Source organism: Nannobrachium achirus (genome assembly GCF_963921795.1).
Source record: "Nannobrachium achirus genome assembly, chromosome: 1".
Taxonomy (NCBI): Eukaryota; Metazoa; Chordata; class Actinopteri; order Myctophiformes; family Myctophidae; genus Nannobrachium; species Nannobrachium achirus.
Window position 1 is genome coordinate 46,353,086 of NC_137810.1, and position 60,948 is coordinate 46,414,033.

General features: G+C 41.4%; 5 protein-coding genes across 6 annotated transcripts; 2 read left to right on the plus strand and 3 right to left on the minus strand.

The window, feature by feature from the left end:
- Nucleotides 1–15,339: 15,339 nt before the first annotated feature.
- Nucleotides 15,340–18,418, plus strand: LOC308288300 (arrestin domain-containing protein 2-like; the record flags this gene model as incomplete). The annotated part of the gene is made up of 7 exons (XM_080729699.1): nt 15,340–15,577; nt 15,991–16,202; nt 16,821–16,923; nt 17,071–17,327; nt 17,653–17,815; nt 18,000–18,077; nt 18,339–18,418. The coding sequence occupies 7 exons, from the start codon at nt 15,340–15,342 to the stop codon at nt 18,416–18,418; spliced, it is 1,131 nt and encodes a 376-aa protein (XP_080585825.1).
- A 2,729-nt stretch (nt 18,419–21,147) lies between these two features.
- Nucleotides 21,148–47,743, minus strand: LOC308285601 (amyloid-beta A4 precursor protein-binding family A member 3). Of its 2 annotated transcripts, none has more exons than XM_080726396.1 (15): nt 47,481–47,743; nt 44,703–45,099; nt 42,540–42,735; nt 41,573–41,872; nt 41,138–41,218; nt 40,362–40,582; nt 39,615–39,645; nt 38,870–39,015; nt 37,750–37,836; nt 27,565–27,759; nt 25,712–25,891; nt 24,976–25,188; nt 24,178–24,297; nt 22,856–22,996; nt 21,148–22,398 (listed from the first exon to the last, which is right to left on the minus strand). In XM_080726396.1, exons 2-15 carry the CDS (start codon nt 45,018–45,020, stop codon nt 22,327–22,329), a joined length of 2,301 nt encoding a protein of 766 aa, XP_080582522.1. In that variant the 5' UTR covers nt 45,021–45,099; nt 47,481–47,743; the 3' UTR covers nt 21,148–22,326. The 2 variants fall into 2 exon arrangements, with proteins under 2 accessions (XP_080582522.1, XP_080582521.1); XM_080726395.1 differs by having other exon boundaries at nt 44,703–45,112.
- On the minus strand, nt 28,526–35,684 carry oard1 (O-acyl-ADP-ribose deacylase 1). Its single transcript, XM_080722163.1, has 5 exons — nt 35,618–35,684; nt 34,354–34,522; nt 33,436–33,494; nt 29,449–29,561; nt 28,526–29,298 (listed from the first exon to the last, which is right to left on the minus strand). Exons 1-5 carry the CDS (start codon nt 35,621–35,623, stop codon nt 29,160–29,162), a joined length of 486 nt encoding a protein of 161 aa, XP_080578289.1. The 5' UTR covers nt 35,624–35,684; the 3' UTR covers nt 28,526–29,159.
- An 804-nt stretch (nt 47,744–48,547) lies between the features above and the next one.
- Nucleotides 48,548–51,128, plus strand: rmc1 (regulator of MON1-CCZ1). The gene is made up of 2 exons (XM_080726419.1): nt 48,548–49,638; nt 50,071–51,128. Exons 1-2 carry the CDS (start codon nt 48,565–48,567, stop codon nt 50,968–50,970), a joined length of 1,974 nt encoding a protein of 657 aa, XP_080582545.1. The 5' UTR covers nt 48,548–48,564; the 3' UTR covers nt 50,971–51,128.
- Nucleotides 51,129–52,702: 1,574 nt separating this feature from the next.
- Nucleotides 52,703–60,720, minus strand: pex11g (peroxisomal biogenesis factor 11 gamma). The gene is made up of 6 exons (XM_080726432.1): nt 60,523–60,720; nt 60,216–60,357; nt 58,707–58,898; nt 56,829–57,007; nt 55,366–55,434; nt 52,703–53,823 (listed from the first exon to the last, which is right to left on the minus strand). The coding sequence occupies exons 2-6, from the start codon at nt 60,276–60,278 to the stop codon at nt 53,595–53,597; spliced, it is 732 nt and encodes a 243-aa protein (XP_080582558.1). The 5' UTR covers nt 60,279–60,357; nt 60,523–60,720; the 3' UTR covers nt 52,703–53,594.
- Nucleotides 60,721–60,948: the final 228 nt, after the last annotated feature.

A 60,948-nucleotide genomic window follows, 5' to 3' on the forward strand; every position in this document is an offset into this window, starting at 1 on the left:
TCACCACTAGAGGGCTCCCCCTGGTCATACTACAGCAATTAGTTTTGTAGAAATGAACTTTCTTGAATTTTGGTGAATTCTTCTCTGCTTTAAAAATCAATAGGGAACAAATTATGAAGTGTAGTACACTGATTATCATTGTCACCACTAGGGGGCTCCCCCTGGTCATACTACAGCAATTAGTTTCGTAGAAATTAACTTTATTGAATTTTGGTGAATTCTTCCCTGCTTTAAAAATCAATAGGGAACAAATTATGAAGTGTAGTACACTGAAAATCATTCTCACCACTAGGGTGAGAATGATTTTCTGTAGTATGACCCCCTGGTCATACTACAGCAATTATTTTGGTAGAAATTAACTTAATTGAATTTTGGTGAATTCTTCTCTGCTTTAAAAATCAATAGGGAACAAATTATGAAGTGTAGTACACTGAAAATCATTCTCACCACTAGGGGGCTCCCCCTGGTCATACTACAGCAATTAGTTTCGTAGAAATTAACTTTCTTGAATTTTGGTGAATTCTTCTGCTTTAAAAATCAATAGGGAACAAATTATGAAGTGTAGTACACTGAAAATCATTCTCACCACTAGGGGGCTCCCCCTGGTCATACTACAGCAATTAGTTTTGTAGAAATTAACTTTCTTGAATTTTGGTGAATTCTTCTCTGCTTTAAAAATCAATAGGGAACAAATTATGAAGTGTAGTACACTGAAAATCATTCTCACCACTAGGGGGCTCCCCCTGGTCATACTACAGCAATTAGTTTAGTAGAAATTTACTTTCTTGAATTTTGGTGAATTCTTCTGCTTTAAAAATCAATAGGGAACAAATTATAAAGTGTAGTACACTGAAAATCATTCTCACCACTAGGGGGCTCCCCCTGGTCATACTACAGCAATTAATTTCGTAGAAATTAACTTTGTTGAATTTTGGTGAATTCTTCTCTGCTGTAAAAATCAATAGGGAAAAAATTATGAAGTGTAGTACAAAGATTATCATTGTCACCACTAGGGGACTCCCCCCTGGTCATACTACAGCAATTAGTTTCGTAGAAATTAACTTTCTTGAATTTTGGTGAATTCTTCTCTGCTGTAAAAATCAATAGGGAAAAAATTATGAAGTGTAGTACAAAGATTATCATTGTCACCACTAGGGGACTCCCCCCTGGTCATACTACAGCAATTAGTTTGGTAGAAATTAACTTTGTTGAATTTTGGTGAATTCTTCTCTGCTGTAAAAATCAATAGGGAAAAAATTATGAAGTGTAGTACAAAGATTATCATTGTCACCACTAGGGGACTCCCCCCTGGTCATTCTACAGCAATTAGTTTGGTAGAAATTAACTTTGTTGAATTTTGGTGAATTCTTCTCTGCTGTAAAAATCAATAGGGAAAAAATTATGAAGTGTAGTACAAAGATTATCATTGTCACCACTAGGGGACTCCCCCCTGGTCATACTACAGCAATTAGTTTGGTAGAAATTAACTTTGTTGAATTTTGGTGAATTCTTCTCTGCTGTAAAAATCAATAGGGAAAAAATTATGAAGTGTAGTACACTGAAAATCATTCTCACCACTAGGGGGCTCCCCCTGGTCATACTACAGCAATTTGTTTTGTAGAAATTAACTTTGTTGAATTTTGGTGAATTCTTCTCTGCTGTAAAAATCAATAGGGAAAAAATTATGAAGTGTAGTACAAAGATTATCATTGTCACCACTAGGGGACTCCCCCCTGGTCATACTACAGCAATTAGTTTGGTAGAAATTAACTTTGTTGAATTTTGGTGAATTCTTCTCTGCTGTAAAAATCAATAGGGAAAAAATTATGAAGTGTAGTACAAAGATTATCATTGTCACCACTAGGGGACTCCCCCCTGGTCATTCTACAGCAATTAGTTTGGTAGAAATTAACTTTGTTGAATTTTGGTGAATTCTTCTCTGCTGTAAAAATCAATAGGGAAAAAATTATGAAGTGTAGTACAAAGATTATCATTGTCACCACTAGGGGACTCCCCCCTGGTCATACTACAGCAATTAGTTTGGTAGAAATTAACTTTGTTGAATTTTGGTGAATTCTTCTCTGCTGTAAAAATCAATAGGGAAAAAATTATGAAGTGTAGTACACTGAAAATCATTCTCACCACTAGGGGGCTCCCCCTGGTCATACTACAGCAATTAGTTTGGTAGAAATTAACTTTCTTGAATTTTGGTGAATTCTTCTCTGCTTTAAAAATCAATAGGGAACAAATTATGAAGTGTAGTACACTGAAAATCATTCTCACCACTAGGGGGCTCCCCCTGGTCATACTACAGCAATTAGTTTGGTAGAAATTAACTTTGTTGAATTTTGGTGAATTCTTCTCTGCTGTAAAAATCAATAGGGAAAAAATTATGAAGTGTAGTACACTGAAAATCATTCTCACCACTAGGGGGCTCCCCCTGGTCATACTACAGCAATTAGTTTGGTAGAAATTAACTTTGTTGAATTATGGTGAATTCTTCTCTGCTGTAAAAATCAATAGGGAAAAAATTATGAAGTGTAGTACAAAGATTATCATTGTCACCACTAAGGGACTCCCCCCTGGTCATACTACAGCAATTAGTTTGGTAGAAATTAACTTTGTTGAATTTTGGTGAATTCTTCTCTGCTGTAAAAATCAATAGGGAACAAATTATGAAGTGTATTACCCTGATTATCATTGTCACCACTAGGGTGCTCCCCCTGGTCATACTACAGCAATTGGTTTGGTAAAAAGTCACTTTCTTGATTTTTGGTTAATTCTTGGCTGAATAAGCTGGCCTGAAAAACATCATTTGGTTTCCTGTTGTCCCTGCATTAAAAGGGAAGACCACCCATTTTCAATATTGAACTACAGTATGTCATTAATATACCTGAGAGGACAGAGAGTTGTGTGGAAATAAAAAAAGAAAGTTCCCCTTCTATGTTGCCTAGAACTGGAGGATTGATTTTGGGGTTTGTATTGCAAATCACAACTTGATGACATCACACATTGTACTTTACAATACAAATCCCCCCAATCAATCATCCAGTTCTAGGCAACACAGAAGAGGGGGAACTTAAAAAAAAAAAATCCACACAACTCTAAGGTATAGTTCAATATTGAAAATGGGTGGTCATCCCCTTTAAAGTGTCAGTAGTTGGCGTTCTGGGCTCTGAATGTACTTGGGTTGCCATGTCTGCTTATAAGCAATTTTTGTCATATATACTAAAATAGTATAGTTGCTTATTGGCTTTACTTTCTAATATTTTTAAACCAGTGTGTGAAGTTGGCCGATGGCCTATAGGCTCCAAAGAACAGCTCAAGATGGGCGTTTTAAGATTTTTATTTCTCCAGCCTCCACCATGCAGTTTTGTAGCAAAATCCCCAAATTCAAAAATAGCAACTTGGCAAAAAATACAAAAAATAGAACTCATGAACAAAAGGCAAAACTCAAGATAAAGGGTCCCTCTCTGCTTGGCACTCAGCATCAGTGCAGGGTTGGATTCGGGGTAAGTCGCGGCGACACTAGGTTCATGTCAAGGGGGTGTACTTGTACATCCAGCTGCCTAACGCTACAGAAAGAGGAGATAGGCTCCTGCCCTATGAGCCTCATGGCTCGGCCCAGTCATATGGGCCTCATGGCAAGGCTTACTTACTATGTCCAGCATCATAAACTGTCCAGGTGAATAGTATCACCGTATTTTGTCTGTTGCATATACTGTCTTTTGCGGACATGTTGTGTAGAGGGCAATTTGTGCTTTTACCTATAACCACCAATTAGTGTAAAACTTTGAATGTAGTATGACCAGGGGGGAGTCCCCTAGTGGTGACAAAGATAATCTTTGTACTACACTTCATAATTCTTTCCCTATTGATTTTTACAGCAGAGAAGAATTCACCAAAATTCAACAAAGTTAATTTCTACCAAACTAATTGCTGTAGTATGACCAGGGGGAGTCCCCTAGTGGTGAGAATGATTTTCAGTGTACTACACTTCATAATTCTTTCCCTATTGATTTTTACAGCAGAGAAGAATTCACCAAAATTCAACAAAGTTAATTTCTACCAAACTAATTGCTGTAGTATGACCAGGGGGAGCCCCCTAGTGGTGAGAATGATTTTCAGTGTACTACACTTCATAATTTTTTCCCTATTGATTTTTACAGCAGAGAAGAATTCACCAAAGTTAATTTCTACCAAACTAATTGCTGTAGTATGACCAGGGGGAGTCCCCTAGTGGTGAGAATGATTTTCAGTGTACTACACTTCATAATTTGTTCCCTATTGATTTTTAAAGCAGAGAAGAATTCACCAAAATTCAATAAAGTTAATTTCTACGAAACTAATTGCTGTAGTATGACCAGGGGGAGCCCCCTAGTGGTGAGAATGATTTTCAGTGTACTACACTTCATAATTTGTTCCCTATTGATTTTTAAAGCAGAGAAGAATTCACCAAAATTCAATAAAGTTAATTTCTACGAAACTAATTGCTGTAGTATGACCAGGGGGAGCCCCCTAGTGGTGAGAATGATTTTCAGTGTACTACACTTCATAATTTGTTCCCTATTGATTTTTAAAGCAGAGAAGAATTCACCAAAATTCAATAAAGTTAATTTCTACGAAACTAATTGCTGTAGTATGACCAGGGGGAGCCCCCTAGTGGTGACAATGATTTTCAGTGTACTACACTTCATAATTTGTTCCCTATTGATTTTTAAAGCAGAGAAGAATTCACCAAAATTCAATAAAGTTGATTTCTACGAAACTAATTGCTGTAGTATGGCCAGGGGGAGCCCCTTAGTGGTGAGAATGATAATCAGTGTACTACACTTCATAATTTGTTCCCTATTGATTTTTAAAGCAGAAGAATTCACCAAAATTCAAGAAAGTTAATTTCTACGAAACTAATTGCTGTAGTATGACCAGGGGGAGCCCCCTAGTGGTGAGAATGATTTTCAGTGTACTACACTTCATAATTTGTTCCCTATTGATTTTTAAAGCAGAGAAGAATTCACCAAAATTCAATAAAGTTAATTTCTACGAAACTAATTGCTGTAGTATGACCAGGGGGAGCCCCCTAGTGGTGAGAATGATTTTCAGTGTACTACACTTCATAATTTGTTCCCTATTGATTTTTAAAGCAGAGAAGAATTCACCAAAATTCAATAAAGTTAATTTCTACCAAACTAATTGCTGTAGTATGACCAGGGGGAGCCCCCTAGTGGTGACAATGATTTTCAGTGTACTACACTTCATAATTTGTTCCCTATTGATTTTTAAAGCAGAGAAGAATTCACCAAAATTCAATAAAGTTAATTTCTACGAAACGAATTGCTTTAGTATGACCAGGGGGAGCTCCCTAGTGGTGACAATGATTTTCAGTGTACTACACTTCATAATTTGTTCCCTATTGACTTTAATTGCAGATAAAAACTCACCAAAATTCAAGAAAGTTAATTTTGCCAAACTAATTGCTGTAGTATGACCAGGGGGAGCACCGTAGTGGTGACAATGATTTTCAGTGTAATACACTTCAGAATTTGTTCCCTATTGACTTTAATTTCAGATAAAAACTCACCAAAATTCAAGAAAGTTAATTTTTGCAAAACTAATTGCTGTAGTATGACCAGGGGGAGGCCCCTAGTGGTGACAATGATTTTCAGTGTACTACACATCATAATTTGTTCCCTATTGATTTTAAATGCAGATAAGAATTCACCAAAATTAAAGAAAGTGATGTTGTACCAAACCAAATGCTGTATTATTATGGGTATTTTTATGGTGCTACACTTCATAATATGTTAACTACTGCGTCATTATGCAAGGAAGCCATGGGAAAAGATATTTCTATTCTACGGCCTACGGTTTAAGAGTTATAGGCCAAAATGTAAAGCGGGCTTTTATCGCGCCACCATGAGGCAAACTGGTGTAATTCGTTTTTGATATGCATAGGCCTCTGGACATGTAGGCTTTACAAATTCTGAGGAAAATTTTCCAGAGCTTTACAAACAGGTGTTTCGTTCGAAACACATTTTCCCATTGAAGTCAATAGGGGAAAAATAATAATTATATAAATATCCCAAATAACTGCTGTAGTACACTCACAAGTACACCATTGATGTGTGAAGTGAATTTGGTTGTAATACATTGCATATTCATAAAGCTATTGAATATTTTCGCTTTCAGTGTTGCACTTTGTAGACGGTCCCTAACCGCTCGCCTAACATTCAGCTGCGCATAGAGAGGCATGTAATGAATCTGTTAAACACGGAGGTTGGTCTGTTAAACTCGGAGGTTGTTTTTTTGGGATGAAAATCGAGTTGTAGTTGTTTCTCTAGCTAACCAGGATAAGAATGAGACGGTTTTTGTGGTTTTGTAATGTTTCGTTCCTGAGCTATTGAGCCTGGAAGCGCGAATCTGTGAATCTCTTGCTATCTTTACTTCAGTGTTTTCATCAAGCTCACACGCCAGCAAGCCTGCACTGCACAACGTTCGTACGGGAGGGACTGGGGGGGAGAGAGAGAGAGAGCGAGAGAGAGAAACGGAACACTATTGCCCCGTTCAAGTAGGCTAAAGAAACATATCCAATGTTAATGCAGGCAGCATGTAGGATCCGCATTTGCAAACTGTTGACTCGCTGGGAGGTGAAGATGATGAAAACTTTTTGTTGTGGTTCTCATCTGGCATCGCGTCCCATCGGACACATAGCGGCACTGTTAGCATGTCGGCTAATAATATAGCTCTCCCTCTCTCTGCAAGTGTGTGTGTGTGTGTGTGTGTGTGTGTCTAATGACGACGACGTGAAGTCTCTTTGCAAAAAAGGGGTATGGTGTATGCTCTGCACGCTGCAGCCATACAGCACAGCACAAAAGAATAAAAAATAACAACTATGTAACACAAATCTATCTGGTGTTAATGTGCGCTGATAGACAGCGCAGCGGGGCAGGATGCATGCACATTCTTGAACACATTCCAGAGCCGTGTCGCCTGCCTGTACGCTTTTAGGAGGAATTTTGCATCATTTTCCCTGGACGTCTGGCCGGGCGGGGGCGATATCAGACCGGGCGGGGCGCCCGGCCTATATAACGGTGGCGGAAACCCTGCATATATATATATATATATATATTTTTTTAAGATGGATCTGTATACCACACCTTGTTACAAACTCACTACTTCAACAACACAACATACACAACCTAATATATGTATGCTTGTGTACGCTGTCACAACTCACCGCCTTCAACCCCAGCAACAACACAACACAGCCTAGTATACACATACTGTACCATGTCATAACTCACTAATTTCAACAATGGGCAACAGACACACTGTAGATTCACATCTACAGTCATGGGGTCCTAATATGACAATAGAACACGAATGACATAGTACACAGTAGAATAGTACACAGTACACAGTACACACAACATAAACACAATAAACATGACTAGTAAGGCGCCTCAGGGCGACATGCGACCTCGTCCTAAAGGGTGAGGTTGCGCCAATTCTTGGCCATCTGGCCAGTGCTGTATATCGGACCAGTTACCCATATATGGAGACCCCTGGTACCCATATATGGAGATCCATGTACTGTATTATGGAGATATGCTGTGAGAGCCCAAACATACTCAGTTATTCGTTATGTGAAAGTCCTATGACGTCTATGGCATCTGACATCATACCCTTTTATGCCCATACATGGAGATCCCTGTCTGTAGAACTAAGCCACACAGATATGGGCTGTCTTGGCCATCTGTCTTGTCCATATATTCATTCTGTTAGTGTGGTACAGTATGTGGCCGATGTGGCCTCCATATATGGGCATTCCCATATGAAGTCCTGTTAGATATGGGCTTAATATTGATGACATCAGGGAACTACATACCGTATATGGAGATAAAAGGAATTCTGTCAGGGTGACATCACAGTGACATCAGAGCATGATGTCAGAGCGACAAACCCATAGAACCACAGTGTCAGGCGTGACAGACAGACAGAGATACACACATAAGGACAAGCTGTGACCGTTCACATACTAATCTGTGACCTATACGGTCGCAATAATAACACTAGAACAACAGCTTGAATTACATTCAAGAAATAGAACACAATATAACAACAATAGAACAGCTTGAATAACAATCACAACATAAAACACAATGAGCAACAACAGCAGCAACAAAGAAAAAGAAAATCTGGTTCCTACCATGAGATGTCTTCTTGGCTTCATCAGTTGTGAGTGATGGCCAGGGTCAAACTTTGAATCCCTCTATCCAGGTCATTCTCGTACAAGCACTCCAGTGGCGTCTCCAGTCACCTCCGTCCTCGCCAGTACTTTCCTCCCCTACATCTTCCTTTAGTACATCCATGTACAGTAGGTAGGTGTGGGATGCCCTTGTGATCAATGCCCATGTCATCAATGCCCATGTGTTGCTCCCAGAGTCGATGGCAGTGACTGGCCAGCCTCATTCTGCTGGCTGCCATCTTCTCCTTCAGCCTCTGTAGCCCTCCATACAGATGTTTGTTGGCACCGTGATCATCCTGGTTGATGTTTAGTGGTGCACATAGCATTCTGGGGTAGCACAAATCCAGAGACTTCTATTCTATATAGGCTGTAGGGTCCAGCCTTCACAGCCGTATAGGAGAACAGATGCTACAGTCGCTGAGGTTGATATGTTGGGGAGGTTGCACGTACGCATACTGTCCATGCCATTCTGAGCCGTCCATACAAGTGATTTTAAGGCCTTACTCTGGTGTGTTGACCCATGAGCCCAGGTATTTAAAGTAAATTACTTATTTCACTGTTTTAAGTGATAAACTTGGCACATACTGTCTCCACTCTGGTCAAGAGCACCTGTGCCTGCTCCACATGCTCAGATAGCAGCCAGGTGTCAGCTGTAAGTCTGGTAAGAGTACAACAGGGAGTCATCTACACTACAGTATGTCATAGTGATGCTTCATTGTCTCCTCCACTGATGGCCTTCCTAAGTACATACTGTAGTTCAGGACTTTAATCAAGAGGAAGGTGGGTGTTCCCCTGCAACTCCTCACTGTTGAAGTCTGGGGTCTTCATTACCTTGGCTCTTGTACTCGTTCACATGGCTCCTATGGTCCAGACTAGGTTGGGAGAGACGCCATAAGCCCTGAGAAAGAAAAGAAAAGAAAGAAAAAGGGTGTTTTATATTGGATAGTTAACAGATATTGAATTATAGAGCTACTTTCTTTCAATAGCTTCTAAAGCAAATAGAGAGAGAGAGAGAGAGAGAGAGAGAGAGAGAGAGAGAGAGAGAGAGAAACGACCTTGTGCAGGGGGGTGTATGTGTGTACAACAAATAAATAGTATAATAGTAAACATGTTTCTCTTCTTTACACATAGTATACTGTTTTATTTTGTCCTTTCTTTTAAACATGCACACATTAGGTTGTTTTTAAAGTTCTACACTAGAAATCTGACACTGGTAAATGGTGGCATTTTTATTTTTTATGCTTGGTCTCGGGCCCACCTCACCGCTTATCACTACATAAGCGTGCCGTGGGTGGCTTACAGTAGCTGACAGAGTACAGCATCTTGCAATGGGCCTGGTGTACAAGATACACTACACCCCCAAGATACCCATGTACCAGACAAACTACTTCCAAAAGGTCAAGGATGTCCACTATCACAACACCAGAGGTAGCTCCACTAATCTTGTTCAACCCAGATTTAACACTATAAAAGGCTCTAATTTGTTCTCCAGCTATACTGTACCACCAACATATGGAACACCCTCCCGCAGGCCTTAAAGGAGTGCAAATCCCTAGCCTCCTTCAAAATTGGTCTGTAAAGTGACCTTCAGACGGCTGCTACTAGTGACTTCAACTTGTAAATAGACTAGATCTGTTGTTTTTATTGCCCTGTTTTCTTTTCTGCTTTTGTAATTGATGCTGCCGTGTGAATATCGTCTATTAGTGGTTCAGTGTCTCAAGGACACTACGACAGTAACTCTGGGAGAGCCCAGGATCGAACTAGGAACCAAGCAGCCAATCTACCTCCTGAGCCACTGCCGCCCCATTAACAGCAAGCAGTGTGAAATAAATATTGTATCTTGTATTCAATATTTTCCATATATTCCAACTGAACTCATGGACCTTAGCGTCCCTATTCTAGAGCAAAAAATCAGCCATACCTGATGAGCTTGGAGATCTGCTATTTTAGAGATTTGGTGTATATACTTCAACTTTAAGTGGTTGATGAGATTTGTCTGTTGATCATCTGTACTTCAGTTTCCACTAGATGGCATCAGGTTGTAGGATACAGTACAAACATTAAACTTCAGTGGTTCTCAAAGTGTGGTTAGGGGACCCCCAGGGGTACTTGATGGGGTTCTAGAGGGTCCCCAGCTAAATGGGGAACAATTGAACCACTTCAACCCTATTTTATATTTCAGATATTCAATAATAGCCAGGGCATAGCAATGTGACATGCTGTGAGCTTGTATTTAAATAATAATATTAATATTTATTATTATTTAAATACAAGCTCAAAGCGCATTATATACATTATATATTTTATATCTGAAATATAAAATGTATATAATTCAACAATTACAAAAATATTGTTGGGATAATAATTTTTTGGAGCTGTGTGGAACACAAGCTACCCTATACGTGGCCGTGTGTGTAGGTATGTATGTGGGTGGGTGGGTCTGTGGGTCTGTATGTAGCCTGTATGTAGTAACCCTGGGTGACCAGAGAGGTGCTGTTGAGTCTAGCCTGCCCTGAGCATCAACTGCAATACACACACACACACACACACACACACACACACACACACACACACACACACACACACACACACACACACACACACACACACACACACACACACACACACACAGCTCCACTTCGAACAGAGGTTCGATTTTAAAATGTCATAGGCCTATTAGGATATTACACATATCTGTCCTTTTGCATTTTTTCACAGTTTGGTTAAACCACAACACCTCACACACACACACACACACACACACACACACACACACACACACACACACACACACACACACACACACACACACACACACACACACACACACACACACACACTAAACTGGCCCATACAAATGAACCATGCATGCAAATGACAGGTTCGTTTGGTTCCATTTGTAGGCCTACACACTGCCAAATTTGAATGTTTGAGAAACACGTGTTATAGACCTACCTACCCAAATTCAAATGTGTATTTCTGGCCCATGCCATGCAGCAACTGACTGTTGGTTAGTGATGTCATGATTCGTATCTTTGCACCGCACGTGTAGGCCATAGAGTATAATGGTGTAGGCCCAATTGACTCAATAGAGTCCGACTAGCGAAGTGTGATGTCACTTCCGTGAAATGGCGTGAAATGTCGCCCTCTAGGGGGTTCATGCTGGTATTGTTTTGTATTCAAATCGCCATTGGGGAATTTGCGATCACCGCATATAAGAACTGTGTTAAAAATATAAACACACCATGCTCTCGGATTGACCCAAATGGATATGAAGCATCGACTAAGGTGGAAATGTACAGATTTACCCAAAGAGTAACACAATAAACGCTAGAAACGAGTTACAACAGGCTATATCAGATATGAATGAATATCATAAACTATGCAGAACCCCCCCCCGCTGACAGAAACGCGCACATGGTGTGTTTATTTTTTTAACACAGTCCTTATATGCGGCGATCGCAGATTCCCCAATGGCGATTTCAATACAAAACAATACCAGCATGAACCCCCTAGAGGGCGACATTACGCACAAATGACGACATGGCTTCGCTTGATTGATTGATTGAAGAATTTATTAGAAGTTTGCAATAGAAAAAAGTACAGTTTCATGACAGTACAAATCACTGGTACAAGGTCAACTAAAAGGAGATCCTAGAAAGCCGAGGCTTATTTCCACAGGAACCACACTTTAAGTATCTCATATAACATTGAAAGACAGACGGATAGAACATAGTACTTTATCTAGGATAATATCAGTTTCAAAAGCATAACATCAAATACAAAAGGCAGAATACAAAGAAAAGGGGGGGGGGGAGCATGGGGGCTTAGTCTATTTACAAGTCAACCCTGAATGTCGCAGACTCGGGCGCCCTAGTTAAATCATTAGAGCATGCCCTGAGCTACATCTGTGCAAAATCTTGAACTTTTAGACTGATTAGCACGAGAAAAAAAAACCCTAAGGCCTCCGACTAACATGAATACTCACCCATACGTGTATTGTTTTCTAAGGCCATTTCTAGCCCACTGAATGTTTTTTGTGCAAAACAAATGCCTGCAATGGATTCAGCATCATGACAAACCCCTAGTTAGACCCCTCAGATCCTCCTTAAATACCCAGAAAAAAAATCTTTTTCTGGGTATTTTCCTCCTGTATAGAAAGTCAATGGAAGCCCAACTTGATTTGACCGCTGTGGAGACCCCGAAGGTCGCAGACTCGGGCGCCCTAGCTAAATCATTAGAGCAAGCCCTGGGCTACATCTGTGCAAAATTTCGCGCTTTAAGTCAAAATTGCACGAATTTAGCATTTGCTCCCCTAAATCCCCACACTAATTGGGGATATGTGAGAAAAGGTTAAAAATTAACCCCATGGGACATTAGTTGACCACGGCAACAAGCAGAAATCATAACTAGACATCATAAGGGTCCTAAAAAACCTGTGGTATCAAAAGAATACACCTTAATTCATCTGTACAAAGAGAAGTATAGACGTGTTTTGAACATTTTTGGGTTATTCTTCGCCGTTTCTGTCCTGAAATAGGGTCAAGATGTGCTTAAATGTAAAAAATAACCACTTTAATGAATTCCCTGGGTCAAAATCATATAGAAAAGTGTGTTCATTTGTCCCTGTAGGTTGTTTACATCAAGCGTTATGGCATTTTCTGTTATGACCATTGTATGGTTCAGATTGGGAATAGTTGTGAGAAAAGGTTAAAAATGAACCCCATGGGGTATTAGTTGGCGACGGCAACAAGCAGAAATCATAACTAGACATCATAACGGTCCAAAAAAAACAGGTTTCGAAAACATGTCATTGGGGTGCTGGTAGACGCCTCTCTCCTGCCCTACTATTTAAGGCAGCTGGGGCTTCTCTAAGCAGCTATCTGCTATCTGTATTTATAGCTAACTCACCAGAAATAGTCCACTCGTTTGGAAAGAAAACTACCAAGCAAGGCAGTTTGTTGTGAAGATATTAACTTTTCTTTCAACTGTCACAGCTGCAGCGCATTTGGTTTAATAGTTTAACTCCCTGATAACATTGTGGCGAGTTTCAGTTTTTATCAAATGTCAATGGCACCACTAGATGGTGGTGTTGAGCTTAATTTTGGCATGATGTAATTTCTCACAGGTTGCACAAATAATAAAGTAGACACTTCCTTCCAATCCTTCCTCTATAATTTTGGTCCAAGAACGTAATCTTTCGAACTAAATGTGTAGCCTGTGGCTGTAGGCTATAAAGGCTACCATATTAGGTTAATGTCCCAATGATTTGATGCATGGTCATTCTTCAGAATGAACAGGAGTTATCAAATGCAACAATATTTGAGTCAGTGGCTGAAGGCCTGCGGCCGGATTGCAATGCGCAGCATAGTAGCCACTAGCCAGGTCTACATATTCATTGTCTTTCTTTCTTTCTTTAAAGTTAATTAACAGTATGTTGCTCAGCTCACCATTAAGAATGTATGGTCAATATGACTTCATGTGAGTATCTCAATGAATTGTGCATGATAAATAAAAGTCAAGTGTAGGCTCTACTACAGCACTGAACAGTGAACACCACATGATCTTCCTTTAGGCTAAATGATGATGATGGTGGTGATGATGATGAGCAGTGCACACATTAGACTAGACGTCACCAGTTTCACCACTTTCAATTTCACCCCATTATTATTCAATTAGCCTACATGTACATGACAATCAGGAGCAATAAGCGCACAACAGTGCACAGTCAGACATCACCACCAGTTTCACCCCATTATATTATTCAAGTAGGCCTACATGTACATCACAATAAGGAATAATTGTGTGTGTGTGTGTGTGTGTGTGTGTGTGTGTGTGTGTGTGTGTGTGTGTGTGTGTGTGAGTGTGTGTCTGTCAGTTTCACCCCATTATATTATTCAAGTAGGCCTACATGTACATCACAATAAGGAATAACTGTGTGTGTGTGTGTGTGTGTGTGTGTGTGTGTGTGTGTGTGTGTGTGTGTGTGTGTGTGTGTGTGTGTGTGTGTGTGTGTGTGTGTGTGTCAGATAGGCTAGAAAGTTTGAAAAGTCAAAAGTTTCCCTGAAACTAAACCTCATACACAGTATGGACATTGGACATTTATCATTATTATTATCTGCACATTCTGTAGCAGTATCAGCATGTGTTTGAGAATGTAAGGGTTCTGGAAAGCAGAAGGAGCACGTTTACACTTAATACTTTATCAAGAAGGACATAGTCATATAGGCCTATAGTCCTATACAATTAATCATAGCTAGCCTACGGTAAGACAATAGGCATAATAGCCTATGTAGCCTACATTTGCACACAGAGCCCATGCATTTCCCTAAAGACCCAGGCCTACTTTTTACACACTGAAAATGGAAGGAATTAAGGCAGCAGGTCCAAGTATCTGTCTGTCTGTCTGTCTGTCTGTCTGTCTGTCTGTTACTGCCGTCAGGTCCAACGTCCAAGTATCTGTCTTTTGCGTGTCTGTCTGTCTCCTGGATCCCCCCCCTCTCCCTCCCTCTCTCTCTCTCTCTCTCTCTCTCTCTCTCTCTCTCTCTCTCTCTCACAAATATAAAATAATGTCCGTTTTACAAAAATATAAATAGACTTTATATTAAGGAGGGTAACTATTTTTTACCATGTTTTAATCATTTCCTGGGATGGAACTGAAACTGTGACAGGTATCACAATAAAGCCATGAGTGTTAACTTCTATTTGTGTTTGAATTCCATTTCTATGATTTTAGCCTATGAGTGACAGGCTATTCACAAACTAGTGCAACAGGAAATCGACCTGGACTCATTTAAATTGTTTATTATGTGAGAAGTTTCTCTGCAGCAGCCATGGTGCTGCTCAGTGTCAGTGGTTTGGTTTCACCGAAAGAACCATCAACAATGACGGCCTGTCACTCTGACAGCACAGGTGGCCCCGCCCCCTTCAACCCGCTATAAGACGCTCATCCCAGATACCTATCTTATCCACTCATCCTTGCTCAACTCAACAACCAGAAGCAAACAGAACATATCCCTGGGAAAGAGGAAGAAAAGGCTATCAACTCACATTTGAGGGAATACAACAACGCACAGATTAGAGATCTCAAGATGATTTTCGACAAGGTGAAAAACTTCTCCATCGTCTTCGGCTCTCTCCCGGAGTTCGCCAGCGGAGGTGTGGTGTCCGGCAAGGTGGTTCTGGAGTTGAGCGGACAGAGCAGAGTGCAGGCGCTCACACTGCACGCCGAGGGCGTCGCCAAAACCCGCTTCATTGTCGCCACTGACGCCTGTTACTACAGGGAGGACGTGGAGTGTCTGAACCAGAGAGTGGAGCTTCTGCCAGCAGGTCAATATCAATGATAATATCATCATCATATACATTAATTTCGACCAGTGGCGCTATATTGAAAAATATTTTGGACGAATATATCTTAAAAATGGGAATTCAGTATTTTTGTTTAGTTCTAGCACAAATCAGCCTATTAAACAAACACCTTTGGAAAATCTAGGCCTACTTTGACTTTTAAATGCAAATACTCCTAGGATATATCTGTTATTACTATAAGAATACTCATTAACCACTTAAAAACCCCAACATCCAGCGTATTGTGGGGAAAGCTTTTGTCGAAAATAGGAGAACAGAAAACAGAAAATACACTAGTAGCCTATAGAGGCCTGAGGGACTCCGCTCAACCATATGGGGTTGAAGTGGTTAATGTTATTATGAGATACTAAGTATTATTATTCCTCCCCCCTCAGATGATGGAGAGCTGTCACTCTCTAGAGGCAGACATGAGTTCCCCTTCAGTTTCCAGCTCCCAGAGCGCCTGGAGACGTCCTTCGAGGGGAAACACGGCAGCATTCGTTACTGGGTGAAAGTGAAGCTCCACCGGCCCTGGGCCACTGTCAAGAAGATCAAGAAAGAGTTTACTGTCATCCAACCCATCGACATCAACACACCCACCCTACTGGTAGGAAGATACATGCAGTTCAATTGCTGTTTCATATTATAAGGCAGGGGTCTTCAACGTTTTCAGGCCAAGGACCCCTTAGTTGAGAGAGAGATGAAGCAGGACCCCACAACCTTTTTTAGATTCCATATAGTTTCATAAACAGTTTGCATAAACAGCACAGATATTTAACCACTTGAACCGTCAATACTTAATACACTTGACCTTTCACTCTGTACTTAGTCTGCTTTTTCCCCTCTACACCAAACCTCTTTGACGAAAATAGCCGATCTACGAGCTCACAACTCCTCGCAGCACGAGGCGTTGTGAGCTTGTAGATCTGCTATTTTTGGCTTCAGTTCTCAGACTATGGACATTAGGGTTCAAGTGGTTAATATAAAAAAAAGTTTCTATCACACAAGATTTGGTGGCCCCCCTGTAGTACCTCTGAGAACCTCCTGTTGAAGACCCTTGTTATAAGGCACAGCAATGGTGCCACAGATAGAAAACACATTCAGGTTTTCACCCTGGGCGCATTATCATTGCTCTGATGAAATATACTTTACAGACAAAACATTTCCTTGTTTCTATGGAGTTCATGTCATTCATGTAAACTCGTTTTTGTTTTGCCCATTTCAGGCGCCACATGATTGCACCAAAGACAAGATGGCACGATTGTGGTTCCAAGACTTAGGAAAGGTGTCCATAAGGGCCAATATCGACCGCACGGGTTACACACCAGGTGAGTGAGAGAGAGAGCTCTTTTCTAATCAACAGGATAGATTAACGTTTCTGGGAGTGTCGATGAGGGTTAAATATGGGTCTGAACTGCTTTAAAATGAAAGAGCCAACATCCTCAATCTCTATCCTCCCCCCACTGTGCTTGCAGGCGAGGTGATTCCTGTGTTGGCCGAGTTTAACAACCCCACCTCTCGGCCAGTGGTGCCCAAGGCCTACATCACCCAGGTGCAGACCTTTATCGGTGAGGGAAACCTGAAAGAGAAGCGAGTGGTGGTGGCGATGCTGCGGGGTGACGCGGTAGGAGCGTACAGTAGGGAGGTGTGGCACGGCCTCGCAATCAAGATCCCCCCAGTCGGACCCTCCATCCTGCATTGTCGCATCATCAAAGTGGAGTACATGCTCAGGGTGAGGTGTTTTCTTCTCTCTTGTGGTTTAAAATGAGAGGAAACACACAAAACAACAGGCCGCTCCATGGAAGCTGAGCACTGTACCGAAATCAGAGAGCATGTCGTTTTTAGTGTCAGTTTCTGGTCCCAGTGGGAACGGAACCCTTAACCTTGGCCATGCAGTGCTCTACCGATTGTGATACGCAGGAAATGGAACATATGAAGATATATAAAGAGCATTTTCTTTACAAATAACATAATACATGAGCTCATATACACATCCAATTAAGACTTTTTTACATGTCATACTAAAACTGTCCTCTCTCCCATGGTGCTTTGCTCAGGTTTGTGTGAATGTTCCTGGGATGTCCAAGCTGTGTGTGGAGCTGCCGCTCGTGATGGGAACCAAAGCTCTCCACTTGTCTGACAGTGGTATCTCCTCCAGTGTCATTAATAATCAGTACAGCGGCAACCTGAAGAGCCTCGCCATCCCAGAGAAGCCTGATTGTAAGGATCCTGTCTTAACTGTCTGCTACACTGTCAATCAGTGACCGTGTGTAAAATGACTGTTTCATCATTTATTGTGAACAAAATATGAATAGAAGTTTGAGTGGGCTCGATGCTTGGACGTGCAGTGGTCTGAGTCTGGACAAAAACACTAAACCTCCCCCTTTTGATTCTCTTCCACCAGTTCCCCCGCCGCGGCCCGACTACAGCTCTGTGGTGACAGAGGAGGAGCAACGCACCTCCTCACCCCCTCCCACCTACAGTGAGGTGAGTTTTGTCTCCTCACCATGCACCAAACCACCCTATTCATCCATTACCCAGTCAACCTTAGTTTGGGTTACTTATTATCATATAATGTACCACTGAGATATATAATCCCTGAGAAAGAATGATGAGACATTGCAATTTGTTTGGGAAAGATGAAATGGTATAACCCTTAGAGACTACATAATATTACAGAATGAAATGTTTAACTATTTTATTCTCGAAACTCATCCATGTTTTCTCTCCATCATGCATACAGGTTTACCCCATCCCACTTCACTGCTTGAATGTGCTTTGAACCACGAAGCCCACCTGCGCCTCAAGCCATGGCACGACTAAAAGAAACTGATAATAATTAATGGTTATATTATTATTAATATAAATGGTGGCATATCTTTAAAAAAAAATGTACAGTAGGATAAAGCTTTTCTGTGGACACACCCCACAGTTCATTAAGAATTCCGGGTTGGCATTTTAAGACCTCCCTTTCACTCAAGACTGAGGTCTACTCTGCCTTTATTTTGTACTTTATTTATTTATTGGGTACACAACCTTACTGTATATTTTATATTGTTTTGGTATTTGATTTTTTTTCTACTATTATGATCATCCATTTTGTAAATGTAATTCGTGGGAGCTTGTACAGAAAATAAATTTACCCACTCGTTTATACCGGTAAGATCGAATTGTGACAATAAACTTAGTTGGAATTAATTTTTTCAGGATCAAGTAATTTCCCCACAGATCACCTGTACATATAATACAATATGATCAATGCCTGCAATATCAGTACATTGAAATGTCTACCGTGAGAGAGAATACAGATGAGCTACAAAGCTACCTTCAATTGATATCACTGATAGAAAGCTTGCATCTAATCCTAACTAACCCCTCCTCTGCGTGGGGAGCGAGCACCACACACACGCGGTAGGGAAATGTACACTATCACTTACAAGTAATAGTAGATATGTGCTACAGATACTTGGATTGAGCTGCTCATAATGTACCTAGCATCAATGGAGATTCAGAGTTTGAGTCTCCGCTGGTCATCAAATCATTGGCTTAGGAATGCGAAAAAAAGAAAAAGAAAAACACGAATTCAAGGCTTCATGGGGTGTGTAATTGATAGAAAAGGGTTAACTACTCCTTTAATGTGGCTGTAGATGAGTGGGTAGACAGGACGTCTGGGATCTAGAAGGCCTATTGTCGATGACCAGGTCGTAAAATGATTGGCTCAGGAATGGCTCAAAAACAAACAAATCTCTATGAATTGGGGGGGGGGGGTGTAATTGATAGAAAATAAGACCTTTCAAATACTTCAATCCTGAACTGTATATTCCCATTTATGAATACAAACTAAAGGACCGATCATTCACACCAAGCACTATAACTATACTGTAACTAACTACATTGTTCACCATTGTGTTTGTTACAGTTGTGGTGTGAATTCTTGATGGAATTTCCTCATTTTAGGGGCAAGGCCACTTGGCCTTTGGTTTCTCCATTTTTTGAGGGCACAAGGCCAAATGCCAGGGCAGGAAGGCCATCAAATAAAACAAGATTTTGGTCCATTGAAATAATTTGTCGAGTTTAAGGGTTAGGGATGATAACCTAATCTGCAGAGAAATAGATAAATGATGGTAATTACAATCTGATCCATGCTCAGCCCTGCATCAATCAAAGTCACTGGATTGGTTTAAAGATGGGGAGTCTTGGGGACTCAGGGTTAAGATTTCAGAATCTCAACAAAAGACACTGGTGTCTTGACAAGAAAGAGACACTGGTGTCTACATGACAAGGAGACACTGGTGTCTACATGACAAGAGAGACACTGGTGTCTACATGACAAGAAAGAGACACTGGTGACTACATGACAAGAAAGAGACAAAGGAGAAGTGGTACAGTCAGCTGGGGCATTAAGGCCACTGTGGCCTCAGGTCATGCCATTCGTTTGAGGGGCACAAGGCCAAACTGAGGGGCAACGGCGGCCATAGGGGCGGCATAGCTCAGGGGTAGAGAAACTGGTATTAGAGCACGAAGGGTATAAATCCCGAAGGGTTCCCAGTTCAAATCCGGGCTCCCCCTGAGTTAATGTCGAAGGGTCCTTGGGCAAGACTCTGAACCCCTAATTGCCTCCGGTGAGTAGGTTGGTGCCTTGCATGGCTTCCTCCGCCACCGGTGTATGAATGTGTGTGTGAATGGGTGAATGTAATGCACAATCTATGTAAAGCGCTTTGGATTAAAAGCGCTATATAAATGCACCATTTACCATTTATGGCCTTCCTGGCCTCCATGAAATCCCTGCCCTGGTTAGAACGATTTTTAAAACTATATCTTATAGTTATCGTTTTTAGTGTGCACAAGTCTTTACACAGACACAGGAACAAGCCATAACAATAGTGCAAAGAACAACAATAAGCCATCATATACATACTTTTAATGGACATCCAAAACAATTCTTAAAAATATACCTTTCTATCAAATAAGGCATTCACCTTCTTTCTTTCAGGCACGAAGCTAAGAAGCAGTAGAAAAGATAATAATGGGCATGATACAAAGCCAAAAGCATTGTCATAAAATGCTAATTCATAACATCAGTGGTTCTCAAACCTTTTAATTCCCCATAACTCGACTTGTAAGGGTCCATTCGGAACCCCCTCAAAACTCCACGGTCCCTGGACACTGCTCTGAGAGCCACAGCATCAGAGATATCAGTCCCACTGGGAGACACTTATAAAATAAATCAGGGGTCTTCAACGTTTTCAGGCCAAGGACCCCTTAGTTGAGAGAGAGAAAGCAGGGACCCCCACAACCTGTTCATAGATTCCATATAGTTCCATCTTTTGACAGCACAATCATCAGTGTATTCTAGAATCATGTCAACTTGTGTTTTCAGATATTTAACCACTTGAACCGTACTTGACCTTTCACTCTGTACTTAGTCTGCTCTTTTTACCCTCTACACCAAAACTCTTTGCCGAAAATAGCAGATCTACAAGCTCACAACGCCTCGCAGCGTGAGGCGTTGTGAGCTTGTAGATCTGCTATTTTTGTCTAAAGTTCTCTGAATATGGGTACTAGGGTTCAAGTGGTTAATATAAAAAGGAAAAGATTTGGAGGACCCCCTGATGAAGACCCCTGCAATAAATTGAAATGCACTTGTAGCTCAATGCCAACATGTGGAAGCCCATAATCATATCACAAGGACTGTCTAACATTAACAATTCTTCATGATTCTGCCCAGGAAGCCCATAAGGGGCCGTGTCCACAGAGAGCGCTCGCAACCAGCGTTGGAATCCATCGACCATTGCTGTGCTCAAATGTCCAGTCATCTGCATAATTAACACAAAAAGCTTAGCTGAAACAATGGTAAACATGGACTATTCATGGTTGTGGTAACGATTGGACATCAGGTCATTAACGACGTGTTGTCAGACACAATGAAGAAGGATCAAATGACCGGCATTCCTCTCCAAAAGTGAAACTATTTTCGCCTAGGGCGCTCCGGCAAGAAATGCTGGATGCCGAGAGTGTGGGAAGCACGATCGGGGCACTAGGTAGGTAGGGGAGCGCTTCAGCTCGTCTTTACTATAGAAACGCATGTCAGAAAGATGCCGTCAGCTAAAAAGAAAAAAGCCTTGGACATGGACTGAGGATTCTTATGACTCTGCTCAGGCACACTGGTGACAGCAAGGTGGAAGACATGTGAACTTGAAGACTCAAAACGGAATCTTTCCCAGAAATGTAAAAATGTAGTCCTAAAAATACTTTGTGTCTCTGCATGTCAGCTACTATTTCATCTGTCTCGTTAAATATCAGATAAATACAAATTGAGTTCCATCTTTAGACCTCTCATTTCAAACCACTTCAAGGTAAACCCTTTCTGCTTAGTTGACTGGGGTCCCCCTGGGCTCTATACAATATCTCTAATATTTCCCTCTACACCAAACTCATCGCCGAAAACAGCTTGCAGCTTGTAGATCAGCTATTTTTGGCAACACTCCAACGCACTGTACAAATTAAAAAATATATATCTCAAACTCATCTTCACACCTGTAAAACTGTGATAAAGAGGATTCTGATTCTAGTATGACAAATGAAAGCAGCCTATGGAACATACAATAAATTGCATAATGTGCTTGAGGTTGGTGTGAAAGCGTCACCAGTACAAATACAGTATTTTGCTTCTAAAAATGTGTCCTGCATGATCAAACGGGCGAGGAGGTTGGTGCCTCCCTCCTGGACTCTCAGAGGAACACGGCCTGTTCTTGTCCAGTTAGCAGGCGATACGTCGAGGCTGGCATGGTCTTCAAGTGAATCTGTCCAAAGAGAGTACCTGAATCAATATCAATACTAGTGGTGCCACAGTTAACCGAATTAACCAATTTGATATCAATCAATAAATCAATAAATGATAAAGAAATAATCAAAAAGTAATTGGAATACAAAAAATATTGAATTGGAACAAATAATTTTGTTTTTGTATTTGACATAAAACAAACAAAATAACAGATCTACAAGCTCCCAAAGCATCGCGAACAATCCGTTTTGGAAAAAAATATATACAATTATTTAGCAAAAGTTGCCTATCTATGCGTGCTGCAAAGTGAGCTTGTACAACTGATTCATTGATATATTTAAAAAACAAATCCAAAAACAAGCTTCTTGATTATTAATTTAATAAAAAAATAAAAAAAGATAACTGAATTTCAAAGAAAACAATCGATAGAACCAGTTTAGACTAGGGCTGAAACTATAGCTAGAATCCCATCTCACCTCCCCGATGGCATTGGTCAGAATGTGAATGATCTTCTCGTGGGGCGTGGCTACGACACTCTGCCCGTTGATTTCGATGATGCGGTGTCCAACGCGGATGCCCCCTCTCTCCGCTATCCCTCCCCGCATCAGGCTACAGATCTGATTGGTAGGAAAGGACATGATTGGTAAAGTCAGACATGATTGGTAAAGTCAGACATGCATAACATCCATTTTAGCAGTCTTGTTGATGACACCTGTACCACAGAAGTAGCACTCCTGAACAAATTCTGCAGGGCTCTCAAAGCTTGTAGATCTGTTATTTTTGCCCCAGAATATTAGTCATTAATTTGTGTGGTTGCAATCAGACTATAGTAATTGTCCGACTTTATTTCTTTCTTTCCGGTGAACTTTATTTTGCAGCGCTATTCCTCCCACAGTTCTGATGGCTCGCACTTGGGACATTGTGTCAAATCGAATGGCTTCATCGGGACTCGTCTGCTTGTATTTTGCTAAGAGATGCGTTATATAGTTTAAATTATATTCATTTATTCATGAATAATTTTTTTCCGTTTACTTGAATGGGAAAATGCTAAAATTAAACTTTTCCCAAATATGGACATGACTGACATCATAGATGTCTAACACATAGACCACATGAGACTGACACAATATGGGCATTCCAAGATATGGGCTTAATATTGATGACATCAGGGATCTCCATATATGGGCATAAAGGGACAAACAAGGACTGACACACAGATCTCCATATATGGACATTAATTTGTTAGTGAATACATTTCCCCCATTGACTTGAATGGGAAACATGTAAATGGCAAGACGGAATTCATTTGCAGTGTGCCTCACATCGCGGCAACCAATTGCATCTTTCCAGTTAGTAACTTTCTACGTTTTATGTAGATTAAAATCTCTCAGATTATTAAAGGAGTAGTTCACCCCCAAAATGACTTTTTTTCTATTGATTACTCATGCCATGGAGACTTCAATAATACATATATTCTTTTGTCGCATTCCTAAGACAATAATTAAATCAATAAGAAGCACCCTGACAGTTTCCCCATCCACTGCCATTCATTTTGGTCCCCATCCAGGGCCATGCATTTGGGTCCCCTTCCGGAATCAATGGGGGTACATTTACTATGAATCTCATTTTTGTCTTAGACAAATACAAAAAAATATTATTGAACTCAAGTCTCCATGGCATGAGTAATCAATAGTAAAAATAAAAGTCATTTTGGGGGTGAACTACTCCTTTAACATTTACAAATGATAAAATATGAAACATTTAAATAATGTTGACAACAACATGAAGAGTGACGTACAATGCCGTCTTCCACACAGAAACCCAGCTGGTATTTGGGGTCTGGTCTCTTGATAATCGCCATGGTAACAGGAGGACAGTGGACAATGCTGATCTTCACAATGGTTTCACCTTTCAATTCCTGTTATGGAAACAAAACAAAATAATTGGAACTCTTAGTTTAGATCATAACTGTGACAATTCAGGAAGATAAATGATATACTGTCACGAGGCACTACTTCACAGTACTTGTAAATCACTATTATTTTGGTTCCATTTGTACACTCTCAGAAATATTGGGGTCCTTCAAATTAAAAGGTTTAAAGAACCACTGCTCTATTGCAGTGGTTCCCAAACCTTTTAGCTTGAGACCCAAAAGGGAAATGAGTTTGCCCAGGACCCAAACTAGAGAAAATAGCAGATCTACAAGCTCACAACGCGCTATGCTCTATGGCAGTGGTTCTCAACCTTTTCAGGCCGCGACCCCCAAGAGAATCATATTTCAACTGGGTACCGCTCACCCTGCACAAGCACTTGGAATTGTAGGAGTTGGCCCATTTACGTTCGACTTGATCTGTTCCATTGTGAATCAGATCTACCTGCTCACAACGCCTCGCTATTTTCACAATTTCTGCCTCTAATATTTGACAATTTCACCAATGTTTGACCAGAGGTACTACAAAGGTCTTTAATTAAAGTACAGATACCCTGTATACACTTATACTGTATGTTGGTCTGTTTACTGTTGAGTGAGGAAACGACATTAACATTGAGCTAAACATCTGGGTTGAGAACCACTGCTCTATGGCACCTGCCTCACCCTGATGATGCTGTGGCAGGTGGTGATGGGCAGGCCCACCAGACTGGTGCCGTTGACAGACATGATGCGGTCTCCGATGCTGAGGTCTCCACAGCGCTCGGCGGGGCCTCCGTGGAGCATGTTGGCCACCACCACCGTGGGGAGGATGGACCCCCACCCTGACTCCACCACCGCCACACCCAGGATCTCCCCCGCTGCCTTGGTGATGATCACCTACACACACACACATGGACAAAGTACTCAACCCCAGTACTTGAGTCAAAGTATAGATACTCTTGGTCAAATAAAGAATTACTCCACTACAAGTGAAAGTTGCTCTGTCGAATTTGGCAAGTTAAAGGGATATTCCACTTTAAAAGGCTTTTTTTGAAAACCCTGGACAGTTTTTAATTTGCTTGATTCAATAGATATTTGATATTAATTTTATCAGACACTCCCCATGCAGGGCCCATTCCTATACAAACCCATTGTAACTTCAAACTCCATTTTAACCATGATAAATTCATCAAAAACACCAGTCTTCTTTTCTGGTGGTGACTCATACTACCCTCCTAATATGTGAGCAGTTTTTTCATTTATTTTTTAATAATTGTTGGGGAAAATGGAAAACATGTACCGGTAATACGGTAAAAGAATATTACAAATAAATGAAAAAGTTTATCGAAAATGTTAAACATTTGTGCAGACATTTTTTTAATCAGCCTCAGGTCTTAATGGCTGTGTGTCTAAAGCTTACATCTCTGATGTTCTGCGAGTCAGAGAAGTGGGCCAGGTCTCCGTTGTAGAGCTCCTGGCTTCCCAGGAAGTCACTGTACTCTCCAGGCCTCAGCTGACTGGGCTTGATGCCATTGGTCTGGAGGAACTGCTGGTAGGCCACACCAAATGCCTGGCCTATAGCCTGGGCTATGACCTGGGCCTGAGGAGGGGAGGAGAGGAGAGGGTTGGTTGGTTGGTTAACCCATTTAGGCCTAGAATTATTGAATGCTTTAACCAGTGAAAAATAGCAGATATAAAAGCTCACAGCGCGGCACCGAGTGCCGCGCTGCGAGCTTGTAGATCTGCTATTTTTGAAAAAGTCGTGAAAATGTGTGCAAATCTTTGAATATATGTATTTTCAAAGTGAACGTTTGTAACTCAAATTTTGCTTCTGGGGGGGTCCCTGGAACTAAATATTTTTGAGATGGGGGTCCGTGGCCAAATAAATATCATTTTGGGGGTCCTTCACATGAAAAGGTTTGAGAACCACTGACATAGTAGTCTCTCAAGAACAGACTAACTGAGCTCCATTTAAGTGAAAAGGACCTTTTCTTTGACGATACCCATAACTTGCATACTATATTGGTCGATACTGAGAACTGATCTGATGCCATACCATTGTGTACTTAAATATATATATAATCTAGGGCAGTGGTTCTCAAAGTGAGGTCCAGGGATCCTCTGGGTTCCTTGACAGGGTTCCTAATGCACCCTAACAGCGGTAAGTCAGGACGGTCTCATTGAAATACAAATATTTTAATGAGATTTCATGCTTGTGTGGCTGGCAGTGCGGATGAGCTGTTACACTATAGTTCAGTAACTCTCAGAGTAATGGGGATTCTTGAAAGTATTGAAAAAAAAAAAAGGTTTGAGAACCACTGATCTATGAATAAATAACATTTTGATAAATAATTGTTAAAGTGCAGCTACAAGTTAGTAAAATAATAATGTAAATAGTACAGTAAGAGTATAAAAGAGTAATGCAACATAAACTGAAGAATTCAAAAGACAAAATTATTGATAACTGTAAATTACATATCATGTGATAAATTATGCGGAATGGCATACTCACCGACACAGATACCAGTTTTTAGGCAGTATCGGCAGCTTTTCCGATACTGGTTTCAGTATCGGAACAACTCTGGCCCTGATGCCTGACAAGCTCAGATTTGCAATGTTAATTTTCTCGACTCAAACTATGACGAAAAATGTTAGTCGACTGCCTTTATTTTCACTGACAAAAAAAACTATTGACAATTTCGTCAACAAATAAAAGCTAACTAAAATGTTAGGGAGGGTTAGTGGAGAAGAGATTCAGTAGAACTGAAAGACAAGTCATTTTATGTTTGGTTGCGCTCGGTGTGGAGCTGGCATCTGGATCTGGAGGGATAGAAGTAAACTGTGAGGCCTTCTCTGTCCACTCACATCAAGGGCCCAAACTATTGATTAATTTCTCCTGATTTCTCACATGCCTCTCTTCTTGCGCCACCATGAGGTTGCTTTTTGCAGACAACATACATGCGACCTGACAGTCGCTTATCTCCCGATTAGGGAGACTTACTGGTTTATCAACAAATCAAAATCAAATAGATTACACACCCCATGAAGAAGTCTCGAGTCTCCTACTGATGGCCGGTCATTGAATTATTGGCTCAGGAATGTGACAAACCCCCCCCCCCCCCCAAATCACCATGAATTCAAGGCTTCATGGGGTGTGTAATTGATAATTTAAGCCCTGCTTCACACTTTGCCGTACAATGGCGTCCTGCGGAAATAGCCATGGTCACAAGTTAAAACCAATAAGTTGGAATAAACTGTTGCAACCCTACTCACATCCTCCGAGGAGAAGACGTGGCAGATCATGCAGTATTTCTTCTGCGGTGCAGAGGAGGACGAAGAGGAGTTGGAAGCCGGCTCAGCGTCTTGTCCCTTGCGGCCAGGCTGTTTCCTGCGCGCCATCAGCACCACGATGCTGCCAATGTCAGCGATGTAGGAGATCATCTGGAGAGAATGGTCCATCATCGCCTCCTGGAGGGAGACCAGTCACACAAGGAGCTCATGACAGCACAACAGTAAGCAACAGCTCTAGGATTGGGAACTTTCTACATCGGTTGGTACAGTACTTCCTTACCTCTCAGGCAGCACTTACTCTCAGGCTGTGTACCTGTGTAAGTTTACATTCAACACATGCACACTGCATTGGACAGATGCCTTTCATTTAAGTAACAGTGATAGTGATTTATGGATTAATTTAAAGTTAATTTGAATCCATTGAGTTAAATATTTTGGATAATGTTAACTTTACCAACTGTAATCTTGATTCTTTAGTTTGTTCCCTTCTGCATCCTGTCATTATTTGAACCAAACACGAGTACCAGAGCAAAATAAAAGGCTGCCTCCCTGGCAGAGGTCTGAAGCCTACTGAGCATTAATGTTCTATGCATCCTCATTGAATCTTTGATAAAGAGGGATGTTTAAACCACTTGGTAAAAATATATACGCATCATAATAGGAGAACATTTCTTTAAAAATAGCTCATCTATGACAAACTGGAGATGTCAGCAAATGAAGCACAGCTAAGAGATTGAAAAAAAAAAAAAAAAAAAAAAAAAAAAGTCACAGAGAAACATAGGACAACATACACCATCTACAAACACTCAATAAAGCAATTTGTATTTAGGGGGGGGGGGGGGGGGGGGGGGGGGGGGGTGTGGGGAGTGGGGGGGGGGGGGGGGGGAAGACCATGGATCGCATTTCCAGTAATATCTTTTTTTTATTAAAGTTTCGGTTAAAGTTCCTGATGTTCCCGGGGCGTTCCAGTGAACACAACTGGCTGTGTTGACGGGATGGAAGCTGGTCGGGGATCGTGATTTGCTGCTTTAACAACTGCTACAGGTTGCTCCTCACCATCACCATTGAGCAGGGAAGGTATGCTCAAAGACCTGCAGACTAAACTGGCTGACTCTGAAGACCAAGTGAGGGTGTTGAAGGAACAGGTGATGGTTCTTGAAGCCTGGCTGCAGAAGCAGACTTAGTCTAGCCCTTCAGAGAGTCAGGAGAGCACTGAGGAGGTGACACAGAGGAAAACACCCTAGCGCCCCAGAGGTCCTTGTGTCCCAGGGAAATTTAAATGCGGGATGCCCACAATCCTTAACCAAAAAGTTCAACATGGAAAGACATGCTATGAACAATAACATACATAAAACATCCTCCTAGGCCTGACCTAGGTTTTCTGTAAAACAATATTATTCAAAAATTAGCCTACAAAAAAAATATGTTGCTACATACTGTACATGTACTGTAATACACTAAATAGTTTTCCCAGCTTGATGGGTTAACAAACTAACTGGTAGGTGTCAGCATCAACAAGGGACTACAGTACAAGGTGGATTGGGAATTAAATAGAAGTGAAACGAAAGTTCAATCAATCAGCTGGGCTGTTGGTCCTTCTTCGCTGTGTTCTCAGGTAGGGTGTAGACTGTGATATTGACATCGGTGTGTTCGAAAACATCTTTTAATATCTCACACACTCTATCCCATTTCAGGCGATCCAGGCCGCAACCAATCCTGTCAGATCAGAGAGAGAGAGAGAGAGAGAGAGAGAGAGAGAGAGAGAGAGAGAGAGAGAGAGAAAAACATATTAATGCTAATGCCTGGAAGTAAAATCTCTGCTGTATATTTGAAGGTCTATAATCTGCTGTCATACATTGTACAAACCTTGGCATTGATATTTTGGTCACGCCGTTCTTTATACAGTGAGACTTCATGCTCTCCAGGCTCTGTCTGAGACTGTCATATGTGGGTTTGTGGCAGTACTTTTTCTTTGTGATCTGCAAAACAATAATGGAATACAATAATATTAATGCAATGCATACAACAGTATGTGCATTCATACTGTACAAAAGAAAGTTATTGCTGTGGATACCCATGTCAAAAGATCTGATGCCAGGGACCCTCACTCACACTCTAAGAAAGAATTCTGTGACCGAGTAAATAGCACTATTAAAAAAAGTTATATTTACTCAATAAAATCACTGAATATCATGTATGTGATTGTTTGAGTAGGTCACACCAAACAAAATGAGTAAAAATTCAACTGTTCTTTTTGAGTTAGATGTACATATATTATTTGAGTTAATTTCATGAGAATAAATTAGTATTTGACCAACTGATTTTATTCATGAATTATACTCAATTTGTTTTGGTAATTTTCCTTCATAATATTTGAGTATGGAGTACTTATATGGATCAATTTAAAAAGACCCTTAATTATTATTCATCCCAACTTAATAATCTTTCATCTCTCACAACAACTTAAACAATTGAGTAGATATGACTAAGATTCAAAATTGTACACAAGGGTTCATGGGAAAGTTCTACTGGAACATTCTGTCAACAAACAGCAGCAGCACACATCTTCTTCAACAAGAAACCTGGAGAGTGTTTGCAAATATTGGTAAGTAGATTTACTGTATCTTTGTGCATATAGGCTACACAAATGTATTGGGTATAACTTATGTTCTTTACAAAGGTTTGCAGCTAGTTAAGGTTACAGTGAGAGGAATGTGCAAGCCCTCTAGTCATTGTGACTTTTTGCATTTATTACAAGCTATGCACAGCTGCATACAATGGTGTGTACAATGAAGATAAAATGCACAGGTAGGCCTACATTATTATCTACATGTCTTCTTTTTTACTCTCTTCCCCTCATCTCTGTCTTCCAGGTTAGTGCAAAGTTCAGGATGATCACCACACTGAATCTTGAGCCAAAATGTATGGCAATGTTGGACTTCTATACCCCCAAACTACTGTCCATGTTCCAGTCCAAGAAGGGCAGTTTGGGCACAAATGAGTATTGTACTTCAGGTATGAAACTTTCATTTACTCTAACTGCTTTAATTATATTTCACCTGGCTAATGACAATAATTACTATATTAATTTATGCTAAACTCATCTTTATCCCCTGCAACTCTCTCTCTCCTGATTATTCATTTCTAAATGTATGTCTTAATAGCTACTAAGGACAGTCTCCCAGCTTCCGTTGCTAAAACTGGGTTGTGGAAACAATTGTATTGCCAAAGTTTATGTTAGTTATGAAAGTGCAGTCAAACTTTTTCTTTATTGTTCAAATAATTATTTTTCTATTCTGCAGAGAGGAATCCCCAATCAACGAACACGAGAGGTCATCATCCGATGTCTCATCGACCATCTGGAAGAAGATAGTGTCAAGATCAAGGACTTTCAAGTTAGTAAAATAAATGTTTTGACGTTTTAATGTAATCGTGGATGAGACCATCACATGCAAAGGAACAGCATAGTGATGTCCAGAGAATGAGGTTGTGACATTGGCTGAATGGCTGTTGCATCCGTTGCATGTCTGGTCCAACTGATTCAAGATTATGCCCAGGGCTGCATGTGTGGAGACAGCTAGGATTGCTCAATGTGTGTCTGTGTGTCTTGTAACATTTAGCCTGAAAGTGAGCTCTAAACAATTATCTTCACAATGTGTGCAGGAAGGAAGCTGCTGGTGCACCTGTCAGAGTAGAAGAGAAGTTGACAGAGGAGGTGATGATGAAGATGAAGATCTACCTGCTGCAGAACCAAGAGGACTCAATGAATGAACCTACTGATGTAGGTACACTGCCCTCAACAATCTTGGGGGTCTGCTGCTATCTGTTGGGACTGTTCTATGCCTTTAATCTGAGATACCCCAAGAACCTCAGATATGGTCTTGAGATGTTCCAAAAAGTACTAGTTGAGTTGGATCCTGGACACCTTTCAGCCAAAGTTCAGAGACTGAAAAAATGTCTGCTTGCCGACTACTGTTCAGCAAGATGCTCTCAGAAAGTGGGTATAACCTACTGAAAGTGGATTTATTGTCAAAACAGCATTTTTGCAATGGTATTTGTTGCTGATAGTAATTAGTTAATGTAAAGTGTTTGTTTCTGGTGCATTCGAGTCATAATGCAAACAGGTCAGTTTAGCATATAGACATTACACGTGTGCATAGTCAATATGTTTAAATGTTGAGCTACTGTAAATGCTTATTTATTATTTCATATTCCAAGTTGTGATTTTCTTTCATGCCAAATGGCCTCTGACTGTCTTTAATGTATTTTGTGGTTATGACTTACTGTTCATTTGATGGGCTCATTGTTCTTATGGTGCATAATGTTTGACAGACTGCTTACTTACAGTATGCACAGTTCAATTAGAGGTACTTATATACAGTATTGTGAACACACACTGCTCTTTAGTAAACAGAATTTTAAAAGTGTCAGGGATACCCCTTTCCTGATCATTATCTTTAAACATATTGTTTTTGCAGGCATTGTTGCATGTCATTTACATACTAAAGTATGTTGAATGTTCATACTTGATGTGGTGTTACACTGGTCAAAATTAGTTGATTAAAAACATAATTATCTGCATAATTATTTCATGTGTATTCATTTGACATCATGTACTCCTGGAGTAAAAGGTAAAGTAAATGAAAGGGGTAAATGGTACTATATGAATTAAATCAATAAAAGTAAATGAATAAAGTAAATGTGACATATTTGTTTTGTTAAATCATACTCTAATATTCAATTAGATCTACTTAATATTTCAATGTATTTACTTGTAGTCTTTTGTGGCATTGACTGAATAATTTAATTATATCTACTCAATTTCTTTAGGTCATTGTACTCAATTTTAGTTGTTAATAAGTACGTAAAAGTTTTGGTTACTTTTACTCAAATTAATTGAGTATCATCTACCTGATTTCATAACAGTAATATTTACTCAATATTTTTGAGTGTAAAAATGTTTCACCAATAAAATTGAGTAGAGCCTAGTTTTTGTTTTTAGAGTGCATTCTGTGCCAATGACTGCTTATGACGGTTTTTTTCCAATAGCCCTGTGTGCCAATGACGGCTTATGACGGTTTTTGTGTTTTTTACATAGGAAAAAAAAAAAAAAAAAAAACATTTTTTTTTTCTAAAGATGTCAAAATGACCTGAGATCAGAGAGATGCTTTTCTCTGTTTGTGTGTTCGCTCCCTCGTTTAGCTGATTGAGAAAATGTGTGTTCATGTGTGTCCATTCTAGTGGATGGACACTTTTTTTCATTCAAACAGCTCTATCTCTGGAACCATTTGTCCGATTGCCAAAATTCTTTTTGCCACTGAATCACAACAACTGTGTCTGTTTCTGTGGGGAAAAAAATTATAAAAAAAAAAATCTTTTTTTTTCATTGCATAGTAAAGAAAAACATACAAAATCTCGGCACAGCTACCTTGGAGCCATTTTGGCATCTGGCACAGAATGAGTTAAGAGAAGTTAAATACAGAATTCTACAACTGTCTATACCAGATAGGGAAAGAGAAACCTATAATCTGAACAGTCAGTCTTATACAGTATGTTCTCTATTTGAACTAGCTTCAAGCTGGTGGACTAAGTGAAATTAAAAACTTTCATTCTGGCATGATCCTCAGTTTATACATGTCATGCAAAGTATTTCCAAACTAGCATTGCAATTTCACGTGCTATGAGAATCTATATCGGTACTTTTGCTATTTTTGAAATAGGGTTTAAGTGGATAAACTGTTCCTCACTTTGCTGGGCACCTCCTGTAAACCCCCCTCCCCACTCCTCCTGGGGATCCCCAAAGCCCACTTTGAGAACCGCTGTAATAACACCATTTGAAAGTTCAATCTTTACCAGATAGTAGACAAAACGCTCTTCTCTTCTCAGTACAGCACATTGTCCTGGCACCTTTTCTGTGTGGGTGAAAAGACAACACGTTAACACAAAGAATGTTATCAGGGTTCTCAAAACATTTATTCAAAAACAAGAGTAAAGCTGGTTGCACACTGCTGCGTTTTTTTGTTGCGAAATGCGTTTTTCAGGGCAAGGAGAGAGAGATAGAGAGCAAGGGACAAAGTGGTTCGAAAATAAATACGAAACGGGCTGCAGTGTGCAAACGTGACCGACATAACGTGAGGTTGATTTCTTTATCTACGTGCTCCGAAATTCGCTCCTATATTCGGCCGAAAAAACGCAGCAGTGCAACGACCTTAATTGTCTAACAGCTGTTCTACCACCTTCTTTGCCAAAGGGTGACACAAGATTAACCTGTCTGTCCTTCCTTTATTGCAGGGGTCTTCAACAGGGGGTCCTCAGAGTTACTACAAGGGGTCCTCCAAATCTTTGTGATAGAAACGTTGTCCTTTTTTTATATTAACCACTTGAATCCTAGCGTCCATATTCTGAGAACTTTAGCCAAAAATATCCGATTTACAAGCTCACAGTGCGAGGCGTTGTGAGCTTGTAGATCGGCTATTTTCGGCAAAGAGCTTTGGTGTAGAGGGTGAAAAGAACAGACTAAGTACAGTGTGAAAGGTCAAGTATATCAAGTAATGATGGTTCAAGTGGTTAAACATTTGAAAACACAAATTGACATGAATCCAAAATACACTGATGATTGTGCTGTCAAACGATGAAACTATATGGAATCTGTGAAAAGGTTGTGGGGGTCCCCACTTCATCTCTCTCTCAACTAAGGGGTCCTTGGCCTGAAAACGTTGAAGACCCCTGCTTTATTCCTTCTACGTGAATGTTTATCAAGGAGTGACTCACTCTGTTCCTTCAGCTCGTCCACTCCACCAAACTTCTTCTTGAACAGCACTGCGATGCCTTTTCCCATGTGGCAGTCCTCACTGATGCAGTGGGCTAAAGACTCATCCTCTGCGGTAGAGAACAGATCACCACTCACGTGGTTGACCCTCCAGCTGCTGTCTTCTGAACACTAGGATTCACAAGAAAGACAGTCAGGGACTCAGGGCTGAGGTCACGGAGGTGTTGCATCATTGTTCCTAGTGCAGTGGTTCTCAAAGTGGGGTCCACCATCCAAGGGACCCACAGGGTTCCTTGAGGGGGTTCTAAATGGACCCATACCTTAAAATGGGGAGTTTGAAGTTGAATAGGCTTGAATTGGGTTTGGAGGGCACTTTATCAAATGAATTGCATATTGAACAAATTAAAAATCTGTCTGACGTGCACACAAAAGCCTGTGTACTTGTAGATGTGAAAATAACCCCAGATTGTGTTTTAAAGTCAAATTCCGTAGTCCTTCAATGTAGCACCGAAGACTGTCATTACACAGCTGCTAAGCTGATGTTCCCATGACATCGCTGTTGGGTGGTGCCACAAACATTTTTTATTTTATTTATTATTTTAGAGGGTGATGCTATTGCTATGCTGCCCTCCCTCCTGTATGTTGGTGTTTAGTTTGTTTAGATCAGTGGTTCTAAAGATGTTCATGTCAAGGATTTGTATTTGGCCACAGACCCCTATCTGAAAATAAAGTTGTGCCAGATACCACCATAAGAGAAATTGTGTTGAATTTAAAAACATGTATTATTTCTATATATATTTTTTTGTTTTCTTTGTATATCTGAAAGTTCACAACACATCGTGTTATGTTAACTTCGAATATCCTGAGTATTAAATAGGGTTACTGCAGTTAACCTAATTTTAATGCTAAATGAACTAATTTGGCTTGGGACCTTGGAACGCTTAGTAGTCGTCAGACCCTACTTTGAGAACCACAGGTTTAGGTAAACAACATTTCTCCATATGAGACAGAGACAGAAAAGATCTTCTAGGTTCAGGCAATGCATTTGTTGCTCGTCTCCAGGTTCAGGCAATGCATTTGTTGCTCGTCTCCAGCAAACATGTATTGTTAAACTAAAAACAGGTGCAATCATTTTACAGCTGCAAAATCATCTTCCACTACAATGTTAGCTAGCTCTATGCGAAGATATAACAATTAAACGTACATTAGCATCGCTAACAACGAGTCATAACATTCTTCACATGGGCCATGTGTATTCATACTTACAGCCATATCTCCTAAAGTATTGCTCTGTCGAACCTAACTTACTTTATTACACATCGTGAGCTCAAAGGCTGCGCCTGCTAATGTACACACTGACAGCTACAGCAACCTCAAAGGGTCAAACTGCCCAATAGGTTATACACACAACCACCACTAGGTGGAGACATTGCATTCACAAGACCGAACTAGTCACACTATCTGAGATTGCAAAAATGGGCTCTAGTTTTGAGAAAATGGCTCTAGTTATGACTGAATAGAACTTAATTCATGGATTTCATTTGTTTCATGTCATCACCATGCCAGCTTGTGATGGACATTTACAATCATATATTTTGAGCCAGGGACCCCCTTGCAGGATTTGTGTTGTTGAAATGTTTCAAAACAAGTCCTGATTTTTGAAAATGTCCCAATATGTTTTGAAAATATGTCTTGTACATTGGCCATTATCAAATAGCCGATGTGGTGAAACCTATTTTGATGTTGTATTAACTCATTTAGTTGGGGACCCCCTGGAACCCCTTGTGTCCCACTTTGACAACCACTGCACTAGTGGACGCCTAATGTGCCATAGTGTATGTCATCATAATTCTTTTAATTGTTGATGTAAATTCTTCAGTTCGGCAATAGTTAAATCTGTGTACCTATTCTGAAGAAAACATGGAGATTGGCTAGTCAGCAATAACTACTGGACACATTATTGACCCCTGTATCAGTACCTTTCATTAGGAGTTTATACGTTACCTGGGAAAGCGCCATGGGAGTCGACTGAGGCTGCATGTCCATTCTTGAAACGGTCAGAACTCGGAATTCTGCAGTTTTTTTGTTAGAATACTTCTCAGAAATGACCCAAGCGTATGAGTGTCCTTGTGTGGGATGGGGGGATTGCGGTCACACCTGGCCTGAGTCAAACTAATTGGACACAGAACTAGGTGTGACTGCACAAGAGAAATCAGTCATGCCACGCCACAGACATGCAGCGAGAGACAGAGCCAAGTTCAGGGCTTATAGCTGGACGATGTATCCATGGTTCAAATAACGACAGCAGGAGAATACAGAAGAACATATTTAACTTTTGTTAAGAAGATGGTGTTATGAAACATTGTCAACAATTTAAAAACTATAAAGTATAATTCACACATGACAAGATTCTTTGAAGCACAATAACAAGTGCAGTAACTACACCCTACATCTACTGTAGAACTAGAATTTCACAAAAAGGCAATTTATACTGAATATATTTTTAATTTGAAACATGTCCTATAAAACATTTCCGTTGTCATCCTGTCTACATAAAAAACATTCAACCTCGGTCAGCAAGGTTTCCTCAATCCATGAGTGTGCCAAGAGTAGAGAACAATACTTCCACAGTGCTATAAATAAACACACTTCAACTCTTGCTTTTTGAGTGAAGGAAGCAGAAAATCTTGTGGTGCTGTGAGCAAATGAGTTGTGTGGCACGTGGGGCTTTAAGACAGTTTTAATAACTCCGGCAGTCATTCATGGCGATTGAATTCAAAACCGTTGAGAAAAATAACTTTAACACTATTTTAGAAGAGAGTAAACAGAGAATTAAGTGTGGGAAGTATTGTATCATGTCTGCTCTATGTAAAACACATACTGTAGGACAGGTGGTAGGGCATTGGAAGTGAAGAGCAGGGTGTATAAATTACACAGAAACCGTGGTGTAAACAAAGAGGTTACGTCATCCTGGGAAACAGCAGATGAGCCCTCCAACCCTACAGGTCATAAACCACGGATTGTTGCAAAACATTATACAATGTACAAGAAAGTAACTTGAACCCAAAGTGGGGTTAAGGAAGGCACGGACACCCTATGTTTAGGCCTGTCACAATTATGTCATAATTGTCTGATCGCAATTATCTGAGATACCTACTATTATAGCCTCTACTATTGTGGCCAATACCTGAGAGCAGAATGACAGAATGTGGTTGTTGTGTATGTCAGATAAAATTACAGGGTGAGTTCAGATTGACTCACTCACGCTCTCCCTCTCTCTCTCTCACACACTCACACTCACAAACACACTACTGTCTCTCCGTGACACGTTGTGTGTGAGCTTGTAGGTCAGCTGTTTTCTGTACAATGAAGTATGTATCAGGCTTGATGGTTCCTACCTGTGAGTCAGCGGTGAGGACTTTGATACGCTGTGTGGAAATGAACAAATCCACCTCTGTCTCTGGCTGAGTCTCACCCTCTGGAGCCTGCACACAAGACAAAGAGCTTTACAATACATTACATGATTACATAAATTATACATGAATTATTCCACTTGCCCTCTCTCTCATTTCTACATTTATCTCACTCTCCTTCCATCCATCCCTCTATCTCAGGGGTGGGCAACTTTGATGATGGAGAGGGCCACTGTATTTCCACACTCACTCCACAGGGCCACATTGCATATTGCTATGTCGTACTTTGTCATTCTACTATATTTCATACAAAAGAAACAAAAATAGCAGATCTACAAGCTCAAAACGCGTCGCGACACATTTTGAGCTTGTAGATCGGCTATTTTTGCTTCTTTTGAATTGGAATCCTGAATTATTTTTTGTTATTTTTTAATTGGAATCCTGAAATGTAACATTTTGATTTAATGTCCAAAGCATTTAGTTATACTCATGTTAACTTTATGAACTTAAATATAAAGTTGGACATAAAAAAATACATTTTAATACTACTATACCAGACTACTAATATGGACTGAAGTAATTAAAGCGGGTCATGCTTGCACGTTTGGAATTGTAACAGCTGAAAGCAATAATATATCAGTATTCTGATATTAACCTGAGGGCCGCATGGGGGCCGCATGTGGCCCCCAGTTGCCCATGTATGCTCTATCTCTACATATTAACCCATTCAGGCCGGGAACACATTTTAGTGTATGGGAGGGGCTTACCGTACATGTACAGTATGTAGCAACATATTTGTTTTTGTAGGCTAATTTCTGATAGGAAAAAATGGAAATGTCAACGTGCTACAACAGGAACAAAGACAATCAAAAGGTGTGTTAAGCTCAGCAGGGAAAACAACTACTGCATAAACAAACTAAGAGCATCATAGTTGCACAGCATCAGGTTTATGTTTATGTTTATTAAAGGATCCCCATTAGAGACTCATGAATGAGCCTCTAGTCTTGCTGGGGTCCTGAATGAAGCAAATACGATACAAATATACAATTAAAAATACAAATTAAAGTAAAAAATAAAATAAAACATATATAAATGAAGGCCTCACCTTAATCCTGTCCACGGCCTCCTGAGCCTGGGCCATACGTGCGTTGGTGGACGGGTTCTTCTCCGACTTCAGCTGAGTGGAACCCAGGTACTTGGCACCAAATACGACGCCATCTAGCAGGTCGTCTGGGTCACATGGACCAGGCACTGGGAGTGAGACAATGTCAACAAACACACGTATGCAAAATGTCCAATTAACCACAGCATTAGGGCTGTCACAATTATTACATAATCGTCTAATCGCAATTATTTGACATACAGGTAATCGCAAATATTTTGACATAATCGTCATAATCGTGAATGTTGAAAAATGTTCATCCATTTACAAACATTTTCAGAAATAGTGGAAATAGCAGATCTACAAGCTTACAACGCGTCGCATCGCGCCACGTTGTGAGCTTGTAGATCGGCTATTTCCACTATCAATGTTCTTTTTAAGTATAAAGTTGTCAAATATGTCAGTAATTTCTTTGTATATTTAGGTTATGTGTCATATCTGCCATGTGCAACTTCAAAGCCTAAAAGCCAAACAGAAATGTAATTGTCAACAACAAAAACACAATTAAATCGTTAATCGCAATTATTTGAGTGACAATGAATCGTCATGTAAAATGTCATAATCGTGACAGCCCTAGAGTGAGACAATGTCAACAAACACACATATGCAAAATGTCCAATTAACCACAGCATACAGTACATTATGACAGTGACAGCCAATATGAAATGTGCACTGAAGTGACTCTTACCATCTTTATAGGCTGGGTGGTCGTCAGCACTCTGTAATGAAATCTAAATTAGTAATGTTATGTGGTTCATAATGTATCAAAAAGTGGCAAGTGACTATAAACACCAAAAGGAAGATATATAAATAACCCATAATCTACCATTAGAAATGTAATTCCGCTTCCAAAATGAGTAAGTCTACTTAAATGCAGATGTAACTTTAATGTTCACTGTTGCACAACAGTGTTGCAAGACGAGGATAGCAGACCTACAAGCTCACAGCGTGCTAATTCGCGATACGTTGTGAGTGTGTAAATCTGCCATTCTAGGCACGTGACACCATCACATGACAGAGCATAAATTAGGCGTTAACATTACACATACAGTACAGTACTTCTGCATGTTAAGTGACTTCACATGCCTTTCCTTATTTATCACAATAGAAGAACAAGGATGACTAACTAACGATTATTTTTCATATATAACTTTGTATACAATTGTTTAATCTGTTTATTTATTTCATTATTAATTCATTTCATTATTAATTCATCTATGCCATTATTTTAGACCATGCTCACAAAATTGCTTCAAATCAAGTAGTGAAGAACTACTTTCAAATTCATATACAACAGCGACAAGCATTAACATTTTGGTGATATTGTTATTGTGATTCCAAAAATTAAAATGATAAATATTCTGTTGATCGATTAAATTCATTGATTCACGTTTACTGCACATCATACTGTAGATTACTCGGCGATCTAACCAACCTGATCGCCCTCTTGAGCAGCTTCCTCATCCTCTCGCGGAGGCTCCTCACCCCTCTTCATCCATACAGGTTCGGGGTACTCATCTTCCTCAGTCAGAGAACCCAACGAGTCATCCCGGGACCGCAGAGGCTCCTTCTGCTGGCCATTACCAGTATGACAACCCCAGAACCTCTGGGCATCCTGCTGGTTGTAGGACACAGACACCACCGCATCCACATCTCCTGTGGGTCGGGATGCTTATCATTAGGATTTAATTGATTCCAATTCTGTTTATCGATTCCCCGTTTTGGTTACATAATTGTAAAAACAAACAAAAAAAAAGAGGTCAAATGTTTACATAAGAAAAATATCTTATTAGAAGCACTAACAGAAGTACAGTAAATACTAGTTACTATAATTACTACCAAAGATAGACAATGCTGAAACGTTTTCTCCTGAAAATAACGTGTTTTTGGATTTTATCGATTCCGATTCCTTAATTTGTATGGGTACCCGGCAATTTGGAATTCAGTTCCTCCTAACATAACTTCCTGGAAACCAGACGAATCTGCCACAGCTAAAAAAAATTGCCCTGGGCACTCCTCTGCTTGAATTACATTTCGCTCACTCCAGAGTTGTGGGTGACCAATCATAGCACACTACTCAAAGTGGGATTTTCTTGCTGTGACATTAGAACCTGTTTGTAAACGCCCCTTGGAAATGAATCTTCCACAAAAATTCCAGACTAATATAAACAGTGATATTAGTCTGGCCATGCCAGGCTAACTCAATCCTACCTGTAGGGACGCGCTGGTACGAGCCCTGTGGCTCGGATCGATGCCGCGGAGGAGGTCCGATCTCCGTGCACTCCAACAGTCCTAGGAGGAGAGGTGCACTTAATCAAACAAAAAAATAATCTATTATCTAAATCAATTTGAATCAAAATAATCAATTTTCGATATATTCTTCTACAAAACAATTAAATGGTAAAACGCTCACAACCCGTCCCACGTTGCGAGCTTGCAGATCGGCTATTTTTGTGTGATACTGTTGCACGATAAAGTATTACATAGCGTAAGTGGTTAATCAGACTTTAGTCGATTTAGTCAATTATGAAAAGCCAATAGATTTGTTGTGATCTTTCTTTTCTTTCAATAGTCAAATTATTTGATTAACTGAAATAGTAATGGATTGAATATTCGCTAAGAAGATAATGAATGGCACAGCCCTACCTAGGAGGTCTCTCTGGTGGCTCTCTGAGAAGAGAAGGCCTGTGGTTTCGGTAGGTGGTTCTTCATGCAAGGCACTGCTGTCTGCTGTGCGGTCCAGCTCCGTAGGGCTGTGGTGGTGGGGAAAGGGTTTCAGGGTTTCAGGGTAAGGGTCCTCTTCTTCTCCCATCAGCTGGAGGCGGTTCAGGAGGGCATGAATGCGGGTGTGGTCTTCATCGCCCGGCCTCTCGTTCATGACCTCGACCACCTCCTCCTCCTCCTCGACAGTTTGCCTCTCGACCCAGACAACCGAACCCTCTTCGTCTTCAATTTAGAATTGAGGCATTAAGCAGACGTTCATATCCAGAGCGAATTACAAGCACAAGATCAGAATAAACAGAGTAGGCATGAACTCTAGTAAATAAACAAGATAAATAAACACAAAAATATGTGCAGAGAAAACAGTGTAGTACCACTACTAGGATACCAGGTATACAATGAACCTAGATAGCATCTATGGAAACAACATGCTATGTAAATAACATTCTGTACAAATGAAGAGTGGTTCTCTCACATGATTTTGCAGGACCCCACATGATTTTAGGGGAGTCCCCAGATGACAGTGAAGTGATAATTTAAGGACTTTTATGATTTTTTTTAATCAACAAACTACTATACACAATCAACCAGCTCGCTTTGCCAGTTGTTGTGAGCTTGTAAATCTGCTATTTTCACAATATTTATCTGTGGGAACTGAGTCAAACTATATGTAATGCCTCAAATATGATTCTTTTTGGGGGTTGCGGCCTGAAAAGGTTGAGAACCACTGGTATACCAGATAATCAATGAACCTAGCATCTCTCTGAACAACAAACTATCTAAATCACATTCTGTAAACTACAGGATACCAAGTAATCAATGAACCTAGCATCTGTCTAAATAACATGCTGTACATTGTGATCGAGAAAAAACATCCATCAGCCCCCCTCACCCTTCTCAACAAGCTCCACTGCCTTCTCATCTTCAACTCCCAGGTCCTTTTCCTCCAGCTGGACTAGCGGCATCTTCTCTTTGCCCGCCAGCTCCGGGTGCCCGTCTACGGGCGAAGCAGCAGCAGCAGCAACAGCAGCAGGGTCGCTCACATCTTGAGTGGACGCCATCTTACCCAGCGCTGCAGTCTCGTCTTCCTGCAGGTAAGGTTGTCACCATCATGACATTGTTGTGAGTGACAATCATGAAAATATGACGATTAAATGTCACACAACTTATTACAATTTTTATTATTATTTTTTTTTTAAAGATTTGTTTTTGGGCTTTTTTATGCCTTTATTTGATAGGGTAGTAGACTGACAGGAAATGGGGAGAGAGAGATGGGGAATGACATGTGGCAAAGGTCGTGCGGATCGGGAATCGAACAGGCGACGCCAGCAGGCATCATAGCCTAGTATGTGGTATGCGCCTTGACCACTAGGCCAGCAGGCGCCCCTTATTACAATGTTTTTGCCGTTGAATAAACATTATATTTCTGTTTGACTTTTAGGTTTTGTAAATACAAATTGCACAGGGCAAATATGACAAATAAGTTTGTAATAACTTCAATATACAAATAAATTACTGACGATGATGGTACCAATAAGCCAAATAAATGTAATTTATATGGCCAAAATATGCCATGTCAATCATTTTATACTTTCAGAAATGTATAACAATTGATGAAAATAGCCAATCTATAAGCTCACAGCGCACTGCGGCGCAAGCTTGTAGATCCGCTATTTCACAGATTTTGAAAATGTATCAACGGCAGGGTACGTGATATTTTTTGTTTAAATTGTTAAAGTAAAGCACTATATTGTGATGATAATTGCTATAGGGTGTTTGTTCAGTAACAAGAGTCTCCACTTCTCTCCTGCTCTTTATTAACACAAAACACATTTTCAGGTGGGTTGCCAGTTTCAGCCAAACAGCTTCAATTTGACTGCGTTCCAGTTCAAATTATTTCTGTTAATGTATTTTTGTCATCACTTCCAAATTCCAATTGTACTTGTTTGATCTGTATTCTGTGTGAGTTCGCTCCTGTCGGGATAAAATTGGTATCCCGACCTGAAAATGCAATTTCTGTTTACCAATGAGCTGGACAGACAGGGAGACCTAGTACTGAACAAACACTCTAGTCTAATACACTCTATATAGAAATATCAGAATATAGAGCAATTTTACACTTATTTTAACAAAAAAAAAGAGAAGAAAAAATTGCCCTAACAACGAGGAATTTATACAGATGAATATAAAAAATTCTGACAATTATGCTAAATATTATCTCAAATAATTGCAATCAAGTCTATGTCGGGTGGAAACCTCATAACCAAAATTTGATTCAAATTTAAAAATAGCTAACGTAGCAGATCTCTCTACAAGCTCGAAACACATCGCATCGCACTGCGTTTCGAGATCTGCTACTTTGATTATTTTGTGTGACGCTGTAGTATAAGAGTTAAGATCTGTTTATTTGACAGGGACCTTGCTCATTAATGGACATGTCAGTTTTCACTTCAATGTAAATGAGCCAGATTTAGCCCGCTGTGGGCTAATTTCCATCTGCAGTCCCTGGACCCCCATTGGTGGTGATCAACCCCCCCAATCCAACCCTTGATGCTGAGTGCCAAGCAGGGAGGCATTGGGTCCCATTTTTATAGTCTTTGGTATGACCCGGCCGGGGAATTGAACCCCCGACCTCCCAGTCTCAGGGCGGACACTCTAACCACAAGGCCACTGAGCTGGTCAGTCAGACAGACAGACAGACAGACAGACAGACAGACAGACAGACAGACAGACAGACAGACAGACAGACAGACAGACAGGATCCCCATTGGTGGTGGTGATCAACCCCCCCAATCCAACCCTTGATGCTGAGTGCCAAGCAGGGAGGCATTGGGTCCCATTTTTATAGTCTTTGGTATGACCCGGCCGGGGAATTGAACCCCCGACCTCCCAGTCTCAGGGCGGACACTCTAACCACAAGGCCACTGAGCTGGTCGCTGGCCACTGAGTATGATCATTGATCAAGCAGGCCATTATTAATTTACATAAAAACAAAGTTAAAATATAGCGGTTTCTGCCCGACACAGCAATGGTGTGATAATTGCGACAGGCCTACCGTGTTCTCCTCGCCCGCCAGCTCAGGCTGCCCGTCTACAGGCGAAGCGGCAGGGTCACTCACATCTGGAGTACTAGGGGCCATGATGTCACCCATCCCCACCGCCTCCTCCACAGGGGGAGGGGGGCTGGGGTCATCGCTGGCCCCCAGGGAAGCCGCTTCGCTCGACGTATCTGACTTCCAGTCCAACGGAGGAGGTTCGATCAGATTGAAGGAGTCCAGGTCCTCCGCTTCGGAGCCGGGCAGAGGCTCAGTGTTTTGTGGGCTGCCCCCGCCAGTTGGGTTTGGTTCATCAGAGGAGCACAATTCTGATTCCATTTTGTGCGATGGTCAGAGGCAGCGAGGCATTGCTCAGTGTTTTAAAATCCAGTCCCTTTTTGCTGCAGTGGGTTCTGAACTGTAAAAGGTCACTGTAAGAACACATACAACAAAAATGTCTTGCTTGCATTCCAACATTCTATAACAGTGCTTCTCTAATATTGTCATGATGTGACTGGCCCCCAACATTCATTTGTATTTGGCCATGGACGCCCATCTGAAAATATTTTGTGCCAGGGGACCCCTGGGCCCTGGATCCCTGTCAAGGAACCCAAGGGGGTTCCCGGACCCCACTTTGAGAACCACTGTTATATAACAATACAGAGTTTTCCCTATTCCTCTATGCCAGGGTTCCCCAATTAGTGTTCTCCAAGGGCCGAATTATGTCTAGGGTACCAAGCCGAGGGCCACAACATTGCAGGGGGCGACAGTGGCGTTCCCGCTACTCCAGCGACAGTTCAGATATCGTCGTTGTCGGGTGAAAATCTTGTATGTCCAAAACCGTTCGTTTTGTATGTGTCATTTTAAAAATGATTTAAACTAGTGAAAACAGCCGATCTACAAGCACACACCGCCTCGTGGTGCGAGGCGTTGTGTGCTTGTAGATCGGCTGTTTTCACTACTTTTGTGCGATGGCCTTGTATGATTTGCAAAAGAACGTACAAATTTGGATACGAGCTTTCCACCCGACAAAGACGATATACTAGTGTTGTTGCTGCTCTTATACCACCATTATTACTGGGGTTGGTGTGGGCCAGACAGTAGCCCCCTGCGGGCCGCAAATGGCCCGCGGGCCGCCTATTGGGGAACCCTGCTCTATGCTGTGAACGTTCAGGTTCCTCAAGGAGCGATAAAGTCTGCTCAAACACCCATCAGTACAGGGACAGCATCATGGGCTTCTAGTTAGAATGCCATAGCATTATGTGACGTCACAGCAGGTTCAACCTCCACAAAACTAATGTATTTTGCAGTTTAAATATGATTATTTGGGGGACAACCATTGCTGAGAACCACTGCTCTAAAAGTTAGCCTGGTAGAAAATGACTAGTCTTGCATAGCCAGACAATCAGATCTAATGCCTAATGATACTTCTGGTGACATCTTAATTTTCATCTTTCTGAGATGCTGGAACCACCCCTAACAATCATCATACCACGTTCAAAGTCACAACCTGCTCATTCTGATGTTGGTGGAACTGTTAACTGAAGCTCTTGGCCCTTTCTGCATGCAAAACATTATAGCAGTGGTTCTAAACCTTTTCAGGCCAAGAACTGCCCAAAATAAACATATTTGAAGTTGGACTGGCAAATCCAGTTCAAGTCCTGGCAAGCACTTGGAATGTAGGAGTTGAGGCATTCAATTTAGTTTGACTCGGTTCCACAGATAAATAGTGAAAATAACTTGTAGGCTATTTTCTAAACTTTTCTTATATTTTTTGAAAATTTGGCCAATGCTTGACCAGTTTTTATAGAATAGTTTGATGATCACTTCACTGTCATCTGGGGACCCCCTCAACCCACAGGTTGATTACCGCTGAAGGCTTGTACTGTATCGTATGTTGCAGCCACATCACTCTCTGTTTAGAATAGGCTGTTTGCATCAATGAAGCTAGTTAAGTGGCCACTGAGTGTACACATAGATGTCATACGTGTCGTTTCCCCACAGATAGGGGACATGTAATGACATCCATAATACACCCTCATTGCCCTATGACCAGCAAGATAGGCAGACAGTTCTTCAGTCTAAAGATCAAAGTACATATGTGTACATCATCATGTATTAAACGAACGTGTAAATCAAAAACCCTCTGGACAGCAGTTCTCAATGTGGGAGTCAAGGGACCCCTAGAGGTCCTTGAGAGGGTTCCAGAGGTCCCCAGCAAAATGATTAGAGCAATTATTTCCTTAATATGCCCAAGTAAATACAACTACAGTATTTTCAAGGATGGCTACTTTGGTCAGAGTTTCACAGTATCTCCATACCATACTATTATAAGTACATAAACATTAAAGGAATTCTGAAACATGCACATCTTTGGGGTCACAGAGATAAAAAAAAAAATCAAATAACAGCTATGTTGCTGCTGTCAGTGTGGCCTAATTCATATAAAAATTGGGGCACCTTGAAATGATCTGCGCTTCAAATACAGCCACACAGAGATAGAATCCAGCTACAGTATCATTCTGTAAACTGTTGGATTGTGTCTCCCCATGAGAAAACAAGGAAAGCTAAATGGCCCATGGCTTAAGTTGGTGTGTGCAGAATACATAATGAATCACCACAGAGACAGAAAGACACTCATTCAAGACTGTAACATGTATTAACCAGGGGTTAGAGCAGAGCTAATGCATCTGCAGTAAACAAAGGTGAAAGTGTCTACATCATGTGTTGCTTCACTTGCTTGCGAATCTTAATGTCCAGAAACAAATTAAGGACAAACCTGGGATCAATAGCTCTCACCTGGTATCTTGGATCTTAGGTCGCTGGTTTTCTTTCTTTGTGGCTCGAGGAATCTGAATCTGTCTGAGACATCTGCTGCTGCACTATAATAAACTTATCCAAGTGCCACGACAGCGCAGTTGGCGGATTTTAGACGAGTGTTTCGGCTAACATTTAAACACACGGTACTAACAACACATGACAGCCGTTCCGTGACAACATAGTGTCAATTAAATGGTTACATTGTATCATCATGTTTGGATTCGACCGGATTTGCTTCGGACTGTGGTTAGAACGCTAATGATGGGCGCATGCGCCAGGCTGCACAAGTAAAATAATAAATTAAAATCCTTTGGTAGGAGAAAGTCACGCTCAATCGAATGTCGAGGAGGAATACTGTTGCCACGTCCGCTTATTATAAGCGACATTGCGGTTTGTTTTTCTGTTTGATTGATCGAATACTTTATTAGAAGTTTCAAGTTTGCATAGGAAAATGTACAGGAGTAGCTAGCTCTGGTCTATAACTATGGACCAGAGCTAAGGAGTAGCTCACTGATACAAGGTCAACTAAAAGTAAAACCTATAAAGACCACGACAAGAAAGCTGTTAGGCTTGTTTGCATTGGGGTCCCTTTGTACCAAAGTGCATGCTTATTTGGCCTTGTTTCCTAGTGTTATTATTTCATGTCATGTCAGAACCCCCTAAATTAATATAGGCTATATGAAATTGTCTCTGGACTGGACCCCTATCTGAAAACATGTTGTGCCAGGGACTATGTATGGACCCCTGTACCAGATTTGTGTTGTCAAAAATGTCTAAAGCTTTCCACCTTTTTCCTCAAGAGTCAAGACTGTTTCGAAAATAGCCAATTTAAACTAAGTGTTCTTTTGGGATTGTTTTCATAGACCTGGTTGCTTATTTCTCTCGCAAAACCTGGCAATACCAAGGAACAGTGTGACAGTCATGTGATTTCGTTCCAGAGACCAGGAAGTGGCCGGCGAAGAGAAGACACGGAGCCAGTTTGTTGTTCTTCTTCTTTTAACCAAAGCAAACGGTTAAAAACAAATACACTAACCATCCTTAATGAGTAGTCAATGAGGGCAGGATGAGTGGGGAACATTATTTATCGTTGTGTGAGAATCCGGTGCAGTTTGAGAACGCCTCCGGTGTCAACAATGTGTTCTTCGATGAAGCCAACAAGCAAGTGTTCGCGGTGCGGTCCGGAGGGGCCACGGGCGTGGTGGTCAAGGGTCCCGAAGACAAGAGCTCCCTGGCATTCAGGATGGACGACAAAGGAGAGGTGAAGTGCATCAAGTTCTCCATAGGCAACAAGATCCTGGCCGTGCAGAGGACGTCCAAGTCTGTGGACTTCATCAACTTCGTGCCGGACTATCCTCACATCGAGTTCTTGCAGGAGTGCAAGACGAAGAACGCCAGCGTGCTGGGCTTCTGCTGGACCAGCTGGAACGAGATCGTGTTCGTCACGGACCAGGGCATCGAGTTCTACCAGGTGTACCCGGATAAGCGCAGTGCCAAGCTGCTGAAGAGCCAGAGCATCAACGTCAACTGGTACCAGTACTGTCCCGACACCTCCGTCATCCTGCTGTCCTCCACCGTCCAGGGCAACGTGCTGCAGCCCTTCGCCTTCAAGAACGGCGCCATGTCCAAGATGTCCAAGTTCGAGATCGAGCTCCCCGTCGTGCCCAAGCCCGCCAAGCTGAGCCTGTCCGAGAGGGACATCGCCATGGCCACCATCTACGGACAGCTGTACGTGATGTACCTGAAGCACCACTGCAGGTCGGCCAACAGCCCCAGCGCTGAGGTGGTCCTCTATCACCTGCCCCGGGAGGGAACGTGCAAGAAGAGTCACGTGCTGACGCTGAACACCACAGGGAAGTTTGCTCTGAACGTGGTGGACAACCTGGTGGTGGTCCATCACCAGAGTTCACAGACCTCGCTCATATTCGACATCAGGCTGAAGGATCCGGACTCTGCTGCCAACACGCACCAGCCTGTCCTCCCCGCCGGCTCCATACAGCCTTACACCATGAGCGTGTCGGGCCCAGCAGCGGTGGCGGTGCAGCCTCCGGTACCCTGTGAACTGTACTCGTCGTCCTGGAGCGTGTTCCAGCCTGACATCATCATCAGCGCCAGCGAAGGCTACCTGTGGTATCTCCAGGTAGGGACGCAGAGACGCTGAGCGTTATTGTCGTTGATCGTGATTAGAAAAAAGAAAACGCTTACAAGATTTTGGTAAAATGTTCCTCCGTCATACACTATAGCTTTTGTTGAGCTGCAAATTCAGTACCACTTAAACCCTCTATACTTGATGAAACAGACCTGTAAAGAGCACATTTGGTACATTTGGCTTATTGCACTCTACACAATTTCGTTCTGCAAAAATAGCTGATCTACAAGCTGAATCACAACGTGTTGCGAGCTTTTAGATTGGCTATTTTTGGTGAACATTTCCCTCTGGAATAGGGATGCTGGGGGTTCAAGTGGTTAAGTTTTAAGCATGTTTTCATTATCACAATATCGATAATCGCAATAATTTTTGCCACAATAATCGTGACATGTACTTTTCATATCATCCCATCCCTATCTCCAGGTGAAGTTGGCTCCTACGGTGGGCCTCCTGCAGGACAAAGGCAAGCTGATGGACTTCCTGCTGCGCAGGCGAGACTGCAAGATGGTCATCCTGTCCGTCTGCTCGCAGATACTGGACAGGTCTTCGGACAGCAGCAGCCTGCCGGTCGTAGCCACGGTGTTCGACAAGCTCAACCAGGTGTACAAGGAATACCTGGAGGCCGAGCACACGTACTCCGTGGCGATGGAGGCGGGCTCGGGCCGGGGCAGCGCGGCCAACCAGAAGCGGCCGGTCAGGACGCAGGCCGTCGTCGACCAGTCGGACATGTACACGCACGTGCTGTCGTCGTTCACCGAGAGCAAGGGCGTGTGCCACAAGTTCATCATCGCCGTGCTGATGGAGTACATCCGCTCCCTCAACCAGTTCCAGATCACCGTGCAGCACTACCTGTACGAGCTGGTGATAAAGACCCTGGTGCAGCACAACCTGTTCTACATGCTGCACCAGTTCCTGCAGTACCACGTGCTGAGCGACTCCAAACCCCTGGCCTGCCTGCTGCTGTCCCTGGAGAGCACCTACCCGCCCGCTCACCAGCTGTCGCTGGACATGCTGAAGCGCCTGTCCACGGCCAACGACGAGATCGTGGAGGTGCTGCTGTCCAAGCAGCAGGTGCTGGGGGCGCTGCGCTTCATCCGCAGCGTGGGCAGCCACGACAACGTGTCGGCCAGGAAGTTCCTGGACGCGGCGCGGCAGACCGCCAACGACATGCTGTTCTACACGGTGTTCAGGTCCTTCCAGCAGCGGAACCACCGGCTGAGAGGGAACCCGGCCTTTAACCCCGGTGAACACTGCGAGGAGCACGTGGTTTACTTCAAGCAGCTGTTCGGAGAGCAAGCTCTGATGAAAGCTGCCACCGTCTGACTGACACACGTGCACGCAGGCACGCACGCACACTAAACTAATACTAAATAAATTAAAGATGTTGGATACAGACAGAAAAGGCAATTTCTGCAATGTAACCAGCATATTCCATGTATGTTGTCTATTTTAAGTGACTGAAGACTAATATAATAATATTTTATGACTATTTCTTGGATAAGATAAAGGTATGAAAATATGAATTTCGGATTAAATCAAGTATCCTGGAACTCCATGTCTGACATTTGTTACAAACGTATTAACTGCTTGAAAATCAGTTGAAGTTTTAGGGGGTTATGATACGAATAGTGGCGAGACCTCCTGCTTCAGTGGACACACACATACGTATGCATTACAACAATGGTTCCCAAACTGGGGATTGATCTACAAGAGGCATTGTGAGCTTATAGATTTTTCACAATATTTACGGTATCTGTGGAACTGAGTCGAACTAAATGTAATGCCTCAACTCCTACAATTCCAAGTGCTTGTCAGGGTGTGTGGGGGGGGGGGGGGTCCCCACTCCCCAGTTCAAACATGATTATTTTGGGGGGTCACATCCTGAAATGTTTGGGAACCCTTGCATTAGAAGGCTCGGCTCCACCTTCCTAATATGGCGGCCGGGGTGACACACTGCTCCAATTACTGCTGCGTCCAATGATTCACCTACCTTTCTATATCGATGTCTGCGTACAGGTTTTTAAAGACCACATTGGTAAAGAGTTTCATTACACTTTATGTGTACACATCCTGAGTTGAATCCTGAGTTATATTATGTTGAAACTTGTATTTATATTAAATCAAATCTCCCAAGACCAAACAAGATTTAGCTTAGTGTTTTTATGTAAAATGTTTTACATTATAATCTATCAATATAATCTATCTACTTTGATCTACTGTACAATACAATAAAATCTACTTTTGACAGTTCATGCAGCACCTGTTTCAGAAAGAAACCCAAACTATGTTGCCCCCAGGGTCAGGGTGGTGGTATTGGCAGTATTAATTTAGCAGGTAGATGGTGGCAGGTAGATGGTGGCATTCTCTTCATCAATGTTCTCCTGGTATGGGAACACAAGGGGGTCTAGGGCATTGGTTGTCAACCTGTGAGCCGTAAGGATATTTCAAGTGGGCCAACAAATAATTCACAAAACACTAAGATTCATAGAAGACCTAAAAGAATATATGTAATAACAATTTCATGGTATTCTTTCTTTAAAACCTTGCAGGTTAAGAGGTCAGTTGGGTGGGCCACAAATGCTTTTGAGATTTATGGTTTCAAGGGGTCCAGTCCAGTGGGCAACTAAACCTTGTTAAATTGGCTGTCTTGTCCTCCAAAAAGTAACAATATTAAAGAATTAATGTGTTTTGCAAAATGGTTGGAAATAATGTAAAGTACACATGATTTTAACGCGCACGGTACATAATATCAGACCTAAATGTACCCTTCAGCTTCTTGTTTATGTCCAAAATGAGTGGCCATCACAGGTTTTGTAGCATTTTGTTGAAATATTGGGCCTAAAATGGTGCCCAGTGTTTTCAGGGGCCCACTGTTCCGTTAAAGCACTTGAAGCGAGTCATCCTGTAGGATGCCAATGAAGTGTGCATGTGTCAGCCTGTACAATGAAATGTCGAAAGGAATCGAGGACAAAAGATTTTAATTAGTGGTTTTATTTAAAAAATAGATTTGTTATTCATTTTGTGGATGTTGTACTATATAATTTATAATCTACAATACAATATAATATTTTATTTTTGACATTTCATGCAGCACCTGTTTCAGCAAAAAAGAAGACTTCTCAATGTATTCTTTCTCCAAAAGAGTATTTGCATAAAGCACAAGATTGATAATTGCCGCTTGATTATGAAGGCTTTATCTTGATTATCTTTATACTGTATTAATGTGGATAAAACCAACAAACAAATAATTTGTTGTAAATCACAGACTGTCTGGAGTGTATAACAAACATTGTTCCATGATCCCCATAACTCTGAGATTGTACAAATGTGTACAATCCCAGAGTTACAGATCTGTAAGGGTCCATTTGGAACTCCCTAAAGGATCCCTGGCCTGAGGGATCCCTGACGGTCCCTGGACCTCACTTTGAGAACCATAAGAACACAACCAAACCCTAACCCAAAACAGGGATCGATAATACTGTATATATTTTTATAAACCATTAAATGGAATGGTTGGATCAACTGTTGCATGCCTACACACATGCACAGCATGTATTATTGTGATATGATCTAAAGATTAATAGATCCTCTCCACAGCCTTCCTGTGAAATGGTTTTAACATCCTCCTGTTGAAGTCACATGGTTTCAGGATACAAATAATACAAACCTTTTCACAATGTTAAGGCTTCCGGTTGCATGTCCCACCAGACAATCTCTATCGCTATCTAATTCAGCACACATTAGATTGAGGTGATTATGCCAGTAGTACACACTAAACTGATCCGTTTATAAGTCTGAGGTCTCAATTAATGTACTGTATTTTGATAAACTGATCTGTTTATAAGTCTGAGGTCTCAATGAATGTACTGTAATTTGATATTCAAATAATACAGCGGCAAAGAGTTGTTAGCTGACTAGAATCTAAAACATCTCTAGTAGGCTAACGCCTATGCACTGCTGCTGCTGCTGCTGCTGCTGCTGTCGCTCATCTGGATCAATCCAATCAGAGACGAGACGGTGCCCATCAGGCCCACCATCCAAACGGGAAAGCGCCCCGCCCACAGGAAACCGGGCGGCATCCAGTGGATGGCGTTGCTGAGGTCGGCCATGCTGCTGACGACACTGAGGACCTCCCTCCTCATCTGTCCATGGAGCTGAGAGCGGCTCGCTGCCTCACTGTGGAGACCGGAGGAACACATCTTCTCAGTCAGTCTCTCTAAACTAAACTTTTTTTATATTAACCACTTGAACCCTAGTGTCCATATTAGTCAGAGAGCTTTAGCCAAAAATAGCAGATCTACAAGCTCATAATGCCTTGCACTGCGAGGCGTTGTGAACATGTAGATCGGCTATTTTCGGCAAAGCCCTTTAGTGTAGAGGGAAAAAAGAGCAGACTAAGTACAGAGCGAAAGGTCAAGTATATTAAGTATTGACGGTTCAAGTGGTTAAATATCTGAAAACACAAACTGACATGAATCCAAAATACACCCTGCTTCATCTCTCTCTCAACTAAGGGGTCCTTGGCCTGAAAACATCAAAGACCCCTGCTCTAAAGTTCATTCATCCTGAAGCCTACCTACACCAGGGATCTACAACCCAAGGACCCCCTAGCTGAGAGAGATGAAGCAAGGACCCACCACTATATACTTATGTATTGTGTTGCAAATTAAACCTTTTAATAATATAGATTTAATAATATGTGTAAATGGTAAATGGTGCATTTATATAGCGCTTTTAATCCAAAGCGCTTTACATAGATTGTGCATTACATTCACCCATTCACGCACACATTCATACACCGGTGGCAGAGGAAACCATGCAAGGCACCAACCTACTCACCAGGAGCAATGTGGGGTTCAGAGTCTTGCCCAAGGACCCTTCGACATTAACTCAGGGGGAGCCCGGATTCGAACTGGGAACCCTTCGGGATTTATACCCTTCGTGCTCTAATACCAGTTTCTCTACCCCTGAGCTATGCCGCTATGTGTATTTTCATCATTAAACCACTTATACTGCTAATACTTGAAAAATACCAAAAACGTGACCTTTCACTCTATTCTTGGTCTGCTCTTTTTTACACCAAACCTCTTTGCCGAAAACGCTCTGAGCTTGTAAATCTGCTATTTATGGTTTTGAGTTCATCTCATAATAGAGATGCTAAGGTTCAAGAGGCTACAGTAATGTCAAAATGTAATCTTATCACACAAAGATTTGGCAGTAACTCTGAGGACCCCCTGTTGAAGACCCCTGTCCTACATCATCATTCACACATTATAACCAATTCATTATTACTGGGTCGATCTTTAATTTAAACCCTAGGCCTAGACCCTACAGATCAGATATATTTGGTGAAGAAATTTGATGTTGAGGGAAAAACTAGCAGATCCCGGTAACTGAATACAGTATACAAATAATACACTACAGGTCATCCACAACATTCTGGGTAAAAAAATCTACAGCAAAAGCAATGATGAGTCATTCACACATTCCCCTTCTTTTACTGTTCCCACATTAGATGACTGTTATGAATACCGTATACAGGTATAATGCTTGCACGAGACATTACTGTACATAATACAGTAATGTACAAGGTGGTAGATTGTAATGTAGCGTCATGCCGGTAGATCTAGGTGATCAGTGACAAGTGGGAAAGGAGCTCTAATGTTGCCACGATGTATAGAAACAGCATGTCAGTGATTGTGAAAGGACACACGGTACCTGCTGTGCGCTCTGTCTGTCTCACATCGCTTCAGCCTCTTCCTCAGCTTCATGACAACCCTGATTGACCTGGAAACAAAGACAATAACATTTCATCATCATTTGCTCCATATTCCCAGGTGGACATTTTCAGTTTTTTGTCTCATTTGCTAAATGTGCGCCTGTAAAGCCCTTTATGACATTAACACAACTCGTGCCTATTAATCTGAAGGTTGCTTGTTGCCTTGGTGCCGCGCCGTTTCCTCCGTCGGCCGCCGCTATTATTTTGAAGGGCTGGAAGGGGGTTGTTTTTGTTTTTTTGGATTATCACTTGACGGCAACGATTACGTCATCTAGTCACATGACAGTGTGAGCCGAGAAGAGAAATATGGCTGCGCCCTGCCGTGTGTATTGTTTACATCAGATCTGGTGCAAAATGGCTCAAAATGGCTCTTTTGGATTAAATGAAGTCTCTTTATGGGCCTCTCCATTGACTTAACATGGAGGAGCTTCACTTCGCGTGCACGCCCAACGTGCGTTTTAAACAAATCGCGGACATTACCGATGCGTCCGCGACCGGAGCGACATTATGTAAGTATTAATACATTTACTGTAAATACAGTAAGATTGACAGTGAGCGCTGTCAACGGCGTCATGTAGTCACCGATTTGAATGACGGTGAGGATCGTCTACAGCAGCAGAACAGTTAACAGTGGTTAAGAGCGTTATACAAATTAAGTTGAAGTTGTCTGTCATCTAAATCGCTTGTAGATCAGCTATTTTTGAGAACTTTTAGAAATGCCTGTCAGGTGAAAAACGCATAATTATGTCCCAAACTGTGACTTTCCAGGATTCAAATCTACAGGCTTGTGGATCTGCTACTTGTGATACTTTTGTGTAACGCTGTAGTGTCAATTTAGTTAAAAACTAAAAAAGTTTGAATATGGAGATTAAGAGGTTTCTGCCCAACATATGTGAAATATTGTGAGCCCAAGGCTTAACCCATTTAGAACGGGTACACATGATTGTGTATCATTATTTTATGCTTTAACTATTGAAAATTAGCAGATATACAAGCTCACAGCGCGGCACCGAGTGCCGCGCTGCGAGCTTATAGATCAAAGAAAAGGTCCTTTTCACTTCAACTGGAGCTCAGTTAGTCAGTTAGTTAGTCTGTTCTTGAGAGACTACTATGTCAGTGGTTCTCAAACCTTTTCATGTGAATGATATTTATTTGGCCACGGACCCGCATCTCGAAATATTTAGTTCCAGGGACCACCCAGAAGCAAAATTTCAATTTGAGTTACAAACGTTCGCTTTGAAAATACATATGTTCAAAGATTTGCACACATTTTCACGACTTTAAAAAAAAATAGCAGATCTACAAGCTCGCAGCGCGGCACCGTGAGCTTGTATATCTGCTATTTTTCACTGGTTAAAGCATTCAATCATTCTAGGCCTAAAGGAGTTGACCTGAGCCTTACCTAAGGATTCCCAGGAGCAGGGATGTTCCCCACAGCACAGTGCTGAGCAGCCACCACTTGTCAGACTTGGCTCTGATGAGCTCTGCGTCTGCAGCCCAGGCCACGTGTTCACAGGGATAGTACAACTGATCAGCCACGTTGTTCAGCACCGAGATCCACCGCACGCCGCAGTCCTCCTCCTATGAACCACCCCAAAAAGAGGCAAAATATGAACTCAACGTTACCTTTTAGGTACATACATTTTGGTCATGGGCCAGACAGGGGCAAAATGTGACGTCATGCGGACTGGACCTGTTGGTCAGACGGGTGGGCTGCATGCATTTAACAATCAATCAATCTATTGTGTTCTGGCTTGGATCTATGAATCTAACATAAAATGTGGTATACTTTAAGTTCCTATACATTTTCGGGGCATAACACTACGCGCAACTAAGTATAAACCACCCTTGCAGAGAAAAAACAGAGACCAACCGGGTGCTCACTGCTCACATGTCTTAAAAGTGTAGTGAAGGTGCTTCTAGGATCAGCAAGAATGTAGACTTCAGGCAGATTCACACCCTTAGTTCGGTGGTCTCGATGTGCGATTGGGGTTTGCAACATTGTAGCATTTTTAATTTAGTGCGTTTTGCGTTCACACTGCACTTTGTCAACCGCAGCAAGGAATCGCACCAAATAACAAATATGACGTGGTTGAAAATTGTGCCTCCTCCTTCTCCCTGTGTTTACAAATTCTTCAACCCACAATGCCTCATGTTTTGGTTCTTTTGATGCGGATTGCATTCACACCAACAGTGAACCGAACTCGCTTGTAAGTGAAGCGAGACCACCATTCTTTTGCGAATAAGAATTCGTTTTTTTTTATCCGTACCAGTATGAGCCTTTACACACCAGCCCAAACAAAGCGCACTTTGCGACAATACGCTCCAGACTTAGTTTTAATCGCAGTAAAACATTGTGGTGTGATCCTTAAAAAGGAAGAGGAGATCCAAGCATGTGGAGGAGAGGAAGTAAAGTTAAAACAAATTTTACATGTTTCGACCAGTTAAGATCTTCATCAGTTCTCGACCTGATGAAGACCATAACTTGTTGAAACACGTTGGCAATTTGTTTGGAATAATATTTGTTTTAAAGCTATACTGTGTAAGATGCTCAACTAGTGGTCAGTAGCCCTATAGCAAACCGCGGTCGCGTCCGCGTCTTTCGGCCGTTTTTCGTACCTTCACACCCCCGCGTCTGCCTCCATCTCGCCGAGAGCTATCTTTAGAGGGGTCCCTGGTTCCTGTGCGTTCAGGCATTCCGGAGAAACGGACTCCTTCACCCTGCCTGGTAGGCGAGATTACCTTTTGAGTATAGAGACACACGGGCGACTACAAATATGGCCGCCATAGCGACCCCACTTCAAGATGCGCTGTGATTGGCCGGCAGTGTATAACCCTCGCTGTGATTGGCCGGTAGTGTGATGACGTAATTTTGCCGGGAAATCCCGCGCGGCCCTGTCACGGCTAAGTAGAAAACATATAAAGAGAAGGCTTCAGAAGCTGAAAATAACGGAGTGGGGGTTCTAAAACTTTAGCGATTTAACAGTTAGGACAATTTTAAGATTTGTTTTATAAAAAAAGTTACATGGTATAACTTTAACTTCTTCCTCTCCACCACATTTTTTGCTCTGATTTCCTCTTCCTTTGTAAGTCTAAATCAGTGGTTCTCAACCTTTTCAGGCCGCGACCCCCAAAATAATTGTTTACTGTTGAGTGAGAAACATTAGGTAATCATCTGGGGAGTGGGGACCCCCCCAAAATAATTTGGGGACCCCCCCCCCAGGGGGTCCCAACCCACATGTTGAGAACCTCTGGTCTAAATCACCCTTGCTGAGCTCACCCCTGCACCCAGTCCGTAGCTGTGGGAGTAGGCCAGCATGGAGAGGTCGTCGAAGAGGCGCAGCACCGTCCGGCAGTGGCTGAGCTGAGCGGACAGCAGCAGCAGGCTGTTACCCAGCTGAGACGAGTTCTTCTCCGTCCCCCGCGACAGGACCCCACCGACCAGCTGGGAGCCATAACACACCGTTCTTATCTAGAAGATGCCCCCGTCCATAAACACCAGCCGGAAGAATGAGACAAATACAAGTGTTATTGAAATATATAATAAGCACTCTCACAAGATTAAATGTGGTCTTTATTAGGGAATAGGGATGCACTGATATGAAGTTTTTATCTGGGCCCATTAAAATTAAAATGTGGCTGATACATACTATACCTTTATTTGTTTATTTAGTTTTAGTTGTTATTCATTCACCCTTTTGAGAAGAATTAACTTCACCATCTTCGTCACAACAAATCTTCACCACAACAACAGCTAAACATCGGCTACTGCCATCGGTGAATGTCAAATTATTTGCCAATATGCCGATGGCAGCCAGCAAGGCGAATAACGTCCGATACCGATATACATATGCGGCAGATATATTGGTGCATCCTTGGCCTATATTATTATGTCTTGTTAAGTGCTCTTTATGTAAGAGTAGAATGTATTTTTGGTCAGCTCCTCAGACATTGTAGCACTATTAGTAAGAGTTATGGGGGAAAAAAGACAAGAACAAGAGAACTATTTTTGTCCCATTGTCCTAGAGCTTAAGGTGCTGTACTCCCAGCCTAGGTTATCAACATATTATGTAAACACTCTGTGACCATGTAGATGCTGTACAATGACCAGTGTCCTTGACTTTTGTTCCTCACACAGGTTATGTTATGTTGCTTGCTATGTATTTGTATTGCTTCTAAAAACGATTGTGGAACCAAAACCATTTTTTTCCTTACTCTTTAACTCCCTAATGATGTGACAACTTGAGATTTATAGTAGATAACAGTATTCCTATTCAGAATACCAAAAAGGGTCAATCTACTCTATATGACATGTTTTTCATATAATATTTTACACTAGCCTACTGATCAAATTTATAATGATAATATGCGTTCAAGTTAACAGTACTTACTAAAAATACATAAAAGTGTCTGAGCAGCAATCTTTTTTATTTAACCATCCGGAATCAATGGGAGTAAATGTACTATAATCCAATTTTTGTCTCCATGGAATAAGTAATCAATAGAAAAAAAGTAATATTGGGGTGAACTTACTCCTTTTATCGAGAACCATGTTTTAACATAATCAAATCAATTATTATGTAATGATCAGAAACATAGCATAATTGATCAACCCTATATATTACAGTTGACTGGGGGACCCCTAGCCAAAAATAGCTAATCTACAAGGCGACGCGATGTGATTTTGTAGAGCTGCTATTTTCTCTGAGTGTTTGTTGGCCCCCCAAGATTATGGACGCTACAGATATTATGGTTAAGAATGACACCATGATATGAATTGAATACTCACAATTTTATCTCTTCCTCTGTACGATTCCAGCACACTGACCAGGGCCTCCAGTGACTCCTGCATGTCTGATGGACAGATGTCCTACTGGCTGATGTTACAGTCTGAAGGACAGGACATATGTCCAACTGATGTCACAGTCACTCTGGAGGACAGAGTTGCTCAGGTTTTTTTCCCTCTGTGTTGCTGTCTTATTGTCCTGTTTTAACTTCGTGTTACTTTGTTTTGTTGTTATGATTTATTTTTTAATGCATTATTATAATTATTAATTTGAAACAAATGTTTTGAAAGGGTCTTAACTTTGCCCTACCTTAAGTCACAGGCTGCTGCAGGTGTCCCTACTGTAAATAGATCCAATGGATCTCTACTGTGGACAGATCTACCAGTTCTCAGTTTCCCAAAGAGAAAATAAAAGTATGATAAAGATCCATTAAAAGACAGTTCATGAACGCCAGTGACAGCATAACATCTCCGTGAATCCAAACACACAAAACAACGCTCCGTTATTCTACAGCTGGACTTTGAAACAGGAAGCCCAGTTCAGACAGTAGTAGTCGAGCCCCGATAACATATGAGAGAGAGAGAGAGAGAGAGAGAGAGAGAGAGAGAGAGAGAGAGAGAGACAGAGACAGAGAGAGACAGAGAGAGACAGACAGACAGACAGACAGACAGAGAGAGAGGAATGTTGATTACATTTAATTTACTCTTTTTAAACTTGTTTGTAAATTAAACACAT

What these genes read in the sequence shown, in the direction of transcription:
- oard1 (XM_080722163.1), bottom strand. An exon ending in AGCGTTTTGTCTACTATCTG is followed by an intron (nt 29,562 to 33,435) that starts GTAAAGATTGAA and finishes ATTGTTTTGCAG; the next exon opens with ATCACAAAGAAAAAGTACTG. An exon ending in ACCAAAATATCAATGCCAAG is followed by an intron (nt 29,299 to 29,448) that starts GTTTGTACAATG and finishes CTGATCTGACAG; the next exon opens with GATTGGTTGCGGCCTGGATC.
- pex11g (XM_080726432.1), bottom strand. Translation starts at nt 60,278, where the DNA reads ATGCAGGAGTCACTGGAGGCCCTGGTCAGTGTGCTGGAATCGTACAGA. An exon ending in GCTACGGACTGGGTGCAGGG is followed by an intron (nt 57,008 to 58,706) that starts GTGAGCTCAGCA and finishes GGTGGTTCATAG; the next exon opens with GAGGAGGACTGCGGCGTGCG. An exon ending in ACAGACAGAGCGCACAGCAG is followed by an intron (nt 53,824 to 55,365) that starts GTACCGTGTGTC and finishes CGGTCTCCACAG; the next exon opens with TGAGGCAGCGAGCCGCTCTC.
- rmc1 (XM_080726419.1), top strand. Translation starts at nt 48,565, where the DNA reads ATGAGTGGGGAACATTATTTATCGTTGTGTGAGAATCCGGTGCAGTTT. An exon ending in GCTACCTGTGGTATCTCCAG is followed by an intron (nt 49,639 to 50,070) that starts GTAGGGACGCAG and finishes CCCTATCTCCAG; the next exon opens with GTGAAGTTGGCTCCTACGGT.
- LOC308285601 (XM_080726396.1), bottom strand. Translation starts at nt 45,020, where the DNA reads ATGGAATCAGAATTGTGCTCCTCTGATGAACCAAACCCAACTGGCGGG. An exon ending in AGGCCGTGGACAGGATTAAG is followed by an intron (nt 37,837 to 38,869) that starts GTGAGGCCTTCA and finishes TCTTGTGTGCAG; the next exon opens with GCTCCAGAGGGTGAGACTCA. An exon ending in ACGTCTTCTCCTCGGAGGAT is followed by an intron (nt 25,892 to 27,564) that starts GTGAGTAGGGTT and finishes TCCCCTCCTCAG; the next exon opens with GCCCAGGTCATAGCCCAGGC.